At 50.2% G+C, this 63,814-nt stretch overlaps 3 protein-coding genes across 5 annotated transcripts; 2 read left to right on the top strand and 1 right to left on the bottom strand.

Moving 5' to 3' along the window:
- Positions 1-27,232: 27,232 nt before the first annotated feature.
- znf831 (zinc finger protein 831) lies at positions 27,233-35,104 on the bottom strand. The gene is made up of 4 exons (XM_056606371.1): positions 34,917-35,104; positions 29,506-33,472; positions 28,936-29,212; positions 27,233-27,416 (listed from the first exon to the last, which is right to left on the bottom strand). Exons 2-4 carry the CDS (start codon positions 33,416-33,418, stop codon positions 27,233-27,235), a joined length of 4,374 nt encoding a protein of 1,457 aa, XP_056462346.1. The 5' UTR covers positions 33,419-33,472; positions 34,917-35,104.
- Positions 35,105-39,992: 4,888 nt separating this feature from the next.
- cstf1 (cleavage stimulation factor, 3' pre-RNA, subunit 1) lies at positions 39,993-44,962 on the top strand. Of its 3 annotated transcripts, none has more exons than XM_056606135.1 (6): positions 39,993-40,064; positions 40,417-40,636; positions 40,724-41,001; positions 41,158-41,355; positions 42,318-42,708; positions 44,703-44,962. In XM_056606135.1, exons 2-6 carry the CDS (start codon positions 40,468-40,470, stop codon positions 44,960-44,962), a joined length of 1,296 nt encoding a protein of 431 aa, XP_056462110.1. In that variant the 5' UTR covers positions 39,993-40,064; positions 40,417-40,467. The 3 variants fall into 3 exon arrangements, with proteins under 3 accessions (XP_056462110.1, XP_056462111.1, XP_056462112.1); XM_056606136.1 differs by having other exon boundaries at positions 40,012-40,071; XM_056606137.1 differs by lacking the exon at positions 39,993-40,064 and adding an exon at positions 40,084-40,238.
- Positions 44,963-46,818: 1,856 nt separating this feature from the next.
- cass4 (Cas scaffold protein family member 4) lies at positions 46,819-60,571 on the top strand. Its single transcript, XM_056606372.1, has 7 exons — positions 46,819-47,063; positions 55,865-56,284; positions 56,844-56,921; positions 57,004-57,096; positions 57,560-58,864; positions 58,975-59,055; positions 59,169-60,571. Exons 1-7 carry the CDS (start codon positions 47,058-47,060, stop codon positions 59,580-59,582), a joined length of 2,397 nt encoding a protein of 798 aa, XP_056462347.1. The 5' UTR covers positions 46,819-47,057; the 3' UTR covers positions 59,583-60,571.
- The last annotated feature ends 3,243 nt before the right edge of the window (positions 60,572-63,814 follow it).

Here is a 63,814-nt window from a genome sequence, read left to right on the forward strand (position 1 = left end):
GAATCTTCCTCATGGATGAATACATTAAGCAGGTAATGGACGTTGGGGTCCAACCCGGAACTTTGGGTGTTAGATAACTGGGAACAGCCGAACCACTCCAATAATCTGGTGTGTGTGTGTGTGTGTGTGTGTGTGTGTGTGTGTGTGTGTGTGTGTGTGTGTGTGTGTGTGTGTGTGTGTGTGTGTGTGTGTGTGTGTGTGTGTGTGTGTGTGTGTGTGTGTGTGTGTGTGTGTGTTGGAATACCAGCCTCTGTCGTGTCGCTTGTTTATTTGTCGGGTTTGGCATCAGATGTCTAGCCACCGGTTAATACTCAGTTACTGGTTTATGACCTCAGCAGAAACATTGCGGAGGCAAAAATTCCTGATTTGAAACAGAGATTGTCTTTTATGATTTTATAATGGATTAAAAAAATATATAAATAAACCACAAAAGCTTGGAAACCAAAATCACAACAGATTAAATCGGTCAATAAGGATCCTGTTCGTTTGTTTGGTTCAAATGACGGAGCTCGAGAGTGGTTCATAACAGCACCTTGTAAAGGGATGTCATGTGTCATGTGAGCGTCGGCGACACCGCCCAAGAAAACAGGATTTCTATAGACGGGGAATTTCTGCTGACAAATGTTTTCCATGCAGACTCTTCCAATCTTGGGGGAATACATCAGGACGATAATTTGTTCTCGATGTACAGCAGAAAAAGCTGCAGCCAAATGTATCTCAGCCCTGTTTTCTTCTATATCTGAAGGATTGTACAAAGTTGGATTAGTTTGTTTTAGTTAAGTGTTATGGGATGTGAACAATTTCCTTAATTATACTCTTGTGTTGAAATCTTGTTTTTTTACTGATCATCCACGAAATAGTTCATGAAACATTTTCTCTATTCTGATCAAGGAACAGTTATATTTCTTCCTCCTGTACTTAATGGTATACGTACATCAGCCTTTAAATAAATAAACACCTTTATTTTGAGCTTGGGATGGATTTAAGGTATAAACAAATGAACCCTCACTGATGTCTGATTGGAGCATCATACTACTATGAACTAAAGAAGCCAGTGACTGATTGGTAACGCAAAATTGCAGGCCTGTGAAGTAAAAAATAAAGACCACATAGGACGTGTCCTGTGTCACTTGCAGCGATCCATCCCCACTTTTTTGATAAATGAAGGTAAGGCTAAGCTCAGGAGGTCGAGCGCGTTGACTTGTAACCTGAAGGTTGCTGGTTCGATCCCCGGCTCCTCCTAGCTGGAGGAGTCTCAAGGTGACGCTGAAGAAGACGCCTCACCCTGACTGCTCCTGATGAGCTGGCTGTCGTCCTTGGTGGCTGACTCCGCTGTCGGTGTGTGAATGTGTTTATGAACAGTTATAAGTCGCTTTGGATAGAAGCATCCTTCCCTGAGCGAGACAGCTCACCCTACCTGCTCCCGACGAGCTGGCTGTCGCCTTGTTGACTCCACCGTCGATGTGGGAATGTGTGTTTGCCAAATGCCCTAAGATTTAAAATCATTGGTTAGAAATAACACAATGATACAATTATTATACAATTTTACAAAACAGGACTCCAGCAAGGCTCCCTGCTAGTTGTGGAACGGTCTCACCACTCAAGGGTCCCTTGGTCCGCCCTCCCGTCGCGCTCCGCCCCCTGTGGACAGAGCGCCCCGTATGGACGCATGCTTTTGTGTGAATAGATAAAACAAAAACACACCGCCATCTCGCAGATCTGATACACATCATGGGTTAGCCTTACAATGCTACAACAACACAGCTCCATTTCCAGGCGCCAGCTGTTCAGAGCACTCGTTTACACAGAGACAGACGTTTCAGAACTTGGTTTTCAGAACCATGTGCCAACATATTTTCCCTTATACTTTTAGATTGATAAATGTCTTTGTTTTTAGAAAGATTCATGTATTTTTTGTATTTTATTGGCTGACCTGAGTGAGGCTGTGGTGCTCTTGATCCCACCGCCTCTGGGAACCATGTGTTCCTCATGAGGACGGCATCCGATTGGTCCAGAGACGCCACGCCCACTTCAGAGCCACAGGTCGGCTCTGGCCTTGACCCCTCCCTCTGGTCTCTGGTCTGGTCTCTGGTCTCTGGTCTGGTCTCTGGTCTCTTGTCTGGTCCGTGGTCTGGTCTCTGGGCTGGCCTCTGGTCTCTGGTCTGGTCTCTGCTCTGGTCTCTGGTCTCTGGTCTGGTCTCTGGTCTCTGGTCTCTGGTCTGGTCTCTGGTCTATGGTCTCTGGTCTGGTCTCTGGTCTCTGTTCTGGTCTCTGGGCTGGTCTCTGGTCTCCGGTCTGGTCTCTGGCCTATTCTCTGGTCTGGTCTCTGGTCTGGTCTCTGGTCTCTGGTCTCTGGTCTCTGGTCTGGTCTCTGGTCTGGTCTTTGGTCTCTGGTCTCTGGTCTGGTCTCTGGTCTGGTCTTTGGTCTCTTGTCTTTGGTCTGGTCTGGTCTTTGGTCTGGTCTCTGGCCTCATCCCCTCACTCTCATCCCCTCATCTAGAGAGCGCTTTGTTTTTCATCAGCTCATCTAGAGGCTCCTGTCTTGCTGGCAGCAGACGCAGATGCGTTGAAGCTCACGTACATATTTTATCCTAACTGCTGGACTTGGATGGTTCTCAGGCACCTCTCCAAGACTGCTGCTCTCCATTTTCCTCCTTCCATCATATACTGCCGGGCCTTACAGACCTTCAGACAGACCCAGCTCTGGGCAGAGAAAAATGGCGGCCAGCAAGAACCTCTTGCAGAAATCTTCCCATCGATCCTCGACCACTCACGGCAGCCAGCCAGCTGAGCTACGCCGTCAGCGTCACATACCAGCCCCCCCAGTCGGAGTGGACTGGAAACTGTAACCTAGTGGAAGCATCCTGCCTAACCAACTGGGAGAGGCTAAATGGTGCACAACTTCCATGGTTATGAAAAGGCCACTTCGTGTTAACGCAAAAAAAAAAAAAACACCTCTCACTCCTTGACCATGTCCGATCCGCCTGTGTTGTATGGTTACCACAGTGTGTGTTTGTGTGAGTGTGTGTGTGTCATTTGCATGTCAGCTTGCATATCATTCAATATTAAATATTCTATTTTATAATATATAGTCAACTTCAATATGCGTATCGGACCTAATGGCGTCTCCAGAGGGAATCAAAGGTATGCAGAGCTCCGCCCCGTTCTGACCTCGCACCGTGCTCCCACTACCGCGCTCCCACTACCGCGCTCCCACTACCGCGCTCTGCCACTGTTCAGAGCCATTTCCCGGGCCCTCAGTTGTGAATTGCATCAACTTCCCATGCAAGGGAAGTGGCTCAGTAAGTGACATAGGAGGTGGTCCTGGGAAGTGTCTCTGGGAAGTGTCTCTTGGAAGTGGCATTGGGAAGTGGCACTTGGAAGTGGCTCTAGGAAGTGGCTCTAGGAAGTGGCTCTAGGAAGTGGCTCTAGGAAGTGGCTCTTGGAAATGAGTCTGGGAAGTGGCCTTGAACCCAGGGCTGCTGAAGGTGCTGTTCAGTAGAATCCTGAAGTCCATGAACATGATAGTAGAACCGTGGGTTGGCGTGTGTGTTGAGTGTGGTAACCATGGGAGTGTTATGGCAAAGGCTGTGTGTTTGTTAGTGCCTTTGCAGGGTTGTGTGTCTGTTTGTGTGTGCGTGCGTGTGTGTGCGTGTGGATGTGTGTGTTTACTTGTGGTGTTGAATCTTTAATTCATGGCCTTAGACATGGGAACGGGAAAAAAAAGTAAAGCAAAGTGCTGCATGCATGTGGAAGAGATTCCTCTGAGCCTCTGTCACCCGCGGTTGATTCATGTTCCGGTGCAAGCTTGAGGCGATCTACAGATTTATGTCGGGTGTTTGGTGGGAGGCAGCCAACAATTGACTTGATTTACTTCAAAAGGCATTTTTTTTGTTCAGTTGTTAGTTGTTAGTTGCGATGTTGTAATGATGTTCGCGATGGAACATCATAACAACACGGCTTTCCTCTGGGATGAAGCGAGCGCATCAGTGGTGTCGTGGTCTTCAAGCCGTTCATCTGAGTGTTGTGTGAAGTCCATCCTCATGAACGTGTTCTATGGGAGTGTTCTATCTAGGAACCTTGGACTTAAGATGCTGCCATGGAGACCACCCTAGTACGATAAGTACGGGGTGGTCTCGTTGTCTGTACGATATGCATCGATGGACGAGAGAGGAAGTGAAGGCTTATGATCCGGAGCGCGTCCTGTTTGACAGAATGGCAGTGCACTCATAATGTAATAAACCGTACATATTAGTCAGCTCCCTGACATTATATTCAGCTATGACGTGCCATGAAATGTTGAGCTTGACAACACCGCATTGTTTTGTTACCACGATTGTGTTTCTTATGTAACTTGAGTCCTCATTCTGGCAAAACAAGCTTGCAGTTGAATTTCCGTTGAATCCCAATTTTGCAGCTATTAAATCATGTTGCCGAATCAGACATGCTTTAATCCTCAACGTTGCTTCTTAAGTTACAGATGACAGGATGGCTGAACAGTTGTTGGCGTGTTGGTGACCATCCAGACCAGGATGAATCACCGCCATGAAACCCGTGGCTACACCACCATGGAACCCATTCAGCAGGGTTTCACTTTTCTTACATTGAAGACATCCAGAGAGGAAACCCTCAGACGCCACCAAGGGAACACTCCAAAGCATCAACTGGAGCTATTCCCAGTGAAACCACTATTGAAGTTTGGTCAAATTACTTGATAGCTGTTGAATGAGAGAATGCCAATAATATTGCGGTCCATGCATTATCAGTCCCCTGGACTGGCTCAGCAGAATGGGGGATTCACTGACAGTCAGTTTGTCCATCCAACCGTTGAGGACAGACACAGGGCTGTTATCCCAGGCCTGAAGCTGACAGCGCCGTCAGTCTACACCTCTTCCACCCCAGTGGCCTTTCCTCTGATTGAGTCAAATTGGTGCAGAGAATCGTGACCTTCATCAACATCACCCCCTTCACCTAGAAGGTGTCCCGATCCTCAGGTGTTGACAAGAGTGTCCAGATTTCTGGAAGCATCACACAGCCCCCAGGGGAGTCCGGTGTTGTGCCGAACCGGCTTTATGGAATCCTTTCTACTGAGTTACTGAGGACTGAATGAAGACTGAATGTTATGCAGAGCTTGCACTGCAACACTTCATGGCAGAGCTTTCCTCCCGTTCCTGGGTGATAGTTGCTCCTCACACACACTCTGGAGAGTGTCTGGTGTCGGTCAAGGTCAAGGCACACCTCAGGTGCCTGGGGACAGGAAACGGAGCCGAAGACGACACGTGGTGAGAAGACAAGCCTTCAAACAACGCTGCCCAAACCGGATGAAGCCAGAACCACAAAGAACTGAAACCAGTGCGAGGTCAAACCACCGGACCTTCTGAGAGACAGTCCAATCTGCCTCCCTCATGTGGGAGGACAGAGCATTCAACACAAAGGACCGCGCATACTGTAAACCAGACATTGGCTTTCAAAGGCATCAGTGAGCGGGGCCAGTGAAGGGGATACATCAACAGCTTATATAAGTCTAATATATTCATGGTATTTTTCCATTCAAGATGGAGAATTTGGCAGAGAGGCAAACCAGGGTTTGTGTACGTTTTCTCGTCACGCAGACCAGTGTCAATGTGGTCTCTCCCCATCAAAGCCCTGTGCCGGTGGGGGAGAAGGTTAGGAGGTGCTATCCGCTTTTCACTGCAGCATCTCCCACACTCTCTTCTGGGATCTTTAAGGAGGTGTTATCTTCTACCTCACACATAAGATGGGACCTCCAGAACCGCAGGGGCAGTGAATAGGGGTCTGTTTGTGATGGGATTGGAGTGAAAAAACATATTGGTAGATAATATCAGGATAGGACACTGCAGTCTGTTTCACACACGTGTATTTGTATTGTGTTTTTCTTTCTACTGGATTTGCAAAAACTATTTAGAAGAAGGAAACCGGTCAGGAAGGGTTTGAGTGTTTCTTTTCTTTTTTATTATTAAATGTCATCCGGAACTCGTCCGACTTCATGATAGATAGATAATATCACATCTTACAATATTGCACATATGCAAATGAGAGGTTAGATCCTCTTACTGGCCCTAAATAATCCTTATACAATTCTTAGGATTCACTTTCAACAGAAGGACCGAAGGAAAGCAAACTATATAAATTACCTATAGAGAACTATAATGTATTCAATATTTTGAAATATTGAACTAATAACATATATAATGTACTCCTGCTTAACAAGGACCCGTTCATAAAGTAACTCTTTGTCTGGCTTTTCAACAACAAACATAATACGCCGTGTTCTTGCCTTGTCCAAAAAACTTAAAATGCCACAAAAGCAAGTCAAAAATTTTTGATCTTGTATTTACTTATTTATAGTACCACTACAAATTCCCTCTTTGTAAAAGCAGACCTCAAAATATAAATAATTTCTAGCCTTTTCTGTATGAGTTATAACCATGACATGAAGATGCTGATGTTACATATTACTCTGTAAAATTAATCAGTACATGTTGAACTAACATCTTTTGCTTTAGACTTTTAGACTTTTGCTTTCCTAGACATGTCGGCACAGCAACACTCTGAATAAAAAAAAAATATATAGCTGTACTGTTGCCATCTTAACATGTATTTGTACAAAAATCCCCCCAAAATAATATACATATACAGGGCATACTCAGAAAATTATCATATTGTGCAATGCAAAGTGAGATATTCCAAGCCTTTATTTGTTATAATTTTGAAGATTATGGTTGACAGTTTATGAAAACCCAAAATTCAAAATCTCAGAAAATTAGAATATTACATGAAATCAATGAAAAAAGGATTTTAAATAAAGAAATGTTGGCCCTGTGAAAAGTATAATCATGCAAATGTACTCAGTACTTGGTTTGGGCCCCTTTTGCATGAATAACTGTCTCAATGCGGCGTGGCATGGATGCTATCAGCCTGTGGCACTGCTGAGGTGTTAGATGACCAGGATGCTTCAATAGCGGCCTTCAGCTCTTTGGCATTGTTCGGTCTCATGTCTTTCATCTTTCTCTTGGCAATGCCCCATAGATTCTCTATGGGGTTCAGGTCAGGTGAGTTTGCTGGCCAATCAAGGACAGTAATCCCATGGTCATTGAACCAGGTTTTTGTAGTTTGGCAGTGTGGGCAAGTCAGCATCCCCATAAAGATAGTCCGCTGAAGAAAGCATGAAGTGCTCTAAAATGTCCTGGTAGACGGCGGCGTTGACTCTGGTCTTAATAAAACACAGTGGACCAACACCAGCAGATGACATGCCTCCCCAAACCAACACAGACTGTGGAAACTTCACACTGGACTTCAAGCATCTTGCATTCTGTGCCTCTCCATTCTGGAGTCTTTCTCCAGACTCTGGGACCTTGGTTTCCAATTGAGCTGCAAAATTTGCTCTCATCCGAAAAGAGGACTTTGGACCATTGAGCAACAGACCAGTAATTTTTTTCAATAGCCCAGGTAAGACGCTTCTGACGTTGTTTTTTGTTCAGGAGCGGCTTGACAAGTGGAATACGACATTTAAAGGCCATTTCACAGATTTGTCTGTGTGTGGTGGCTCTTGATGCACTCACCCCAGCCTCAGTCCAGTCCTTGTGAAGCTCTCCAACACTTTTGAAAGGCCTTTTTCTTACAATCCTCTCCAGGCTGCGGTCATCCCTGCTGCTTGTGCACCCTTTTTTTTCCCACACTTTGCCCTTCCACTTAACTTTCTATTAATGTGCTTTGATACAGCACTTTGCGAACATCCAACTTCTTTTGCAATTACCTTCTGAGGCTTTCCCTCCTTGTGGAGGGTGTCAATGACGGTTTTCTGCACAACTGTCAGGTCAGCAGTCTTCCCCATGATTGTTAATCCTACTGAAGCAGCCTGAGAGACCATTTAAAGGCTCAGGAACTCTTTTCAGGTGTTTTGGATTAATTAGCTGATTCGAATGTGACACTTTGAGCCTACAATATGGAACCTTTTCACAATATTCTAATTTTCTGAGATTCTGAATTTGGGGTTTTCATAAATTGTGAGCAATATTCTTCAAAATTATAACAAATTAAGGCTTTGAATATCTCACTTTGCATGTAATGAGTCTACATTATGTATTAGTTTGGCCTTTTAAGTTGAATTACTGAAATAAATGAACTTTTGCACGATATTCTAATTTTCTGAGTAAGACCTGTAAACACCTGTAAATTCATCCTCAATATAAAAAAATCTAATTTTCCCTTTCAAATAATTTCGGCACTGTTCAAAATGTGGAATGGATCTTCAGGGATTGAATTCCAGACGAGAGAGATGAAGAAGAAGTCCGGCGAACAGGATCCATGGAGGCTAACGATGTCATCTGAGCGGTAGCATCACGGTAGCATCACGGTAGCATCACGGTAGCATCACGGTAGCATCACGGTAGCATCACGGTAGCTTGTGTCAGGCCAGTGAGCGCCAAGCCGGAGTTCTGTGTCTCTGAGGGACGGGGAGGGGCAAACTCCGTAAGTGTCTCCGGGTAACATGGAGCTTAAAGTCTTCTGTGGCTCGGGCTGGGACAGGAAGAGGAGGAGGAGGACGAGGAGGTGGACGAGGAGGAGGGGGCTGAGGAGAAGGTAGTGAAATAGTCCACCCACTGCCCAGATCACTAAGGATCCATGTCCTGGTACCACCTTCCTGAACCTTTAAGTTCACTACCTTGAGAGGCTGGGGTGGAGACATTCCCTATCGTGGACTCATCTCTTTAATAGCAGGGCAGTCGACAAGTTGAGGCACAAACAAGATATGTTTGTCTCCTTCTCTGAGAAATGTTTCTGTGTTCCTCCCCCACACAGTTTTAATGCTCGCCGCTGGTTCTTCTGTTTTGTGGCGCGTGATCCGTGAGGCTGAAGTCACTGGAGCCTCTGTCCAGCGGACGCGAGGTGACTCCCCAGCGCCCTCTGGCGGCCGGGGGTCCTCGCTGGCTACTCTTCAGTTGAGGCCGGGGACGGGCCACCCTGCCTGGAAGTTACATGATGTCAACATTACACGCTACGCACACATCTGGTGACCATCCTCACATCTACATACGCTCTTTAAATATCTGAATTTACATAACTTAAACAAGGACACGCAAATGAAAACATCATGACATCATCATCTTGCTATGGAAATAGCAAATACTCAGTCCCCGCACACAGTGACTGCCTTTTTATTTGAACCCAGTTGATTCTAGGTTTGCCAACTGAATTAGAATCAACTGCTTTCAGATAAACAGTCAGTCACACACAGGGCCGTGGCACCAAATCCTGGGCCCTGTATACAAGAGGTACTGATGGCCCCCCGCCCCCCCGAATTCCCCCTACCAGCCCCCTGCGCTGAATTGTTGACGGGGGGGGGGGGGGGGGGGTAGAGAACAATTGTTGACTGGGGGGGACATGGTCGTGTGTGCGACTCCTAACACTATGGGCCGGTGGATAATTCAAAAGGAATAAAAAACTTTTTTTTTATTTTACTTTTTTTTATTTATTGCCATGGGCCCCCCCTCTGCCTTAGGCCCCCCCAAAACTGTCCATCTTTCCCTCGCAGTCCGACGGCCCTGGTCACACACACAGTTTGCCAACTGCATTAGAATAAACTGTTAAATGAAAAGTCAGTCACACACAGTTGTGACTGCTTTAGAATCAACTGCATTAAGGTTAACAGTCAGTCACACATGCAGTTGGCAAACTGCTTTAGAATCAACTGCATTAAGATAATCAGTCAGTTGGGAAGTCAGTCTGATTGTTTATCTTGATGCAGCTGGTTCTTTGTCCCCCGGGCGGTTCTTGTGTTCTTACCGGATCACGCAGAATCGTCCGCACACGCCGTCGCTCTCCAGCGCACACGCGCAGCGCTGCGGCTGCGGCTCCGCACCCCGCCGCCCCCCCTCGGTGCGGGCTGACCGCCGCAGCCGCCGTGGCCCCTGGGAGCCCGACATGCCGTACGGCACCAGGCGTCTGTGGAGGAGACACATCACCGACCGACGGTTAGCGTGGCAAGGCAACTTTATTTATAAAACACTTCTCATACACGAGGCAGACTCAAAGTGCTTCACATAGAACATTGTCATACAATAAAACATAGGTAAAAGTTAGAAAAGCCTTTTAGAAAGTATAGAATAGTATAGTAGTATTTAAGATAAGATCGACTGTCTCTCTGGTACCCACGTCGGGACTCCAACCCGGGACTCCAACCTGACCTAAAGGAACTTGGTCCTTTCTCTGGGACTCAATGATTAAGATGCTGAGAATGATGATGGGCAAGAATGATTAACATGTTATTAAAAGTTAGGGGGGGCTGCAGCATGGAAACATTTGGGTTATGTTACCGGGCAACAAATGGATTCGAAGGGGCGTCTCCACATTCACGCCACCCCGCATTAGTGCTCTGCTGACTGTCTGTCTGCCAGGGTCACTTAGTGCCCTGCCAACTGTCTGTCTGCCAGGGTCACTTAGTGCCCTGCTAACGGTCTGTCTGCCAGGGTCACTTAGTGCCCTGCCAACTGTCTGTCTGCCAGGGTCACTTAGTGCCCTGCTAACTGTCTGTCTGCCAGGGTCACTTAGTGCCCTGCCAACTGTCTGTCTGCCAGGGTCACTTAGTGCCCTGCCAACTGTCTGTCTGCCAGGGGAGCTCAGCGCAGCATGGCCCCCAGTCCCGTGGTCATGTGTCTGGTTAGCTGGTGGTCTGGTCTCTGTCTCCTATGGAGGTCGCTGCTTCTCCTCTGGTACCAGAGCCTCCAGACTTAACCTCCATTCTGCCCTGCTTTCATGGTTTTGGGTGTCCATAGATTATATGAGTAAGTATATTCACTAATTATTGGCAGAAGGAATCCACCCAGCATCGTCCCCCCTGGTGGGGGCAGGATCCCCCTTTGGGGCCACGTATCCTCCAGACCTCATCTCTGCAGCACATAGCGGGCGTCAGTGTCTGTAGGGGAGCCGAGTGGAAGAGGACATTCGGACACTTCAGGTATCTGGTCCTGCCTTCTGGGCTGACTGACGTTGATGTCTGCCAAGCCTTGGCTAACGACGTTCTGTGGGATATGCTGAACCGCATATGTTTACCTGACCGACATGTGGATTCACTCTGTGTACTTTCACACGAGGCCTCGGCAGACCCACAGGGGGCGGTCACTGCTACTCAGAAGCAGCTGCAGCGTTTCCTGGGGTTCACACATCTTCTAGCGCTGGCTCTAATTTCAGAAGGCAATCGAATCAGCCAACAAATCATTCAATCCGGAGATGGTTCAAGAATGCCATATCACCATGATAGGGCATATACCATGCCCTATCAGTGAGGATGGCATTGTAAAGATGTCACGCTACATGGTGTGATTGATCTCAGACCCGTAGATGAGACAGTTTAACGGTCACTAGAGTCGCGTTTCAACCTGTGTAACGGACGCTGGACATCGTCCGGGGACATCGAGTCCCTCGTCCGCCAACGCAACCCGCTCCGATGTCCTCAACGAGTTTTCCAAAACGCCCGATTCCAATTCCCTTCTCAAGCTGTCCCCCCCCCCCCAGGGAGACCTGCGGTGTCCTTGTGCCCCACGTGTTCCACCTGCCCCACCCCCCCCCCGCTGACCCTCTCCCCAACAGAGGCACCGGTCCAGACCTCAGGTACTGAGCTGTCTGTCTGTTCAGCCCCCTGCCAGCCACCACCACGGGGACCGTCCAGGGTGACAGGGGAGCCCCAGCGGCCAATCATGACCCCGTGACATCAGTCAATCTCCTGTTCCTGTGTACCGTCTGGGTTCACTCAGGTCCTCACCGGACCAGATCCTACCCGGCTATGGTATCGGCCAGAGCGCAGTCCAGCAAGGCTCCACCACTGGGCTAACGGCCTCTTCTACCCGACCTGTCTCAGCTAATCTCCTTCTACCAGATACCTTATTGGTTCAGGGCGCACTCACACTAGGCCATCTGGCCGTGGCCGTTTTCACACCTAACCGTGCTGAAATCTGCCAGTGTGAGTGTGGCCAGTCTGGCCAGGCCAGGCCAACTTGGCCACTTGGGAGAGGTCTGCAGCTACGGTACGGGCCGCCACGGTACAGATGCTAATGAGCCGACACGCGCACACGCACGGCTACGCAACCTGAGCTGGATGACGTATAGTCCATGCGACGACCATGGACATAATAAAGGCGACGAGCCTTCTTTCCCATTAAACGGTAAATATGGCATCAAGCGGTTCAAGTGAGAGTGGGCTCTATCTGAGAACGGCTCCAAATAAGCAACAGACTCAGCAAAGTGCAAACTGTGTTCTCTGTGTTGTTGTCCATTGTTGTTAAAACTTTATTATATTTACTTTATTATGGTCCATGCAGCGGACGCTTGGTGATGACGTGTTACGACGTGATGACATATGTACAAGAGCCTACTGTGGCCAGGCCACAGTTGCGACGGCCAGATGGCCTAGTATGAGTGCACCCTCAGTGTTGTGAGTGGCCAGACTTCACCAAGACCTCTGGTCAGAACGCTTGTGTCCTTTATCCAAAGTGAGAGGGACTACAGGCCAGAGATTAGGTGGTGCCCCATTACACTAGGCGTATATTTGGGGGGGTCCATACATAATCAGCCCTTGTCTTTATCGATTTATTTTTTAAGGATGAAAGGATGATGTCAGCGCTGGACAATTCTGTTGATTAAATAAGCTTCAACAGATGCTTGTGGATCAGGTCTTTAGGCTTTCACCGTTGCTTCATACTACTGAGCAAGCATTCTACATTGGTTTCTACAGTTACCAACGTTTCATATTTAGTTTCGGGTGCACAACATTATATTTGTAGCCTCACACGTATTAGAAGTTCAGAGGGCAGCCTGTTCCAACACAACCACAATCGGTCTCAGGCATGTACACACACACACGGACGCACACATGCATGCACGCAGACACCCAAACACCACACACACACACACACTGCAGGCAAACTGTGTAATTGACTGCTGATGTAAGTTACAGTCGTCTGTTGCCATCAAGACTCATTTACCATATATACATTTATGTGTTTGCTCTAATCCATTGCTTCCTGCAAGAACATGAATATGCCATAAAATAAGTGGGTCTATGCAGGGGGCTAGGGTGTTAAATAACTTAAGATGTGAAGTGGTACCTTAACTTAAGATGTGAAGTGGTACCTTAACTTCCCAGGAGAAACTATTAATCCCAAAGCAGCCACTCACAGTTGCAGCCCTTTGTATATATTTTATGTGCTACTTTGTTGCATACAGAAGTTTGTTTTATTATCATCAAAACAATCCTCTGAAATGGACCAATCACGCGTGGTTGCATCAAAGTTTGCCGCAATATTTATGGGGCATGTCAGCGGGCAAAGGAAGTATGATTATGAAATCACTCTTCCCCAATGAAAAGCAATAAATGAATCACAGATTTTCCCGGCCATGGCGTGTGGTGACACGATGCAACAGTTTCACTCCAGAACATAACCTGCAAAGTATTGATTGGTAAACAACAGTTTCAAGCGCCTTAGAAGTCAAGAGTAGTTAAGAGGAAATAGGTTCTGGCAGTGTGCGTTGGATTACAACCATTAGCCTGAAAGCGTTCCCTACAGAATGTGTTTCTGCGCCAGTACGGCCCAGCTCTCTGATGTTACGGCCTGCATCTCTTCAGACGACAAAGAGTGACGTCACCATCATACACACCCACAAAGGAACCGGTTGACATGGGTTACCTCCGCCAGATCTCAGGAATCCGTGACCTGATTAGCATCACAGTGTGACGGGAGATCAATACTGGTGAGCCACCACAGCATGGAGGGTGATCAATACTGGTGAGCCACCACAGCATGGAGGGTGATCAATACGAGAGGGCCCCCCCCAGGAGCCAGGTAGAGAGCCGTGCCTGCTCCCCGTCTGTCACTGTACCCCTCAGACCTGCCTCAGAGGGGCTCCAGGTCTGGATGAGGGGCTCGGACCTATGAGGGGGACCAAGGAGGTGGGTGCGGTGGTATGGCCGCTCCAATGTGGTCCGACTGTAGCTCACAGAAGAGGCCCCATGGTGGGCGGACATGGGGCAATGGCTCCTCATCGGAGAGACTGCAGCTACCGGGGCCCTCTGGGGCCAAACCGGCGTTGGAACAAAGGATCTAAACTCTAAAGAGACCAGCTGTGATCTCGCAGACCGGCATCAGTCAGCACCCAGACGGCACAATGATGGAATGCCTTTTAATTAATCCAGAAAGGTTGGGTCAACGTTTCTATTTCCAAACAAGTTTTTAATTTTCATTGTTTACATTTCACAGATTGTTTACGCGTTTTGTTTTTTATACATCACACAACTCGATCGTAATTGGTTTTACTCCAGTTGGATCTTGTTTCTCTGAGGGTATTCTTTGTATCATTAAGAACGTTTGTTTGACGAGGCAAAATCAAAACACCTTTATAAAATAGGATCTCAGGAAGTTTGGAGGAGAAAAGCATGTAAGCAAAGCATGGCATTAGTCTGGTCCTCTTCAATCACAAGACGTGAAAGTGGGTCGAGAGGTAAATGCCCCGAAGCACATCCGTCATGGACATTTCCACCAGTGGTACAAAATCAATTATTCACGCATATCTCTGCAGGGCTGGGTAGTCTTAGATAGAGGAGCCAAATAAACTCAGGAATCTACAGTAAAAATAGGTCATTTCGTTCTTTTATTTCTTTAATTCCTCGAATATCACGGAGCTCACTTTTTGTCAATAGTTTCCTCAATGGGCTATCAATTAAAAAGAATACATATATTACTATTTTGCCTAATACTATTTACAATAAAACTATGAATAACAATGAAAGTAATAATACAAATTATAATTGATCAGGCCCATACATTATCTAATTTTCAGCCTGAAAGGTTGTGTGTTATTGTTAGTGTTATTTCTCATATATATATATATATATATATATATATATATATATATATATATATTATATATATACATAAACACAGGCTAGGCCTATATATATTGTGAACGAAAATGTTTACATAAAAGGAATTGAACTAAGGGCTGATAAAATTAAACTCCATAAAGTCAAGCAATTGGACATATTTCAAGTTTATACAAAATAAACAAAAGTTAGTTAAACAGATGTATTTATGGCGCGTTGACTCCCAGCCCAGCTCGTCCCGGGACGGCCCCGGGGTGTAAAACATGAAGGTAGCACCTCGTTAAGTCACCGACATGGCGGCTGCACGGCTCTGCTCCGCGACCCACCCCGGCGGTGCCTCGGACCGGGCGAGCCCGGGTTCGACCCCGGGATGTAACGCGGGATCGAACCCTGGACGCCCTGCTCCACCTCTACCGCTACTATACACATACCATGGCATAGGCTAACTCATGTTCAACAAGTGTGCCGGACTTACTCTGGCGTGTTGATCCAAATGATGTCCAAGTGGCAGTAATAAACGCACTCCTTGTCCTTGTACGAGTAGCAGGTACACCTCTTGGCGCGTCTGCGGGGACCCGCGGAGGACCGGTCCAGTGTGGGACCCGAGGAGGTGGGGTCGCAGGTGGGACCCGGGCACCCGGAGTCCCCTAGGCCCTTGGCGGGGTCGCTCAGGGTCTTCGGGAAGGCGCTCAGAGTGGCGGTGACCATCTCCCTCCTCCGAGGCGCGTCCTCACTGGACGAGGTGGCTGCGGTGAAATAACAACACGGAAAGTACGTTTTAGGCAATTTGTATTCCCTTTAAAGAAGTCAATAAATACCTCAAAGTTGTACTTGATATCCTAATGAAGGTTTCCCCGACCCACGGCATGTGAACTCGCAGTACCCCAGACAAAAGCTCGAGTCTCATCCACCTGAGTGCGAATTCACCTGTAATAACGCGCGTGGGACTATCAGTAACACGTGTAGTCCTACTCACCGATTGACGAAAACGGCGTACCGATAATGAGGAATAAAAGTCCCAGGTTAAGCATTAATAAGTTATCCATCATTCCACCGAGGATGAGTCGCAAATTCAGGATTAGGGGAACCCGCACTGCCGATATTACGCACGCAGAAACCCAGAGGCCCGACGCACCCGATGCCAAGTGTGGACGGTTAAACGCAAAACGTTAAAAACACACAAGTCCTGCTGTTTCTCTCTGCTTCTGTCTCGCTCTGTACAGTTGGGTGCCGAGAGAGAGAGAGAGAGAGAGAGAGAGAGAGAGAGAGAGAGAGAGAGAGAGAGAGAGAGAGAGAGAGAGAGAGAGAGAGAGAGAGAGAGAGAGAGAGAGAGAGAGAGAGAGAGAGAGAGAGAGAGTGTGTGTGTGTGTGTGTGTGTGTGTGTGTGTGTGTGTGTGTGTGTGTGTGTGTGTGTGTGTGTGTGTGTGTGTGTGTGTGTGTGTGTGTGTGTGTGTGTGTGTGTGTGTGTGTGTGTGGAGCACCACCCGCTGGCGGACGCGTGGACGACACGTCTCCGTTCATCGGGAGGAAGGAGAGGTTGAGGTGCTCGGCGTTAGATGAGGTAAGACAAGTAGCTCAAATTCTGTAACAGACATATGTATTACACTATATATATTATGCTACATATTAATTTTCACACGTTTATTTTTATAAAATAGAATATGAACGCATATTTCCAATAGAGAGCTCAGATATTACCAATTACAGCACACGCACAAACGCGCTTAAACACACACACACACACACACACACACACACACACACACAAGCACACACACACACACACACACACACACACTCTCTCTCTCATTCACACTCTCTCTCTTTCTCTCTGTCCCTCACACACGCGCACACACACAAACACACTCTCTAACTCTCTCTCTCTCTCACACAGACGCTTTCTCTCACACACACACATACACACTCTCTCACACACACACACACACACACACACACACACACACACACACACACACACACACACACACACACACACACACACACACACACACACACACACACACACACACACACACACACTTAAGAATGAAGGATGCCCTCCCACCCTGTAAACCAAATAAAAAAACACTCTTCTTAAAAATATTTAAACAAATCTTCAAACCAGCAATCATCACCCAAATCGACAGGGTCCCCATTTAGCTTCTTCATGGCCCGAGCCAGGGGTTTATTGAGATATTTTTTCCCAGTGGTCGGTCCTTGGGGGATTTACGGGCCTAGATCCATAACAATGGAAAACAGATTTTTTCCTATATCGGGTGCAGAGCTCAAATGATAAAACTTGCAGCAAGTAGGAGAAGACAGAGGCGCCCATTCCTGAGCTCCCACATGTGGTTTGTATTTGTTTTGGGGGCGCCCTGCTCAGATGGACATGATCTAAATGCATTGCTCTCAGTGGGCCTCTGCGCCAGGCAGAGCTAACGCACAAGCACAAGCTGCTAATATATAATATCTGATTCAAAACCTCACTCTAGCGCAACACGGTCCATGTCTACGACTATACCTACGGAAAAAAGCTTTAAGAAAACAAAGCCTAATGTGGGGAATCCAGAATAAGCCAGCGGAGGCGATCGCCCCCCCCCGCCCGCCAGCTCGCCGCTGTTTGGTCAGGGCGCAGATCATAACAAGGGCCGGGCAGACTGCTTATTAAGCTAATAGACCCCGCCACAGCAAGACGCTGCCTTGTACATTATAGGAATGCACGGAATGGGATCAGAAGTCTCATTCCACCTAGATCCGTAGGGAAATGAACGCTAACCAAACAAAGGCAGGCCGGATCGGCCTGACGACAGGGAGAGAGACAGCCGTGCTGCGGAGAGAGGGCGGCGTGGGAACAGGGTGGGGAGGGCTCACGACCGGTGTTGTGCCCAATTTCAACCCCCCCGCATATTACGACCCCCCTTCGCGTGAACGCGCATTCGCTTATTGTCAACGCCCATACTTTCATTTAGTTCGAGGCGCTCTTCCTTCCGACAATATTAGTCTAAATTAGTGTTTATATTTTATCACAACATCACAAGTTGAGCAACTTATCACAGAAAGCGATGGCATATTTTAGATTGTAAGTTTGAAGACGAACACATCGCATGGAGCCTCCGACGACCCATGTACGCTACAACATTCACGATAATGAACTACGAGAGCACTTAAATACGTAATAGTTAAAAGTAATACATTTATGCATTATATTATTTACTATAAATTTTGACAACCTCTCGGTAGCCTACCCTGGAAAGCACATTTAACTGTCACTGATTCAAAACTAAGGAAATCCTTTACTAGGTACACTCATATATCGACAATATATATTGGATATATTCAATATATATCCAATATATCCAATATCCTTCACTCTCTCGAAGGCTAGGCTGTGCTCACTGAGTCTGTAGCTAGTAAAGGATTTTCTTAGTTTTGGATCAGTCACAGTTAAATGTGCTTTCCAGGGTAGGCTACCAAGAGGTTGTCAAAATTAATATGAGTAAATAACATAATGCATAAATGTATTACTTTTAACTATTACGTATTTAAGTGCTCTCGTAGTTCATTATCGTGAAGCAAGTCAGAACTGAAGCGCTTTGAGGGTGCCCATCGAAAATCTCAATTTTGAGGGGATGTTAGCCCTCCCCCTACCCCTTAAGCTACCTTTAAACTGGTATTGGGACATGGCTCCACGGCGCGTGAACGCGCAACAGCGAGGGCTAGGGCTGAGATTTTGAAGCGAGCCAAGTAATGGGATTCAACCTTAGGCTGCAGACCGAGGTGGATACTGGTCCTTTGTAATGACCGCTAATGGGGTCTTGAAGGTGTCGGCGCGCAGTGCGGATCGTGTGCAGCACGCAGACTCAGATTACGCGAATCAACAAAGCAATTTACACCAAATGTGTAGTGTAGCCTACGTTAAATAGTTTGACACTATCGCACATAGAAGGCACGACAATCTGTGTAGCCCAGTAATGCGTATAAGGCTTTTGAGTTTGGCATAAGAATGACAAAGTTACAGACACGATGAAGACACATATAATATTAGTCCTTTGAGGAGAAGAATGTGACACATTTGTTAACATCGTTTTGGCAGCCTTGGACTCAATGGAATGACCCTGTATTTAGTTTCCATGGCAACTGCAATCTAATTTTGGTCCTCATCATCTTGCTTTAAATTGGAGGTCAGCATAATGACACCTGGAAGCAATTCATGACAAATTAGTGGAATAAGTAATAACATAGGCAGCATTATATAATGGCAGTTAGAGTTGGAATTAGTAGTCGAAATTGTGCTTAATTTGGATATGATGATAATGGTGGTGATGAGGACGATGATGCTGGGGGGAGGTTAATGATAAAGATGATTAGTATCATTATTAATATCATAATAATAATACCGTTAACAGAGTAGTAGTAGTATTTTTATTATCTTTGAAATCCTTCTGTCGCTTCTATAAATAACATTTGAGAATGATATTAGAAATGTGTGTTACACACTGAGTGACAGCCCTCAGCCCAACAAACAAACCGTATGATAAAGAAATAGGTTGAGGAGAGGAGGTGAACCCGCAGCCATGGGTTCAGGCTTATCACCCGCCAATCCCATCTGGAGGGAATCCATCTCTGGTATTAGTCTCTTCTGGACGTCTACATTCATCAAGGAGGCCGGCTAACAAGACACTGGGAATGCTGCGGTTTAGCTTTAAACTGATCCTGTGTGCAGATGGAGGGGAAATGCAACATCTAACCACACACGCGCACACGCACGCACGTACAAGTACACACACACACACACACACACACACACGCGCACACACACACACACACACACACACACACACACACACACACACACACACACACACACACACACACACACACACACACACACACACACACACACACACACACATATACTTTCACATTCACAGATGTATGGACACACACACACACACACACACATAGATTCACAAACACCCATGCACGGACACGCACATGAATCCATTGACACACACACAAACACACACACACACATACATTCACAAACATATATATGGGCACACAAACATTCACAAACACATACACAGACACACACATGAATCAATACACACACACACACACACACACACACACACCATATCCTGTACCTGTTATAGATCACAGTCGACAGTGGCATACCTGCACATCCCCATAGGTGTGCAGGAGATGTCTGTCTGTCTGGCAGGATGGGGGCAGGCGAGGGGAACCTACCTCTGGTCTGAAGGACGAGGCGTTCATCCAATCTCTGCTCTATCTTAAACTGCATAAAAGATCTAGACCTAATAATATCATAATCCGAATGAACATATCTTATCGGATCACATTAGCTGTCATAATGTCTCATTAGGTCCACATCATCGTGAGGGTAAATGCTCCACCTCCCACTGTAGAAGATGACCTTTGACCTGTCATCAGAGTCCCGCCGGGCCCTGTCCCCCGGGATGAACGGATTCCATCTCAGTGTTTCATATCGTCGTATTAACCTTCTGAATTAACGCCTTATTGCATGTCATTTTAGAAAGCCCCTTCGGCTGGCAGTTAGGACACAAGGATTGTAGGTAGTAGGAAACGAATAACACAGAGGAGCTACGCAAACATCTTCCCAACTCATCATGGGTAGCTGCTCGGGAGGAGAGAGCTGCTGCTCACATTGCTCCAGGTGGGCGGATTGGCTCCTTCTTCTGCTTCTCATTTGTTTCGACCAATCATGGCACAGGAGGCGGGGTCTGTAAGCACCTAATTGGCTATTAACAGCAAACATAAACTCGGCCAGCAGTGTCGATCTCTAAATAAGTGTCAGAAAATGTTTCAAGTCAACATCGTACCCTTGTTGAAAGCCTCGTCCACGCGTAAATTGCCGTTCTCCGGTAGAACATCTCTGTAACCAAACAGGAACAACACAGTTTTGGTTCACCGCCCCAGGCCCTGTCCGTCTCCTGCCAGACGTTCTGCTAGAACACAGTAGGGCCGCTGGGTCCACCTTATTCCTAATGGTCTCCTGCTGAATGCTTTTCAGCGGTTGGAGTTGGCCTTTTGATCAATCAGACAATATTTCCAAAACGTTATATGTTCCAGGTGTCCGTGTTTCAGTGCGGCCGTGTCATCCCAGGACGGGACGAGGCCACGGTCCTGAGTGGGGGGGCAGAGGGTGAGCTCCGCCTCCACAGACCGCCCCCCTAACCTCCCTCTGCCCACAGCGTTGTGCCAGCAGAGCTCTGGATGTGTGTGCTGTTAACCGGTAGAGCTGAGCAGATGATTGCATATTGAAAGCGCTTCCGTTCTCTTCCACCTTAACTCCCGGATCGCTGTTCTGCCCTCGTGGCTTAACGCGTGGGCTCTGTTGGCGTCTCTAGAGGTGTGTACCCCCAGCTGCATTCACTTGCTATGATTCAGTTCGGTGTGGTTATTTAGATCCGAGACAGATCCAGATTCTAGGTTCCAGATGCATCCATTATCCTCCCGAGGTCTTAATGGCCTCTCCTCCTTCGGGCCGAGTCACTTCCTGCAATGTGATGACTAGACCCATTAACTTAATTACCCATAACCATTGAAAGTCCCTCTTTCACCGCAACAAATTAAGTGTCTGTGTGTGCGCCCAAATACAGGCAGCTGTGAGCCGGACCTGGATGTGTAGCGTGTCTCACTTGGGCGCTTGTGTTGTCACGTGTGTTCCAGATGGGCTGGACACCGAACTAACAACCGAAAGAGAAGAGGAGGTCGGAGGAGTTCCGTGATCGCTTGAAGATGGTCTCACTGGTTATGAGTCTTAGGCCTTTCATACAATTTTGTTTGTGTGTGTGTTTGCTCTGTGTGTGTGTGTGTGTGTGTGTGTGTGTGTGTGTGTGTGTGTGTGTGTGTGTGTGTGTGTGTGTGTGTGTGTGTGTGTGTGCGTGCGTGTGCGTGCGTGCGTGCGTGCGCGTGCGTGCGCGCGCGTGCGCGTGCATGTGTGTGCTGAATATTTGTTCTTATGTGTGGGTGGGTGCTCATATTTCATATTTTGCCCTCAGCTTTGCTGTAGCTGCATATCATTTATTGCAAGTTATTACATGTGTTTGACACCTAGCTATCATTATGAAGAACACATGTAGTAGATTACTCTTGGGATCGGAAGCAGCAGTGTGATGTTTTAATTGTTGTCACTTCAGCCAGACGGCTGCCTTTGATAAAGGAGATGATCTCCGTGTTATCAGAAGTGTGTGTGGATCCTATTCAAGCTTTTCCTCCACATGTAAATTAAGGCTGTACTTGGTGGCATGTTATTTCATGTAACTGCTCACTTATTGAAACGGTTAAGACATTGCCGCTGGACAGGCAGTGAAGATGAGGTTTTAGATGAAGGAGGGTTAAGCTTGGGTTAAACTCCAACTATTAGCTTAAGGTTGGTTAAGTCTCGGTTTTTTTTTTTTTTTTTTAAGTCTCGGCCCGAAGAAGATGTTATTATGAGATGTTATCACATGCAATTATATTTAAACCACTATGTTATATATAAATGATTGCATCTATAAGTATTTATATCCATAATCACTTCACTAACATGTCAGAAAATGATTTTATCCTGGCAATCAAAGGATCTAAAGATCCCTGACAGCGCAGCAGCTGCTGTCAGGGAGACTCTCCTGAACGGCAGGATGAGAGCGGCGCTCCAGCGTGGAGGGATTCGTGAGGATAACCAACCCCTCTTCCTACCGAGGGGATGCAGACGGTAACCCTGCTCTGAGGTCTGGTAACCATCCAGGTCATATAAACCTGCGTCTCTATTTTCTGTTATTGGCTGAGGTGTTCCTCGTAGCCAACACCCTGTCCCTTCTCACCTCAGACCTGATCCTTGGTGTGCGGCCTCGGATCAGACTTCAAACCTTTTGAGTTGGCCAGCTCCTCAACCAAACGATACAAAATGATTTATCCAAGGTTTTATTCCTCTATATCGAACGGTGCTGACGTGGCGAACTGTTGGCTGAACTCTGGTCCAGCATCACTTTGAGATGAGTTAGCTGTAGCCACTGGACCCCCTCCCCAACCTCTAGTGAGTGTTTTATCAATGAGAGGAACTACTACAGCACAGTGCTCGGCCAAGGCCAGAAGGCAGAAGGTTAGCAGAGAACAGAGTTAACAGACGAGGCCTCCCAAAGTACATTCTGGAACTTCATCGTAATTCAGCTGTCAAGGAGGTTGTGGAGTCTGAGCTGGCCACAGACAGCGGTCTGCCAAGTGTCTCTTAGACTTCTTTACATCATCAATCACTTTGCTTTTTTTTTTATCTGTGTGACCTTTCAACTCTTTCAAAGTTTATAGGATGGGTGTGGAGTTCTCTGGAGAAAATGTATAGAAATATTGATGAAGAATCCCTGTTCCCTCACTGGGCAAGTTATATACAATTTACTTTAGGTTTCTGTGAGTATCGTGGTCGAGTTGTGGTGAGAGGGGCCAAAGCTGTGATGATCTGATCTTCCTCCCCTGGCCAGGAGCTCTGTCCAGGAGCTCTGATAGTCACTGCTGGACTCCAGCATCGCCAACATCTGCTTCAGGAGCAACGTGTGGGGCTCAGGGTTCACTGCCCGGGAGCAGAACCAGCTCAACCCCCACCCGGCAAATTGAGCTGTCGTCACGTTCAAACTGACAAATGCTCCTCCCCGTCAGACCAATGTGTTCTCCAGCTTGTTATTCCTCCGCTAAGAGCAGAGAGCGTTCAGATAGATTGATGCTGGCTAGACGTTTTGACGGCTAAACCTATATAGGTCAACCTGGTTTGAATGCACACATGCTCATATGCACAGTGAAATACACACACGCAGGCATGCACACAAACACACACACATGCATGCACACACATGCAGAGGCTTAGGGTTATAACTGTATATTTAGCTTTGTGGTAATATTAAATGAAGAGGCCAGGGCTGAGGCCTCTGTTATGTGAAACAGAGTTTAGCACATGATTAGTCATTTTTTCAAAATAACTAAATCCTGCCTGAGCTACAGACCTTCATCAAAGCATGTCCGCGAGGAGGTCGACTCATACATAACTCTCATGCCTCACAGTTTGTGGCTATGAGAAAAATATTCTCTAGGATTTTGAAAAGGGTTATTCTGGTACAATTTTACTTAACGGACACACAGAGAAGACCTACGTCTCACAAAGTCGTCGTACAAAAACCAACCAAATGAAAACCTGTTGAATGGAGACATTCTTTATTACGATCCACCTGTTAGATCCCTGAAGTACTGACAGACTTAACCCAGAACATAGCGAACCTAAACCCACAGATACAAACACACACGGTGTGAAACTCCCACGCGCAGTCATCATGACTCAGAGTCAACACACCGACTCAGCGACAGATGCTGGGGCCAGGAATAAGAATGAGTGTGATTCAGCAGCAGTGGTCACATCACCCCCCGCCCCCCCCACGGCGCTGGCTGGCTCCTCTGCCTGTTGACGGACGGGATCCCCCTCCCTGCCAAAGCACCAGGTGAGTTCTTGTCCAGGTATGTTAAACACGCCCACTTCCCATGCGGCTTTGTTCAGCCAATCACAGTCATGCTGACTCACGTCTGGCTAAGATGTATTTTAAGTTTCTCCCCCAGGTTGGGTGATTGACAGCAGATGAGAGGTCTGATTCACACACACAGGTGGTGTTTGGCGGGGGAGGCTTCCTGTGTGTGTGTGTGTGTGTGTGTGTGTGTGTGTGTGTGTGTGTTCGTGTGCGAGGGAGACATTAGCGGGAGAAAGCTGGAATGTCTTTTTTGATTGATGAATGAGGTTTATTTTAGTGGCCTGTGACCAGACGTTAAGATGTTCCCATTAAAGTTATGTATGTCTGTGTGTATTTTTTGTGTTTTGTGTGTTTGTGTGATTGTGTGATTGTGTGTCATGTGCGCCTGAGGGACACACTTGTGTTTGCAAAGGTAAAATTGAGTGCACAGATGCACGCAGGGGCCTTAACTCTTTCTGTCCTCCCTCCCCCCCCTCTCCCTCTCTCTATCTCTCCCTCTCTCTCTCTCCATTTTTCTCTCTCCCTCTCTCTCTCTCTCTCTCTCTCTCTCTCTCCTCTCCTCTCCTCTCTCCTCTCTCTCTCTCTCTCTCTCTCCTCTCTCTCTCTCTCTCTCCATTTTTCTCTCTCCCTCTCTCTCTCTCTCTCTCTCTCTCTCTCGTCTCTCTCTCTCTCTCTCTCTCTCTCTCTCTCTCTCTCTCTCTCTCTCTCTCTCTCTCTCTCTCTCTCTCTCTCTCTCTCTCTCCTCCCTCTCTCTTGTCCCCCCCCTCTCTCTCTCTCTCTCTCTCTCTCTCTCTCTCTCTCTCCCCCTCCCTCTCTCTTGTCCCCCCCCTCTCTCCCTCTCTCTCTCCTCTCTCTCTCTCCCTCTCTCTCCTCCCTCCCCCCCTCCCCCTCTCTGTCTCTCTTGCCCCCCCCCACCCTCCCCCCTCCCTGTGTCCTTAGAGCTCTATGATCAGCTTTCCTTCATCGTCGTCGTCGCTGCTGCTCTCCCCCCCCTCCCCCTGGCAGAGGGGGGGCAGCGGCCACACCATGGCGGCGGTGGACCCCCCCATGAACTGGTGTCCCCCGAGACCGGCCTCAGAGAACACCGACTCCTCCTCCTCCTCCTCCTCCTCCTGGAGGTGGTGTTGGTATCTGCTGCTGGGGTACCCTTCTCCCCCTCCTCCCCCTTCTCCTCCTCCCCCTCCTCCCCCTTCTCCCCCCCCTCCCCCTCCCTCTCCCCCTCCCCCTCCTCCTCCCCCTCCCCCTCCTCCCTCGAGAGGGTTCCCACAGTGCGTCTCCCCCCCTCCCCCTGCCCCCCCCGCCCCGCTGAGTCCAGCGCCCGTGAGCGTGCAGGGCGGCCAACCGTGCCCCCCCCCCCCCTGCTCCGCCCGGGCCCCACCCTCACCCCCGCTGTGGTCGGGGGCGGGGCGGGGCGACAGGGGGGGGTGAGGGGCGTATACGGGGGAGTGTGTGGGGGCGGGGCTCTGGGGTGAGCAGTACGCCGCCGTGTCGGAGCAGTGCGTGAGCGCCGTGTGGATCCCGGCCGACACGGCCGCCCAGGTAGACCCGGGGGGGGCGGGGGGGTTCTGGGGCCGGGGATCGGCTCGACCGGCGAGGGGGTCGGTGAGGCCAACATCCTGGTGGTCGGTTCGTCCCGAACACACCCGCCGGTCGGACACCTGGACCCACCCATCGCGGCCGACGCCCCTCTCTGAAGGCAGACCCCTGGAGGGGGCGGGGCCGGCTGTATAGTGGGCGGAGCCGGCTGTGGAGTGGGTGGAGACTGATGTATAGTGGGTGGAGCCTGGAGTAGAGTGGGCGGATCCGGTGGTATAGTGGGTGGAGCCGACTGTAGAGTGGGCGGGGCCGGCGGTAGAGTGGGCGGGGGCTGGAGTAGATTGGGTGGAGCCTGGAGTAGAGTGGGCAGGGCCGGGTGTAGATTGGGCGGGTCCGGCTGTAGAGTAGGCGGGGCCGGCTGTAGAGTGGGCGGGGCCTGGTGTAGAGTGGGCGGGGCTGGCCTTAGGTTCGGCAGTCAGAGTGAGTGTGACGTCACCCCCGGCAGGTACGAGGGGGGGAAGGGGCGTCCCGTTGGTGGGCCCCGCCCACAGGCCGCTAGACATTCCGTGGGGGGCCCGGGGCCGTGGGAGGGCGGGAGGGTCCTCCTCCACCTCCTGAGGAGAGAGCACACCAGGGGAGAGTATCACCGCCGTCAGCTGTTTGATTGGTGGACTGGTTCCTCCCTGTCGACGGCCCTCGGTTCCCCGGTCAGAACGTCCGATCTGCGCTCTGAGTTCTGTGATAGCACCTGACCGGAGGGGTCAAAGGGCGCTGGCCTCAAAGACCATCGTAAGAATGTTGTCTCTGGGAGTTACTTCAAATGGATAGGACATTTCAATTCATAGATTGTTTTTACTCGTTTTTACTACTTTGAATGAATGTTGCAGAGCACAATGTAGAAAAAACTTTTTAGTCATTGAAACTCATGAGTTGCATGATTCCAATTAGTTTTTACACCCAATAAAGCCCCTACATTAGATCAAAGTAACTGCATTTGATGTGCAGTAACTTTTCTACCGTTTTTCTCCATGAGTGAAGGAGTTGGCAAATTGTCATTCCTTCCCCTTTTCCCAGAGAATGTTTGATACTCGATACTCATCCTTGAAGCGCACAGACAGTCACGCCTGCAGAGCATGTATGTCTTTACTTTAAACCGATAAAACCCTCCAACCTCGTGTTAGAAATCACCCCCTTGCAACTGTCTGGGATTACCCCCCCCAACCTCCTCAACCTGGATCTTCCTGGTCATGACCCCCCCCACCCTCCCCGGCTAACCTCCACACTCTGCTGATCCGTCTCCCGCGCCCCCCCCTGGCTGTTCCTCTCCGCCGCGGCCCCAACGCTGTCTGGCAGCCCGGGGGAACTCCTGCCCCGCCGGCTCTCTGGAGCCTTCTGGTCGGTGAGCCCTCCTGCCAGCGGGGGCCCTCCATGGGAAGGCCCTCCATGGGAAGGCCCTGGGGATGGAATCAAGGGATGTTTGGTTAGCATTGTCCCTCTACGTTTGTAGTCTCGGTTGCTCTCGCTCCCTATTTCTCTCTCCCTCTTCTTCTCTAACTATATGTGTACCACTTTCTCCCTCTAGCGATATGTCTCTATCTCGCTCATTCTTTCCCTCTCTCTTTCTCTCTCAATCCCTCTCCTTCTCTAACTATATGTCTCCCTCTTTCTCTTGCTACCTCTCTCTCTTTCTCTCTCTCTTTCTCTCTCTCCCTCTCTCTTTCTCATTTTATCTGGCATAAAATAAATTAAATCAGATTACCGTTTTAAGACAGTGGTAACTGCACCTATTGTTGTTGGAGGATAACCAGTGACCTCCCATACCGAGGAGATGTATGCAGACATCTGCTGCTGCTGTTAATGTGACCCTCCCATAAAGAAATACACAAGCCTGGCTAATATCCGTTGAGGTCATTATTTAGCCTAAATCTTCCTTATAACTACAGTCCACCCTGTCCTTGTATATTATCATTGGTGTACTGCAAGTCAGTGTCCAAAAAAACCATCAAACCTTTGGCCCCCCACCTCCTCAACAGAAGTTTGACATTTTATGTACGGACTTACGAGCGGCGCTGATACAGCGGTATGCAGGAGGCGTAGTAAGTGTTCATTTGTGTGAGACCGCACTGTTCTAGTGTGTCTGTTGGGTGAACTTTGGTCAAGTGTCTAATATGAGTTAGCTGTAGCCACCGGACCCCCTCCCCAACCTCTAGTGAGTGTTTTATCAATGAGAGGAACTACTACAGCACAGCGCTCGGCCAAGGCCAGAAGGCAGAAGGTTAACAGAGAACAGAGTTAACAGTTAACAGACGAGGCCTTCAGGTTTGGCTGCAGCAGCTCTCCCAAAAGTACAACATAGTTCAGCTGTGAAGGAGGCGGTGGTTGCGGTGAGCAGGCAACAGACAGCGGTCATGTCTTCTTTACCTCTGGAATCACCAATTTTTCTTAAATCTGTGTGACCTTTTACCAGAGGTTTACAGAGTCGGAGATATCAGATTGCACCCATCAATCCAATCCACTGCATACTGACATGATTAACCTGCAGCCTCTGGACACATTCTGTGGCATGCTTTGAATTACATCTGCTATCAACTAGTGCCATCTTGTGGATGATGAGCATTACAATCTTAAGAAAAGGTTTGTTCATGGTCTGTTATGGCAGATTTTTGCAAAACTTCACAGAAAAAGTTGTTGTATATCTTTTGTTCTTCTGTTGGCAACTAAAGTCGTTTCTTGGCCCTAGTATTATTTTTTACACCAAACACTCCCTCCCACCCCATCCCAATTGGCCCCCGGCATGTAAACAATCCTAACCATTGGGGAAGAGTTCCGTATTGGACGCCATTTTGGAAAGAATTTGCAGAAGATAACATACAAAACACAACAGACGGAGGCCGTTGATTGGCTGTGACCAGAACACGAGGCAGTGACACTCAGTTGGATTCTACCTTTGAAGAACTCGTAAAGGAAACGTACCTGGGGGCTGTGGTTGGGGGAGGTCTGCCGGCGCGGCGGCTGAGTCCCAGACAGCGCCGCGGTGTGGAGGCGTTGAGGGGATCAGAGGCCCAGCCGGGCCGCGGTGTGGAGGCGTTGAGGGGATCAGAGGCCCAGCCGGGCCGCGGTGTGGAGGCGTTGAGGGGATCAGAGGCCCAGCCGGGCCGCGGTGTGGAGGCGTTGAGGGGATCAGAGGCCCAGCCGGGCCGCGGTGTGGAGGCGTTGAGGGGATCAGAGGCCCAGCCGGGCCGCGGCCGGCCTCACCGTGCCTGAAGAGCTGCAGAGGTGTGTATGAGAGGCCCGGTCCAGGGTCCACCGGGTCGTCATCACCACCAGCTCCACCTCGACAATCACCACCACCACCACTACCACCACCTCCTCCACCACCCCAATCCCCTCCACCTCCACCTCCACAATCACCACCACCACCGCTACCACCACCTCCACCACCACCCCAATCCCCTCCACCTCCATCTCCACCTCCACAATCACCACCACCACCCCCACCACCACCTCCACCTCCACCTCCACCTCCACCTCCACCACCCCCACCCCCACACACGGGCAGGTCAACTGTCACCTCCGCTGAAGCCCTGCAGCATTCGTTGTTGACTTCTGGGAGCAGCGACGCCCCGTCCCAAGGGTGGGGGGCGACGTGGCTGGCCTCCGCTTGGGTCCAGGCCCATGCCCCGCCATCCCTACCCTGAGAGGCGCTGGGTCGGTCCTTGAGCGTAGCCGTCACTTCCTCCACGGTACAGGTTATTGCCCTTCGACTTAGAGGAGTGTGTTGGCTTGCTTGGCTTCCTTCCTGTATGAATCCACCAGGGAGCAGAGAGGTCACCTCCCCCAGTTCTGCAGCATTAAGACCAGCTGAGACCGAATGGGCGGGTTCCCCTTTTAGTATCCTTGTGTCAGGCTTCGCCGCTTTAGGCGAGGCCTCGGTGCGGCCTGTGCCACATCTGCTTTCTGCAGCTGTGTTGTGGTTAGAATCACTGTTTGGGTGAACGAGGGGTTGAAGAGACCGAGAGACATCGACGATACCTGATGCCGGAGGCTGACTGACACCTGCCTGTCCCATAGAGTTCAGAATGACGGACTGCAGGTCTGAAGGTGGGGGCGCAATGTTTTCCACCTCCCTTTGATCACAGGTTGATTGATGGGCCCTTTTCCCCCTGCAGGTTTCTGCAGGCCCAATTAAGCGGGGGGCAGGAGTCTGGGGGGTTTTCTCTGATGTACCCGCCTGCTTCTTCACCCGTGGCTCGATGAGAGCCAGCTGCTCGTCAGATATGATCTGCAGACAAATCTGGAGGTCGGCCGTCTGGACGTGGAACACCGTCCGAAAGGGGTCCAGCTGCCCAGCCTCAAACGGCCCCATCTGACGGGGGGGCTCGGCCAACGGGTGCCCACCAGACCCTGCGTCCCCTCGAGTCGACTGTCCCAAAGAGGGGAGTGACCGTAAGGGGTCCAGGAGGGGCGGATCCAGCCGGGGACCTTGGGACAAAGTGGTGAGGGTCGTGGAGGTGGACGATGACAGAATCGCTGAGCGGCTATTCGGTCTCGCTGTAGTTGAGGCCGTAATGGATCGGTTTGGCAGTAAAGGTCTGGCTAAGCAGGCGGCATGGGGGGCCATGACGGGTTTAAAGGCTGAGGCCTGGATTACAGTCGGGGAGCATAACTCTTTAGGATGGCTACGCATTGTGGCAGTGGCTGTGGTGATGGTTGTGCAATGTCTCTGAGTTACCGCCCGCGCCGGCCTCCCCCAGGGAGTTCCACCTGGTACGAAGGATTCACACACGTTCTCCGTCTGTGTGGAGTTTCTGGCCTCTGTGCTTTGCGGATATCCTGAAAGCACGTAGGGTTGCGGAGTAAATTCGCTCCCAGAGGACGTTGTGTTTCCGCTGCTGGGTAAGAAGTGTGGATTATCAGAAGTAGAGGAGACACCCGTGAGGCCGTAGTCAACGTTTTGTTTTTTTGACACTTTGACAGTGTGCAGTGAGGGCGTAGATCTGGTTTCAGTGGTGGTGGGGATCTTGAGTTGATACTTTGGCAGGAAGCTAGGCTTGGCGGAGGAGAGGAGAGAAACGGAAGAAGGAGGTTTTACAGATGTTTGCACATTTGATGCACCGATGCACGGAGCCACAAGGCCTATCCCGAGCCGATTAAGTCTTTGATCCAAACGCAGGCTAACCTGACAAATGTTTGTATTCTGTGAGGGGAAAACGTCAAGAAGGGAGGAGGAGGGGTTGTTTATTGTGTTGTGGTCTGCTGCCGTTCTTGAGGGATTTACTACTGTACTGTCATGGGTTCGTTGCTTTTTCCTGTCTGAAGGAATGTGGGCCCTCTGAGGTGGTGAGATGGAGTGAGCGTGTTTCTCTTTGCCAGCATGCCTCTCTGCTGGTCGGCCCGTGACATCTGTCCTGCTTTGGTTCTCTGGCGATCTGTTCGGGGTTACATGTAGCGTGGACAAGGACGCATGACTGAGGAGTGGGGGCCTGGGAGAGCTGCACTCCTGATGAACCCTCCTGGGTTTGGGATTAAACTCCAGACCTGGAACCGGCGGGGGTTGGGCAGGCAGGCAGGACGTATGGCAGACAGCTACCCCGCCGGTGGTTAAGCCTGCTGTCGTCGTCCAATCACTGGGACTCTTCCCACTTTGGGCCATCAAACGCTCCGGCCTCGACGACGATGGATCCTCGGCAGCGGACACCACCCTACCCCCGGCCTTTGTAGTGTTGTAGAGCTTCTTGAACGTGCCTCCCTTGTAGGTGTACCATTTGTTGTAGGTGAACTTCTGCGCCTTTTTCCTGGGCCGCTTTCGGTCGCTCGGCTCCCCGCCACCTCCCCCGTCACAGCTGAGGTCTCTGTTTACCGGCAGCCTCTCTGCTGACGAATGCGTGAAGAAAGGACCTTCTGCTGCGTGGTTGCAGTCCACGGCGGACTGGCGCACCAGTGGGCGGTGGGCGGGAACCTGCTGGTCCACAGATTTGCAGGGAAAGGCCGTCGGGTGCACGGGGTTGGAGCTCCCTCTGCGGATCACGGTGACATCATCTCTGGGGTAGGAGAAGCTGCGGTTGCCCTGCTCCGGGGGCAGGAGGGCGATGCTGTAGGGCAGGGAGCTGCTCCTGCTGAGAGGGGCCTGCTCCGTGCTCGCTGAGCCGGGCGGCTGCAGGGAGCTCTGCAGCTCGGGCCTCCTGCTGCCGGGGAGCCTGGCGATCGGAGAGAGATTGTTCCGCATGTCAAAGTGAAAAGAGTCCTTGTACGTGTAGGGCAGGGGTAGGTCGATGCTGCCCTGCTTGGATAGCACCGTCTTCCGGGGCCTCATGGTCTTCAGCTTCTTGTCGTCCACCACGACGCTGTTCTCCGAGATGAGCTTGGATATGTGCTCCTCCAGTGATCTCTGCTCCCTCACAGGCACCCCGTCCCTGGGGTCCGGTCCGTTCTGGCTGCTACCAGACCAGTCGTGGTGCCCCGTGATGCACTCTGGGAGGGCGTCCATGTTGTGGTCGGTGCTCTCGCTGAAGCCTGAGTCGGTGCTCGTGTGGCTCTGGGGTTTCCCTCTCGACGCTTCACCGGGCCACTCTTTAAAGACCTGTGTTGCCGCCTGCCTCTGAAGGGGAAGGTGTCGATTTGGCGTCACACTTTGACACTTTCTGGTTTCACACTCTTTCCCTCTCACTTCCTCCTTCGCTAGGCCTGGTCTTTGAGCAGGCTCTGGCTTCTGTGTTGCAAAGCTCGTGTCGATCGATCCCTGGACGGGGTCTCCAGTGGGGCCCCGTTCTGGGTCCGCCCCCGGTTCTGCTCTGGCTGCGTAGGAGTACTTGTTGACCTTTTCCTCCAGGCCCCCCGACTCCTCCTCGACCTGGCTGTCCAGAGAAGAGCCGCCCAGGCTGGATCCGCACCCGCTCTCCAGGCTGCCGCTGGCGCCCTGCCCCGCCTCGGCTGAGAGGCGCGCGTGAGCCTGGGTGCGCTTGTGCTTGTACAGGTTGCTCTGCGTCTTGAAGGAGACCCGGCAGGTGAGGCAGGGGTAGGGCCGCTCGCCGGTGTGGCAGCGCAGGTGCTTCTCCAGCACGCTGGGCTTCATGCAGTCCCGGCCGCAGTGCGGACACACGTGCTTCCCCGCCGCCCGGGGCCTGGAGGCGGGGGCGAGAGGTGCGAGGGGGGCGGCGGGCGAGAGGCCCAGCTCCTGATGCAGGGGCTGGAGCCCGCCGGAGAGGTGCACCGTCAGGAAGGGGAGGGCGTCCTTGGTGTAGAGGGGGGGCCCGGCCAGATTGAGGGTGGCAGGCTCACGTTGGGGAGTCCCTGGAAACTGAGCCTGCGGGAACAGCTGCTGGGTGGGCAGGGGGGCGGGCACAGCTCGGATGTAAACAGCAGTCAGCGGGGCCTGGGCGTCCATCTTCCTCTCCGTCGGCACGGCAACCGAGCCGTACAACAGAGCGCTCACAGATTGTGCCTTGCCAGTCTCCATGGTAATGCCGTTGCCGCCATCGTGATGTAACCCAGCGCTGGTGAATGTGATTACCTGCAAGATAGGCAGACAGTTGGTTCAGTTAGGACCCCGTCTCTGCCTGGATTAGGGATGTGATCGGAGTGGACCTCTCTAGTGCAGCTGCACAAAAGCGATGAAGGCTCAATCAGCCGTGTGGCGATTAGAGAGGAGGAGGTGGTGAGTATTGGAATGGGGAGAATCTGGCGAGTCGTGACTCAGGACCATAATGTGAGCTGCATGTCGTCATTCATCATTCTGGCAGAGACTTGAGAAAGTGCGAAGAGATGAATGGATGTTGCACACAAAAAAGAGCTCCTTGATCATTACAGCACCACGGCAATTCACATCCAGATCATGATGTTATGTCAGTTGTGGTGAGGGGGAATTCAGATACAAGGATCGCAGTGTGCTGACGAATAAACTCTGGACGGAGCACATGGCCCTGCTGTTTTATGACAAATGCATATATTAAAATATGGTGATTTAAAAGAGATGGGAAGATAGAGATGGATAGAGGGGAGAGAGAGAGAGAGAGAGAGAGAGAGAGAGAGAGAGAGAGAGAGAGAGAGAGAGAGAGAGGGAGAGAGGGAGAGGGAGAGGGAGAGGGAGAGAGAGAGAGAGAGAGAGAGAGAGAGAGAGGGAAAGAGGGAGAGAGAGAGAGAGAGAGAGAGAGAGAGGGAGAGGGAAAGAGGGAGAGGGAGGGAGAGAGGGAGAGAGAGGGAAAGAGAGAGAGAGAGAGAGAGAGAGAGAGAGAGAGAGAGAGAGAGAGAGAGAGAAGAGAGAGAGAGAGAGGGGGAGAGGGAAAGAGGGAGAGGGAGAGAGAGAGAGAGAGAGAGAGAGAGAGAGAGAGAGGAGAGGGAGAGGGAGAGAGGGAGACGGAGAGAGAGGGAGAGGGAGAGGGGGAGAGAGGGAGAGGGAGAGGGAGAGGGAGAGAGGGAGAGGGAGAGAGAGAGAGAGATGCAGACAGACAAACTGTGAAAGTTACCCTCGCTTTAAACATTTCAACCATACCTCATCTGTCTTTTATTTACCAGGAAAATGCAAATGTGTGTTCTATGGTGTACCGTGGAAGTCACGTTGAAGTGTGCAGGTTTTGCATAATGGTCATGTCAGAGTGGTGTGGGCACAGGGCTGTACTGTTCAGTCTTTGTAGAACATAAGCACACCCACTCAAAGTTATATTCATTCATGTAGAAGATGGTTTGTCTCATCTACAAGGAAATATTCCACTTTAATTGTACCCTGATCCTTTACACAGGCAGATAGATGGAGGAATCCAAATCAAAAAGTTTTGAAGTTGTGAATACTATTTTGTATAAATGTTCTTTACTTGTTTAAATAAAGATTCAAAATTCATGCACAGTGTTAGAATAATTTTGTCTTTGACATTGGTTAGAGCGTTGTATCCATCAGAAAACGATGCTAATCACAAATCACAAGACACCAGTGTGAGCAAACCATGAGCAGAGCAACTTACCTCCTCACTAAAGTTGTCCTGGGTCCCTCAACATCCATCAACGACATGCAGCCTGTGGAACACCTCCTTAATGTACAAGAACAAGCTAGTCACCGCTCCGGTGAATCACACGCACGGATCAATGGCCTTTTGATCCTCTGCTCTGTAAGTTTTCAAACGGGCGTCTGACAGAACAGTTTCCTGTCACAAAGAAGTGGAACAAATGCAAATGAGGAAAGACGCACTGTGACAGAGTGATAAGGCAGAGCGAGAGAGCGCGCGAGGGAGAGCGCGCGAGAGAGAGAGGAGGGTGGGGGGGTTGTGGAGATAAAGAAAAGGAATGGATGAGGCTGAGCTGGGGGAGCCGAATGAGCAACAGTCCAACAAAGACCTGCTCCACAACCACCCCAACACCAACACTAACAACATGAATGCCATGAACACGTCAACACATTGTTAACCCAAATGGATGTCAACACAGATGACATGTTTGCATAGGCACACACTGCACCTCTCAGTATTGCAGAACTGAAATTGTGAAAATACCTCCTGGATAGAGGAAGTTCCCTCGTCCCCACAGGAGGGGCAAGCCTTACCTTTCTGCCCCAACATGATGGCTCCCCTGGCTGGCTGGCTTTGACAGCAAGCAGTGGTGATCAAAATGAAGATGCATGCGCTCTCTCCACCACCACCACCACCACCACCACCACCACCATCACCACCCACACACACTTCCTCCCACACACGGATCCACACAGCACGCCCACCCCGGGCACGGGAAGCCACCGTGTGGGGCACTATGTAGACTGAAGCACCACTCTTTGCATTACCATGCATTACCTCTGGATTCACCCTGGACCGTCTGCGTGGAGCGACTGTAGATTAACGTCTTGACGGTGTTGGTGCTGAGCTCCCCGTTCAACACAGCCTCAACTGCGAAACATAACTCTCTCTGCAGTGAGAGAGAAATATGGTTCTGTAGACTGGAGAGTAATTACACTGAAAAGACTCAAAAATGTCCTTGATATTACTCACTGACATTTAGAAAAGCAGCATTAGCGCATCCTGTGTCTGCGAGTTCAGAGCAGATGTCAGGCGCTGGACGTCCCTGGCAGAGCAGAAACTGGTATTTTATCGAAAGGCTGTTTGTCCAAGCTTTTTCCAAATAAAGAGAACATTTATTGATCGCCTTCAGCCACAGTCATCAGTTTTATACAAAGCAACGGCGAGAAGACTTCCATTACCTCATTTTGAAAGCAACAGGTTGTTAATGCATAATGGTAGCATGGGAAATTACTAATAATCCAAGCCATAGTTAACATATATATATATATATATATATATATATATATATATAAATGTATATAAACACACCGGTATATATACACAGCCAACAAGATCCACCCTATCACCATATGTCTATCATATACACACCCGACCAGATCAATAACCCCACCCCCCCACGTCCCCACCTAACCCCACCTACCCCCACGACCCCACCTACCCCCACCTACCCCCACGTCCCCACCTACCCCACGTCCCCACCCTAACCCCACCTAACCCCACTACCCCCACCGACCCCCACCTACCCCCCACGTCCCCACCCTACCCCCACGTCCCCACCTACCCCCACCTACCCCCACGTCCCCACCTACCCCCACCTACCCCCCCCTACCCCCACCCCCCCCAGTCCCCACCCCCCCCCCACGTCCCCACCTACCCCCACCTACCCCACGACCCCACCTACCCCCACGTCCCCAACTACCCCCACGACCCCACCATACCCCCCACGTCCCCCCTACCCCCACCTACCCCACGGTCCCCACCTACCCCCACCTACCCCCCACGTCCCCACCTACCCCCACGTCCCCCACCCCCCCACGTCCCCACCTACCCCCACCTTCCCCCACGTTCCCCCCCTACCCCCCACCTCCCCCCACGTCCCCACCTACCCCCACCTACCCCCACCTCCCCACCTACCCCCACCTCCCCACCTACCCCCACCTCCCCACCTGCCCCCACGTCCCCACCTACCCCCACCTCCCCACCTACCCCCACCTCCCACCTACCCCCACGTCCCCACCTACCCCCACCTACCCCCACGTCCCCACCTACCCCCCACCTACCCCCACGTCCCCACCTACCCCCACGTCCCCACCTACCCCACCCTCCCCCCACGTCCCCACCTACCCCCACCTACCCCCACCTCCCCACCTACCCCCCACCTCCCCACCTACCCCCACCTCCCCCCACCTGCCCCCACGTCCCCACCTACCCCCACCTCCCCACCTACCCCCACCTCCCCACCTACCCCCACCTACCCCCACGTCCCCACCTACCCCCACCTACCCCCACGTCCCCACCTACCCCCACGTCCCCACCTACCCCCACGTCCCCACCTACCCCCACCTCCCCACCTACCCCCACGTCCCCACCTACCCCCACCTACCCCCACGACCCCACCTACCCCCACCTACCCCCACGTCCCCACCTACCCCCACTCCTTGCAGGTAATAGCCTCATGCAGAGGACGGCCTCGTGCAGCCTGACCGGCCTTCATCTGACGGAGGAGGCGGTTGGAGCCTTCTCTTCCTCGGCCCTGGGGCCTGGCGATGGGAGCTTCCTTCAGGTGAGGCTGGCCTCACTCCACCCTCCTCCTTGCCTGAAAACAGGACTTTAAACCAGCCAATGGCGCAGGGGGCTGGGTGGGGTTTTGGGTCAGGTTAGGATACAGGTTTGCGCACCACGATGTAAGTTCCCTATTGGGTTCATCTGCTGTCACACACTGGTAATCATAACGGGATATAAACGTTAAAAGATGCAGTAGGTTTTTTTCCTCTTTTATTTTTTACAGTTGCACTGTATCCGCCATGTGTGGTAACCACATGATACTTGGCACACAAACAAATGATTTCTGTATCGCTTTTGCTGGTACAGAAACCGGTTTCCAAGGCAACTGACTGGCTGGTACGCCGATAGCATGTATTCCGTTGACATGGTAACAGGACACCTCCAACAGGCCAGTGTGTGAGGCCAGTGTGTGTGTGTGTGTGTGTGTGTGTGTATGTGTGTGTGTGTGTGTGTGTGTGTGTGTGTGTGTGTGTGTGTGTGTGTGTGTGTGTGTGTGTGTGTAGTGTGCGTGCGTGCGTGCGTGCGTGCGTGCGTGCGTGCGTGCGTGCGTGCGTGCGTGCGTGCGTGCGTGCGTGCGTGCGTGCGTGCGTGCGTGCGTGTTGCGATGCACTGCGTGTGTATCAGCCTCCCCTGGCCCCTGTCAGACGGATTAGACTCTGGGGCCAGGTGAGGCTCACCTGTGGTGCTCTGAGTAATCAATGTGCAACAGAGTAAGCCCGGCATCACCACAAACACACAGAGCACCAGGTCACGCATCATTGCCGATCCACCGCCACAATAAACCGGGTTTCGAACCCGATCCCCCTGTGTCCAGACTTAACTGGTCTGGAGGAGACCAGTAAAGTCACCCAGGACGCATTCAGCATGGGCAGTGCTGCGTGTAACCAGGGCCCCCCGCTGCATGGAGCAGCACTGCCCATGCCGACGTGCTACAGGTATCGGCAATGTATTTTACACCATCATTTTCTTTCTTTATTCAACACAGATGAGAAATAAAATAAAAAACATTAATTTAAATAATAAATCATAAAAATGTACCACTCCAAGCTATGGGTAATCATTTTCTTTTATATGCATGGTAATATCGCGCTACTTTTTCCCCTTACATTCTAGGGAAACACAAAAACACTGAGAAGGAAAGGTCGGGTCACCCTGTGCGGTGGTTGCTAGGCGACCGGGCCTGGCTCCGTTCAGGGACATAAACAACTCGACTCGCGAGCGTTAGAGGGGGGGGGACAGGGTCAGGCACTACCAGTACAAACACCACACCAGGGTCCCCAGGGATACGGTGTTAGTTAAGGTGGGGGTGGGGGTGGGGGGGGTGCACCATTTATGCTTGCTTACACAACAGTGAGTTCTGACCAAGTCGTTTGATTGGACAAGAGGCCTTCCATGAGTGCTGCTATAGAGCATAACGGCTGGGACCTTTAACTATACCTGCAGGGCTCCACTTTACCGGTGGTAATAACCGTTCATGTAGTCAGGGCGGTGGTTATCTTCAGCTTGATTAGGTCAGCGCTGAGAAAATTATTATTCGAGTTAAGTTTCTGTTCTATTTATAAAGCAGTTGAGGTTTGTGGAGCAGTGACACATGGGTTTCAATTCTATTTTATTTTGTGCCTATTATTTGAATGAGCATAATAGTCATAGTGATAGTAGCCTATTAGTATTTTAATAGCATTGTTTGATTGTATCTATACATTATTTTTTTTGTCGTGATCATTTTAGATAATAGATAATAATATATATATATATATATATATATATATATATATATATATATATATATATATATATATATATATATATATATATATATATATATATATGAGCTATTATTGAGGGACAATGCACTTGCACTAAGGCGGTTGGGCTGCCGTTACCAAGAAACCGCCAGCAGGAAGTGACAACTGACGACTGACTTTTCACACGGTGCGAGCGTGTGTGTGCGTGTGTGTGCGTGTGTGTGTGTACGAACGCTCGGACGGCTGTATGAAACATTATTTATGACGTTAAATTGCCATTTTCGTCAATTATTAGTACATCATTATTATTACTTCATAAATAATATTGCATATTTTATATCATAATGCATTAGTAAAAGATGTGCTGTACTTCAGTGTCCCCTGCTGGATAATGGGAATGATTACTTCTAACAGCCTTTAAGGCGGTAGAAGTAATTTTATCATGTCACGTTATATAATAAAATCTATTCAATGCGTATAGAACATTAATTCAATTAAATTGAACACCTTGAAAGTAAAATGTTGCCGAGTAGGATCAATAATTGCTTTAGGATGCAATCCTCAAGCATATGCAAATATGAAAAATGCGTACAATTAACGAAACACACAAACATAGGAATTTGAATTACTTATTAAATGAGTCATTCATTGAATAGTAAGGGTTGTTTATTCCCAATCGCTTTTCCAGTTCATTCTTTGTTTTTCCCTCCGCTGCCACCGTCGTTGTACCTCACCGTACACACACAGCGCACGCGTGGGTTCCAGCGCCACTGTAGCTGGGAGACTGATATTTGTAAGTTGTAAGTTGTGAAAGTACACAAACGTATGCATTCAGACTCGTGGGCGTGATCTAGGTACAAACACGTTCTGTAAACGCACTAAGGGTTTAGGAATAAAAGGGTTTTGTTCCGCTTGGTCGGAGTCTTCATTGTAAAGAGAAGCTATCGGTGCTAACGGCTAGCCGCTGGTAAACAAGCTTCATTCATTTAATGTCCGATGTTGATTATGTTGATTGTGTTTATGCTGCGTTTGAAAGGCGCTAACGTTGGTGTCGTGAGATATACTTTATGAATGAGACCAGCAAAGCAAACTCAATGCAACTCTAAATATCTTAATATTAACCCAGGACTTGTCTTTTGTTCCAGACAAGTTGTGCTTTTGTAAGGTGCCCTGCCGCGGTTCAGTCGCCGCCCACCATGTATCGCCCCAAGCCCACCCTGAAGGACCGGCAGCACCTCTACAAGCTCATCATCAGCCAGCTGCTCTACGACGGCTACACCAGCATCGCCAACACCCTCATCAACGAGGTCAAGCCCCCCAACGTGGTGTCTCCTTCAGAACAGCTGATGCAGCTTGCCAAGATCGGTAAGGAATCACCTTAGGCTTTATATCTATTTCTTAATGAATGTGTTTAAATTCAGAACGTTTCTAATTGCTGTGGAACTCCTCAAGGCATGGAGAGTGACGACAGTGCGGTCCAGTACGCCATCGGGCGGTCGGACACGGTCGCCCCCGGAGTGGGCATCGACCTGGAGTTTGACGCCGACGTGCAGTCGATGTCTCCGGAGGCGTCGGAGTACGAGACGTGCTACGTGACGTCGCACAAGGGCCCGTGCCGCGTCGCCACCTACAGCCGCGACGGGCAGCTCATCGCCACAGGCTCCGCCGACGCCTCCATCAAGATCCTGGACACGGAGCGCATGTTGGCCAAGAGCGCCATGCCCATCGAGGTACGGGCCTGTCTGAGGCGGTCGTCAGAGATGTCTCCTTGTTAAGCAATTTGTTGTTCCGTTTTACACAAACCCGAGCTCGTGGTTGAGATGATGGCGTTGTGGTTTAGATGATGGCGTTGTGGTTGACCTTCTCATTGGTTCTCCACCGTTCAGGTGATGATGAACGAGACGGCTCAGCAGAACATGGAGAACCACCCGGTGATCCGGACGCTGTACGACCACGTGGACGAGGTCACCTGCCTGGCTTTCCACCCCACCGAGCAGATCCTGGCCTCCGGCTCGCGGGACTACACCCTCAAACTGTTTGACTACTCCAAGCCCTCCGCCAAGAGGGCCTTTAAACACATCCAGGTCAGTGGGGGCGGGGCCTTTAAACACATCCAGGTCAGTGGGGGCGGGGCCTTTAAACACATCCAGGTCAGTGGGGGGCGGGGCCTTTGACACATCCAGGTCAGTGGGGGGCGGGGCCTTTAGACACATCCAGGTCAGTTGGGGGTGGGGCCTTTAAACACATCCTGGTCAGTGGGGGCGGGGCCTTTAAACACATCCTGGTCAGTGGGGGCGGGGCCTTTAGACACATCCAGGTCAGTGGGGGGCGGGGCCTTTAAACACATCCAGGTCAGTGGGGGCGGGGCCTTTAAACATACTGGTCAGAGGGGGCGGGGCCTTTAAACATACTGGTCAGAGGGGGGCGGGGCCTTCAAACATACTGGTCAGAGGGGGCGGGGCCTTTAAACATACTGGTTAGAGGGGGGCGGGGCCTTTAAACATACTGGTCAGAGAGGGCGGGGCCTTTAAACATACTGGTCAGTGGGGGGCGGGGCCTTTAGACACATACCGGTCGCCGTGCTCAGAGCCAGATGGATCAGGTGTTTACAACGGCCAGGGAGAAAGGTTTACTAGTAAGCAGAGTCAGTTGCAGGAATCATGCTAAGTGACTTATGCAAAGGAGTCGGTTGATGAGAGGATGGTCAACTATTGGATGATTCTAAATGTTTTCTAGTGGCAGTTAAACACATACAACGCTGAAGGACGAAGTTTGAAAATAATGATTTTTTTCACAATTAATAATTTGCATATCTGATACCTCGAGGGCCACCTGGCAAACTGTCAAACAAAAGCAGATGCCAAGATGTAAAAGTGGCTTTTCGGCATAAAATAACGGTGAGCTGTAACCCAAACCGTCGGTCCTGGCCCTGAGTCGGTGTCCTCTGACCTTCTGCTCAGCGCCCAGCCCGAGGCTGCTTGTTAACCGTGGTGGTGGTGCTCGTATCTCAGGTGCAGACATGTACGCCGTGCTTTAACCCCTCCAGGAGGCCGAGATGCTGCGCTCCATCTCCTTCCACCCGTCGGGGGACTTCCTGTTGGTGGGCACCCAGCACCCCACCCTGCGGCTCTACGACGTCAACACCTTCCAGTGCTTCGTGTCCTGCAACCCGCTGGACCAGCACACGGACACCATCAGCGGGGTGGTGTACAACCACAGCGCCAACAACTACGTCAGCTGCAGCAAGGACGGCAGCATCAAGCTGTGGGACGGGGTGTCCAACCGCTGCGTCACCACCTTCGACAAGGCTCACGACGGCGCCGAGGTCTGCTCCGCCTTCTTCTCCAAGAACGCCAAGTACATCCTGTCCAGCGGCAAGGACTCGGTGGTGAAGCTGTGGGAGATCTCCACGGGCCGCACGCTCGTCAAGTACACAGGTGGGTGGCGGCGCCGGGCGCCGTGGTTACTCGTCCTGTTGCGATGTTGCCGATGGTGCGGAGTACTACCCGCTGGTCCTGGTGGTTGTCGTCGTGGTTACTCGTCCTCTGTTGTGATGGTGCCAATGGTACGGAGTACTAGCTGGTCCTGGTGGTTGTCGTCGTCGTGGTTACTCGTCCTCTGTTGTCATGGCGATGGTGCCGATCATACGTACTACTAGTTAGTCCTGGTGGTGGTTGTTGTTCGTTACTTAAAGGATTAGTAAACCCGATACGTTTTGTGTCTCTCAAATGTCTGCTCCACGATGGCTGCTCCCGGCTGAAGCACTTCTCCAGAGAGCTGTGTTTCTATTGGCTGCCAGCCCTGCTGAAGGCCTGGGCTGGACGGCTTTGGACTAAGTCCGTTTCCTCTAGAAAGCTTTGCGACCGTAACGGTGGCTCAGGTCTCCTTTGTGTTTGGCGTTGGGGCAGAAGTTCTGCTGCTGAAGCGGGCTTTAGAAGCTAGGGCTGGGCGATAAACCGATTTTATCGATTAATTCGAGTGTGTAGCTCACGTCGACTTGTTTAAATGAAAATCGGTTTTCTCTTCAACATCCGCAAACGCTTCCCTCTCAGCTCCCGTAGTTCGGAATGGGCTCAGCCCTCCCCCCGCACAGAGCGCTTTTACCAAAGTGATACACAAACATGGCAGCGAGTGTGACAAGTTGTATACCACAATTTATTCATATATGTATAATCTTTTTTGAGGTAAATATAGTTAATTTGTAATATATCAGTGTGGTTTAATAATTCGTCGATCTGTTGGTAATTCGTCGATCTGTTGGTAATGCCTCGGGGCTCCAGTAGGGGGTTTGCGCTCCACTTCCTCATTCAATACAGACGAGTGAAGGAAAGAGTTGCGTGTGTGTTTTTCCTCATTCTTCTCCCTTTTTTAAGGTAATTACCGTTTGCAAAACACTGTATATTTATGACCAGTGTTGAAAGTGTTTGAATGTTATGTTGGCACTTTATCAGAAGTCCTCTTATCATTAGTAATATTTTATGTTTACAGAAATATTTTATTTTATATTTTATATTTTATATATTTTACATTTTATGTTATGTTACAGGTTACACTGTTTACAATGGCAGGGCCTGCCATAATGCTTTTTTATGCAAATCGATTTAAATCGGAAATCTGATTTTTGGTGAAGAAATCTTGGATTTTTATTTTAGGCCATATAGCCCAACCCTATTAGAAGCCCTTTGATTTTGCGGTGATCGTATTTTTTATCATTACTCAGATTTAGATTGATGCCTTGCATGTGTTCAGCCTCCCTTGTAAGTGTTCTTAGATACACGGTTCTGCTAAATGTAAAGGTGTCCAGCTGTGTCTCATTGGGGGGGACTGGGAAGGCTCTTCCGGGGGGCGTGCTGTGCTCAGAGCGGCCCCTAGAGGGAGACATTCCTCTAGATCTGCATTTCACACTCCTCCCGATGTTCAATTTGGTTTCACATTCTAAAATGGTTGGACGCATTCCACTTTACAAACATCACACTAGAAATATTAATATCAATATCAATAATATAATAATGTATTATTATACAAAAGTATACTAGTATTCTAAACTTCATTCACTCTCGGTGTTTGGATCAGGCTGACAGCCCTCGAGGGCGAGCTGTTGTACTGAATATCAGCGTGGCTTTGATTCCATCGTAGGTACGAGGCCGTAGGTACGAGGCCGTAGGCCGAGTGCTGAAGATAACCACCGCCCTGACTACATGAACGGTTATTACCACCGGTATAGTTAAAGGTCCCAGCCGTTATACTCTATAGCAGCACTCATGGAAGGCCTCTTGTCCAATCAAACGACTTGGTCAGAACTCACTGTTGTATAAGCAAGCATGAATGGTGCACCCCCCCCACCCCCACCCCCACCTTAACTAACACCGTATCCGTGGGGACCCTGGTGTGGTGTTTGTACTGGTAGCCTGACCCTGTCCCCCCCCTTTAGGAGCGGGTCTGAGCGGGCGTCAGATGCATCGTACGCAGGGCGTGTTCAACCACACAGAGGACTACGTGCTGCTGCCTGACGAGCGCACCATCTCCCTGTGCTGCTGGGACTCGCGCTCGGCCGAGAGGAAGAACCTTCTGTCGCTGGGCCACAACAACATCGTCCGCTGCATCGTGCACTCGCCCACCAACCCCGGCTTCATGACCTGCTCCGACGACTTCCGCGCCCGCTTCTGGTACCGCCGAACCACCACCGACTGAGGGGGGGGGGGGGGGGGTCCACCACCGACTGAGGGGGGGGGGGGGGTCCACCACCACCACCACCGACTGAGGGGGGGGGGGTCCACCACCACCACCACCGACTGGGGGGGGGGGGTCCACCACCACCACCACCGACTGGGGTGGGGGGGGGGGGTCCACCACCACCACCACCACCAACTGGGGGGGGGGGGGGGTCCACCACCACCACCACCACCACCACCACCGACTGAGGTGGGGGGGGGGGTCCACCACCGACTGGGGGGGGGGGGGGGGGGTCCACCACCACCACCACCGACTGAGGGGGGGGGGGGGTCGGTCCACCTCCACCACCGACTGTGGGGGGGGGGGGGGGGGGGGGGTCCACCACCCCAGAGCAGTGGTGGACCCCCCTCGCACTTCGTCCTCTCGCTCTTCCTCCTCTCGGTCCTCTCGCTCTTCCTCCTCTCGGTCCTCTCGCTCTTCCTCCTCTCGGTCCTCTCGCTCTTCCTCCTCTCGGTCCTCTCGCTCTTCCTCCTCTCGGTCCTCTCGCTCTTCCTCCTCTCGGTCCTCTCGCTCTTCCTCCTCTTTCTCTCTTTCTCTCCCCCTCTCCCTCCTTGCTCTCTATTTATGCCAGTCTCTCTTTCTCACCCCTCTCTCTCTTCGTTCTCGGTCTGCCTTCTCCCCCCCCCCGTCTGAACGCTCTTCCTGTGCTGGGCTCGGGTCCTCTGTTTATTATGGTATGTTTTTAATGTTCTCTCTGTTCCTCTGGAGCGGTCCAGTGGAGGGCTCTGCACCAGCCCACAGGGGGCGCTGTTTCTGAGAAAACTCACCTGACTTTCTGTTGTCCTTGACAGGCTTCTGCTTCTGTGTGAATAGACCCTGTTTATCTGACTGAGTTCAGTCCTGTAGAATAAAGTGTTAATTAACTTTTCACATCCCTCCACAATTTGAAAATCGAAGAGTTGAAGGTTGTCTTTATACTTTTTTAATTTTGTGTAACTGTTGTTTTCCAGATTTTTAATAAACACATGAAACAACTATGCTGACTTATTTCATCAATGAATTAAGTCTCTTTTCTGACATCTAACATCAATTCCAAGAAGCAGAAACGTGCATCTAACAAACATCCAGTTGATCTTTAGCTGGACCAAAGAAAACCCTCCATTTTAAAGAAACATTTGAACCCAAAAAAATCCTAACCACTAATCGCTTTGCATTTACTCCAAACGGTGGAATGGTTCCGTTTGAGACGCAGGGTTCAGTCTGAAGAGGTTGTTTGAGGAAGGCGATGGATCCTGCAGACCGTATGGAGGTAACAAACTCTTACCATGTTTAGTATTTACCGTAAGGATCCGTTTAGTACCACAGTGTTAAGGCTCTGTTTGGACAGCCCACAGAGCAACTTGACCCCCCCCTCCTAACGACCCTGCTACCTCCAGACCCAAAGGTCACGCTCCCAGAGTCCCCTGGTTCCCAGATATTGTCTCCAGCCCCCCGGCCTTGCAGACCGTGTCGTCCAGACAACTCCCAACGCAGAGCCCAGGAATCTGTGCTTCAGTGACACATCAGTTCCACCGTCTCAGAGCCACCGAATGTCTCAGCAGGACAGACTTTAAGGGGCTTCAACCGACGTTCCCTGGAAGAAAAAAGGGAAGTGAGATCTAAAGGAGATTATAGAATGGAACCCGCAAGCTGTTACCAAGGCATGTTAAAACGGGTAAAACACAACAAACAGCAGGGTGTTTAAATCCAAACGCCTGTGTAGAGGGTTAGACCTCAATGAACCTGGGGGGGTGGGGGGTGAACATAGTGGGTGTGGGGGAGGAGGGGCTGCAGTATAATGTGGTGGCTTCCTCGAGCCAATGAGACGGCCCAGAGAGAGGCTGTGCCAGAAGACTCTCGCTCGTGTGAAATCGTCTGGCTCTCGACCACAACCTCTGAGGATATGTGCGAGTGCTGCAGCAGGGCTCAGTGGCAGCCCGCAGCCCTTCTCATGCTCCGCTCTCTCACCATGCTGGACGAGGATATCTGACCACTCAGCTCCAGGAACGTTCATACTGTTTCCTCTCTTTTTCTCCTTTTTCTCTGAGTAGACGTTAAGAATCTGGGTCTGGAAATGGAGGTGAGTGTTGCACCTGCTCTTGTTCTCTTAAAACCTTTATTTATGTCCATGTCTATCCTTGAGGTGATTAACAGTGCTCCAAACGTCCACCGTTGTTATGTCCCGACCGTCCCACTCGGCTTCAGTTGCCTCGGTCTCTAACAGGAGCTCTCCCTTTGGTGCCTGATGTTTCACATCCAGAGGAATTTGCCTGCGGACCACCTGCTTGGATTTCACTCTAGCTCTCGGTGTCAGCTACCACCTATTTCTATACACAGACCCCCTGCCCTCCGTCTGGGGCCAGCCTTCCCTTTGAGCCCCACTGGGATTGTAACCAGAGAGCTGCTCTCTCCCCTGCTGCCGGGAACGGGCTTTATGAGCTCATTAACGCACAAGCCTTCAGAAGTGAATTGATTGAAACCAAGTTGTACAGCAGGCAGATAACATCGCCCCAAGCCTCCAGGCTTAGCAGTTTGAATGAGGCGGTGGTTACAGGTTGTTTTTTAAACTTCTTTGGCACAATGCAAACAGAAAACATGCATCACCCCTTATTGCTTATTATTCAAAACGTATGTTTCAATCCGGTCTGAATGCATCGCCCGTTAGAGTTGACATTTATTGGCAAATAGAGAACTGACAGAAGGGGGTTTCTGTGACGTTTGGTTATTACTGTAGTGGACTGTGATGCATCACCACAAAGGTTAGTGTATTCTATTGCATCCGGTGTAATACTGTGCTTGCCAACCTCTTCACTCAGAGAAGACCTGTAGACGGCCCGGTCTTCTCTGCGGCAGGTCACATCACGAGTCGTATGAGATGGTCCATGGGTTAAGGCTGTTTTGCTGTCACACGTTGTTCAGCTGGTGGGTGTCTTACACGGAAGGGAACGCTTCAGTCTTTCCAGTCTGCCCTTTGGCTGAGGGGCATTGGGGGAGACGATCTTCAGGTGTGATCTCCATGTCTACCGGGAGTTGGCTTTCTGCAAGTCTTGTAGATCTTGAGGCGTTAGATTGCTGATTGTTCTAAGTGTTTGTAGAAGACTATGGACATATGCATTTCATTTTCTGATGTACATCGGTCTGGTTGCTTGTCATTTGTGTTCATCACACAGTAAACCAAGAGAAAAGATCAACTGAGAGGAGGGCTTTTGTGAGGGAAATTTCATTGTCTGTAACCGTACATGCTTTACACGTAACATATACATTGGGGGCATTTAGCACACGCTTTTATCCATCCATTCAGACACACATTCACATACTGACGGCGGAGTCAACCAAACAAGGCAACAGCCAGCTTGTCAGGAGCAGTTCGGGAGTCTTGTTCAGGGAAACCTCAAGAGTCAAGCCTTTTACTGGTATGTCCTGATATCGTGCTTAACCAGAATAGATTCTTAAATGATAGCAACGAAATAGCCATGTCATTACTTTCATTTAACGTTCATTAATTTGTGAGCTGTACATGATCCATTCCGTGTGTGTGCGTGTGTGCGTGCGTGTGTGTGTAGAGTTTGAAGAGGGTCTTCAGCACACACTGGATCATGTTCAGGATTTGATTACCGATTTCTTGGAGTGAGTGTTGAGACGCCATCAAAATAACCAGACGAATGTTTGAAAGAGACGGACCATCCCAACCACTGCACTCCTGGTCGTACATACAGTAAACACTAGCACCCCCGGAGCCCCCCAATGAGGGGGGTCATGGGGTCTGTACTGTGAACTGTTTGGCCAGACCTGAAGTGATAAATGTTTCAAAGTGAAGGCTTCATCTTGCAACCACGGAAACGCAGCCGACGCGATCCTATCAGACACGAAGCAAGGACCCACACAGGATGTATACGTTCACATGGCCTTAGTCAGTGAGGAACCTACCCATCAGCCCCTCTGGCATGTTGTCTGGACCCTATACGGTTAGGATGGCGTTCCTTAAGGGCTACACCAAGGGTGTGTAGTCATTGCAAATATGACTAATATATATAATATAAAGACTTTTTATAAAAGCATGCTTTGAAAGGTTGACCATGTCGAACTCAATAACCATGAGTCTAGTGGAGTACAGGAGTACCCCAGTGTCCCCCACGGGGCAGTCTGGAACTGATACATGTGTTTGGGGCCGTTTTAACCCTGAGGTTGTACCTTTTATTCCTCGCTCTGATCATCAACCCCAGACCCTCCCCCAGCCCTGCCATCCCTTCGTTTCTATTGAACTCACTGTCTGGTTCTGATGACAAAAAACGATATTTTCCTAAAGTCTTTACAGTATTTATTCTTAGTGTTCACGTTTCACAAGCACAGGGTCGACGAGGGCATTTTAACTCACACACCAACCTTAGTGTTGGTGAGCAATGCACTGGTGTCTCTCTGCTTCCAACATCAGGAAGTCAAAGGTTTTTTGGTCAACCATCAGGATGTGTCATTTCCTTTGTAGTAACCCAGCAGGCTGTCTGCTTATCTTGTGAAAGAATGAAGCCACCCTCTTGTTTAGTCACGGCCATGGCTGAGATGTTGGGGTGTCAGTCGAGGGGTTGTGAGTTCAAACCCTGATGTCTTCAATCTGCCTGGAGGCCTCCTTGAGGAAAAAGCCTTGTCCTTCATCATATGTATTACCCTGACCTCGACATATTAGAAAGGAGCATTGGTCTTGAACCACTCAGTGAGTTAATTTCAATAGGGACTCACCAAACGTCTTTTGACGCGTTTGGACAGACCTACAACCGCTAGTGCAGTGTAACATGGGACAGACCTACAGCCGCTAGGGCAGTGTAACATGGGACACATCAGCGGCGGCCATCTTTCTTGTTTATGGCTCTCCCATTGGCCGCTCCACTGATTATTCTATCATACCCGACCCCGTATTAGATACAAGGTGTGATCGGCCGACCGTGGCCATGTGTCCTGGAAATCTCTCTGAACGGGTTTGGCTCTGGAATTAAAACCATGAGCTAGCATATTGGTCGGGCTGCCAGGCTAGATATGTATGTCTCTGATTGCTTTGGATAAAAGTATCTGCTGAATGCCCTATTGGTAGTATAATTAATGTACTTTTATTGTTATCTTATTAAAATGATGCTTGCAAACTCATCGACCTTTGAATGTTTTTAGATCTGATTCATGCAGGCTTTGAGTCACGATGGGAAAAGGACAAGAAATCATACGTTTTGGAAACAAACTGTTTTTTCATTTTCACATCACCACGGTTACCATGTAACCACTGGGAAGGTAGGCGGAGGTAGCGGGTGGTGAACCCAGAGACCCAAACAACAAGCAAACAACAACACCAATAATACAGTCGCGCAAAGAGAGCTGGTGGTTCAGGAAGCATGGCTGGGCTGAGCAGAAGATAAGTCGTCCCCCCCTCCTATCTATTGTCCTACAGACGCAGGCCTGACAGCGTTCTGGGACGGGGGTACAGTGGGTCTCGGGCAGCATTGTAACATGAGAGTTTATTATGGGCTGGTGACTATGTGCCATCTCCCTGTGTTGATCATTCCCAGCTGTTGTCTCCATGGCCACCAACACACGCGCCTCCTTCTCTGTCTTTCGGTGTGTGTGTGTGTGTGTGTGTGTGTGTGTGTGTGTGTGTGTGTGTGTGTGTGTGTGTGTGTCATGTTGCAGTAGCGATGCTCTCACACCGGGTGTCTGCTGTAGATTCAGCGGTTGTGCTCTCTTTGTGTTTCTCTGGGGGTTCACTGCAGCGCTGCAGTGTCTCCTCGCTGCCGAGCCACGCGGTGAGCTTTCATACAGCGTTCACTGGTACACACTGATGGAGCCTCACAAACCTTTGTGTTTGTGTATCTGACTCATGGTTCCTGCTCCTCCATGGTACGACGGCAGTGGGGTTTATGGATGTTTTGGTGCTGTCGTATGTTATACCACACATGTTTTGCTATGTTTGTGTCCCGCATGGCCGTAGCACGGTGCCACGTTGTGATCGAGACGATGACCTCCACCCTAAATGATCCGAGCGTAATCAGTGGTCATGAAGTACTTTAATATCAGACTTGAAGGACAGATTCTACGTTGAATGGATCTCTTGTTAAAGATAAAGTCAGCTGTAAGAAAATAAACGTATCTGGGTTAAAAACAATATAGCTTGAAAAAGTACATTTGGTGAAACATTTGTGGTCGATATCGTCTCAGATGGTCGTCATGGTAACATGATGAAGAGGGTGTATCGATAGCACATCCTCTCAGATGTTTCCCATGCTCTGTTGGTAAATATGTCGTGTTCACATTATTTGGAATTATGACGGACGAATGTCATGATGTCATTGTCTGGTGATTAAGTTCAGTAAACGCTCGTGGTTCTGAGGTCTTGTGTTTGTTTGCGATAAAACTAGATAGCGCTCACGGCTTCTTCACACAGGAAATGACCGTGGCGGTCACTGGAGAAAATAATGGGTGATTCGTTCATTTTAAAGTAGTTCAAATATCTAAAATGGTCCAACATCTATCACTAGAGCAGAATACCCCCCTCCTCCCCCCTTTTCCTTTTCTCTCCCCTCCTCACCACTACACGCACGCACACATAAACACACATTAACACACACACACACACACACACACACACACACACACACACACACACATTCTGGTATCTTAGCTACTGTGGGAAAGTTTACTGCCATATTTACATGACTTCCTGCTGAATGGTCTCCCCTGCTAGCCTCCCTCCTGGGGAGAGGATCGCAGGTCAACATTGTTTAGGAAGAGGAATATGATATATCCTTGTTCTAATTGCTTTCCTTCTTCCGTTTTTTTCATAATCCGTCTGTTTCTCTCAGTCAGCCTGTCTCTTTGCTTGCTTCTTGTCTCTCTGTCTGTTTTTCTTTATTTATATCTCTTATAATCTTCCTAAGGGTTGTATTATTCCTAAGAAGAAGTCATGTATACATTTTGTAGGAGTAAGACTGTAATTCTTGCTAGTACAAACCAATTTCTTCCTCATAAGGATTGCATTTTCTTGTAAGAATGACATTCTGAACTCTTCTCTCTTTCTTTCTCTTACACTCTGTCTGTACTGTCTTCTTTATTTTATCTTTCCGGCTCTTCTCTCTCTCTCTCTCTCTCTCTCTCTCTCTCTCTCTCTCTCTCTCTCTCTCTCTCTCTCTCTCTCTCTCTCTCCGTCACTACTGTCTTTGTTTCTTGGCCTCTCTGTCTGATAGAGGGGGGTCTGATAGAGGGGGTCTGATAGAGGGGGTCTGATAGAGGGGGGTCTGGGGGGTCTGATAGAGGGGGGTCTGATAGAGAGGGTCTGATAGAGGGGTGTCTGATAGAGGGGGTCTGATAGAGGGGGGTCTGATAGAGGGGGGTCTGATAGAGAGGGTCTGATAGAGGGGGTCTGATAGAGGGGTGTCTGATAGAGGGGTGTCTGATAGAGGGGGTCTGATAGAGGGGGTCTGATAGAGGGGGGGTCTGATAGAGGGGGTCTGATAGAGGGGTGTCTGATAGAGGGGTGTCTGATAGAGGGGGTCTGATAGAGGGGGGTCTGATAGAGGGGGTCTGATAGAGAGGGTCTGATAGAGGGGGGTCTGATAGAGGGCCAGCCGTGGCTATGGTCTGTCAGGGTAATGGACGGGGTGGTGACCCCCCCTCCGTCCCAGGCCAGGGTCGCCAAGGGGTCGGAGGTGAAAGTGAACTAAAAGTAAACGGTTCCCACGCAGATTCCCCACATCCTGCTGTTTTTACACTTACTGTGTGTGTGTGTGTGTGTGTGTGTGTGTGTGTGTGTGTGTGTGTGTGTGTGTGTGTGTGTGTGTGTGTGTGTGTGTGTGTGTGTGTGTGTGTGTGTGTGTGTGTGATTGTATCAGACATTTCTATTGATCCTAAATTTTTCCTCCAAATAAACTTGACGAGCTTTAGGAATATGGCCCTCTGTTGTTTCAGTGGCACTTTAAAGCTGTCCAGGTAGTTAACCAATCCCTAATAAATGTTGAACACGCTCACATTTCAGCACACAGTAGTGGTGTCACACACACAGGGCCTCGTCTCTGCTGGGGAAACCCAGAGTGTGTGAGCGTGACACAGTCTGCAAAGGGTGAAGGTGTTTTTGAAGTACCGTCCAGCACAGGAAGCTGTGCTGTCTCCATGCTCTTATCGGTCCACAATGCTTATCAACATTTGAATGTCACGCTCACACTGTCTGGGTTTCCCCCGCGGAGGCGAGGGGTCCGCTGTGCGTGACTTCTGTGAAAATTTGTGAAAAATCTACGAAATCTACGAAAATGTGCGAAAGAAAACAGGGAGGGAACGGGTGTTTGGAGTGTGTGCATACGTGCGCACGTACAAAAACATGCATGCTTGTGTGTGCATGTGTACACATGGACACGTGTGTGCGGTGGCTGGCGTGGTGCTGCCGCAGACAGCTGTGAGTTGAAAGCGCTGCTGTCGGCCTGATCCACGCCAGCAGGCGCGTGCAGGAATCTACAGCTGAACCCGCTCCCTCGTTACCGTGGGTAACGCGCCAGCCAGTAAACACTGCGCTGTGTGGCCGTTTCCACGGTAGCCGCCTCCCCCCGGGGTGACCTACATTTGAGTTCCCCCCGTTGTGGTGAAGTGCCAGCAGGCAGCTAGTGGTTCGGCCTGTTGCTGTGAAACGCTGTCAAGGTTTCTTCTCTTGTGGTTCCTCACCACTCTCTCTGACCTCCGCCGACCTGCTCCGACACATGAGTACAAACATGCAGATGAAAATGTAATTGTTACGATACACTTAATCTGAAATGGAGGGAGGATCCATTGTGTACGTACTGTGTTTGTGTGTGAGTGACATATTCTTGGGGGTATTGCTGGAGATGTAAGTGTGACTCATGTGTCGGACTGCTGTCATCTGATCCTGTGTGTGGACCTCACATGTCTGCAACTCTACCCAGAGGACCGAAGCGTGTGTGTCTGTCTCTCAGTGTGTCTATGTTGGTGTGTGAATGTCTCTGTATGTTTGTGTGTGTGTGTGTGTGTGTTTGAGAGAGTATGTCTATGTTGGGGTGTGTGTGTATATTAGTGTGTGTGTGTGTGTGTGTGTGTGGTGTGTGTGTGTGTGTGTGTGTGTGTGTGTGTGTGTGTGTGTGTGTGTGTGTGTGTGTGTGTGTGTGTGTGTGTGTGTGTGTGAGAGAGTGTATGTCTATGTTGGGGTGTGTGTGTATATTAGTGTGTGTGTGTGTGTGTGTGTGTGTGTGTGTGTGTGTGTGTTTGAGAGAGTATGTCTATGTTGGGGTGTGTGTGTGTGTGTGTGTGTGTGTTTGATAGAGTATGTCTATGTTGGGGTGTGTGTGTATATTAGTCTGTGTGTGTGTGTGTGTGTGTGTGTGTGTGTGTGTGTTTGAGAGAGTATGTCTATGTTGGGGTGTGTGTGTGTGTGTGTGTGTGTGTGTGTGTGTGTGTGTGTGTGTGTGTGTGTGTGTGTGTGTGTGAGGGGCAGCAGGCCTGTAACACAACAGGTGGCGCTGTCCTGGCAGTGAATGGGCCCTTTGTCAGAGAGCAGCCTCTCTCCTCCCTGATACACACTCATCAGCTGGGTGGGGCCGAGAGAGAGAGAGTGTGTGTTGGTGTCAGTGAATATATAGGCCTATCATCTGTCTCAGTGTGTGTATGTATCTATATTTGGATCTGTGTGTGTGTGTGTGTGTGTGTGTGTGTGTGTGTGTGTGTGTGTGTGTGTGTGTGTGTGTGTGTGTGTGTGTGTGTGTGTGTGTGTGTGTGTGTGTGTGTGTGTGTGGGTAATACATATGTCTGTCTTTCCATCGTCCGTATGCATCTATACATTGATCAGGTATGTATGTTTGTGTGTGGAAGTGAGTTTGTGTGTGGGGAAATCTGTGAGTTGTGTGTGTTTGGAGAGTTTGTTTGCGTGTGTGTCTATGTGTGGGGGAGTGCAATTGATCCCAGATGGATCTCTTTGATAAGGTGCTACACTCACGACAACATCCAACCCTACTTTGATATTAACATGTAATTCGTCACTGGTGTCATTGACAGGAAAACCCAACCGATGCAACCGCATGCGACTTCCTTTCTGCTGCAAGCCTGGCTAGAACAAATCTTATTTCCTTGGAAAGTGTTTTCAAGCGATCAACAAGAGGTCAACAACTTGTTGTGTGAACCGTCAGAAAGTTCCATCCACAACAATACCTCATCGAGTGCCGAACGCCTTATAGTCCAGTCTTACTGGCTCGTCAGGTGATCACTCTATGTGTCACCCTGTGTGCACGGGCCTCCCAGGTGTCCCGGCCGGCTGCAGGCTGCGTGCAGCAGCGTGCAGCAGCGTGCGGGCTGGGCTGGTGGCGGTGGCATATGGCAGATGCCTCAGTGGGCTGCATGCGTGCTGCACACAGCCTCGTCTGAAATGCTTCCTTGCTCGTGTACTTGGAAGGCACTGGGCGGACGGTGTGCAGTGTCACATGCCGAGGATTCTGCTGCTGCATGTTTGATTTAACATCATCCAAACCCCCCCCCACACACACACACACACACACACACACACAACCCCTGTCTGAGTGACTACTTCTGTTCTAAAACATCTGAAGGTGAGAGTGGTTGCAGAGATGGGGGAGGGGGGGTAGGGGGGGTTGGGCAACACTGCTTATTCTTTTATTTTAAGGAGGAAGTTTTTGGTTTCCTTCTCGAGGAACTGCTGATGGGAAGTGAAAACAGGGGAGGTGGCAGCTGGTTTCCTGTTGTTAATTTTTCACTCAAGCTGTGAATGAATTACTCTATAGCTGTTTATTATGGACCATGATGACGCCATGTTGTGGAGGAGCCATTTCAACGGTCCTGACTCCTACTCTGACTCCCGCACCTGACTCCTCCCCCCTCGTGTGTTCCCCGCCTCAGAACAAACTGGCCAAGGCGCTCTACGACAACACGGCGGAGTGCCCTGACGAGCTGGCCTTCCGTAAGGGGGACATCCTGCGGGTGGTGGGCCGCAGCGCGGTGGGCACCAGCGGCTGGTGGCTGTGCTCTCTGCACGGCCGGCAGGGCGTGGCCCCCGCCAACCGGCTGCAGCTCCTGCCCCCGCCCGCTCCGGCCCCCGGCACCGGGGCCCCCGAGTGGCCGGGCCCCCCCCAGGCCGAGGACCACGCCCGGCCGCAGAACATCTACCAGGTCCCCAGCGTGCCGCGGCCCTGCAGCAGCCCGCTGTATGAGCGCATGGACAAGATCTACAAGGTGCCCTCCACGCCCCCCTCTGCCCCGAGGGGCCCCGGCTCCCCGGCGCTGAGGGGGCACGGCTGGGAGTCGACGGAGGCCAGCCGGGTAAGCCCTACCCCCCCCCCCCCCCCGTAGCAGTTACAGCGGCGCTCGGGACGGAGGGACGCTCCTGTGGTCCCGGACACGTAAACAGGAACCCACGGCTGAGGGGTCCGCCGAGCGGGCCCCCGGGGGCCAGGGCCCGTGTTAACTCTGATGATTAGAGCCCCCGCTGGCAGGAAGCACCTCCAGAGGGGGGCGGGGTCCCTTCAGGGGTACAGGCAGGCAGACTCAGCCCTTTACAGGCTGTTAAAGAGCAGCGCCCCCCCAGGTAGATAGAGGTGTCTGTACCGGCCCCTGTGGGACACAGAGGTCTAAACACATGTCGGCCATTTCCTCCTCTGCAGCGAATGTGTTGCTTGTGTTGCAGGACTGGATCGGTTTGCATTCTGCACGCACCGCCAGCCTGCAGAGTGGGGACAATTCTTTATTTTATTTTTTACAGACCCGCTTACCAGGGTCTATAGAAATTGGCCCCACATTGCAGTGATACGGTGCAGGATCAAAGCGGTGGAAGTTTGACCCCTCAACCCCGTTGATAACAACACGGCTCTCTGGTTCACAGCTCACAGCCTTCGGCTTGTCTTCCTCCCCGGATGGGGGAGTGTACGATGTCCCGAGCAGACGCCCCTCCCTCAACCCGGTGAGTGTTGGATCAACGCGCCCCTCGAGTCGGTGGAGGTGTGTCCGATCAACGTCTGATCTGATCTTATATTTGATGACAGACGCAGATATCCCAGAGGAAGACGTTCCGTAAAACCTCGCTGACCTCGCCGGCGGGGCAGAGCCCACGATGCAGCAGTCCCAACGACACCTACGTGAGGCGCTGACTGCACTGTTTCCTGTGGAGCGTGATATGTCTTCACCTCATTATCTTTACCAATCATTAAAACTCTCTCCGATACTTGCTCCTATATTTGTTATCTCAGGGTGTCTATTATCTTAGTTTGATTCTCTGACCGCTATGAAGCCTTTGATCTTACATAATGGAAACAATCCATGTATGCCACCACAGAAACACATGGCCAAAACTCTTACATGGTCAACTCAAAATAAATAATATGGAGATGAGCCACTGAGAATCGAACCAAACGAAGGGGGATTGTATTTGCGTTACGTTACGTTAACAACGAATGGCGACCCGTCTGTTTGCACTCTAACCCCGCGGCCCCCGACAGGCGGTTAGAGGCATCACTCATTGGTGGCGTCGGCGGGGGCTCACACACCGCGGTCCCGGCTCCTGAATCAACCCGTGGTAACGGTCTCGTGTTGCCCCCCCAGGTCTACTCAGTCCCCCCAGCTCACTGCCGGGAGCCGTGCTACGACGTGCCCGTCCCCTCCGCCACCGACGCCCTGCAGAGAACGCTCAGCAGCTGCAACACGCTCCCGAGCCGCCGCAAGGGCGACTGGATCTACGACGTCCCCGTGTCACCGGAGAAGCCGGGGCTCAGCGCGGCGTCCGGCGGCACCCTCCCCTCCAGAGCCCCCGGCCGGCAGCTCTTCCCTCCTCCTAGCGCCGCCCCGGCGCCACTCGGCCCCCCCGGCCCCGGCCTGTACGCCGTCCTCAACGCCGGCCCCCCCGAGCGGCCCCCGACCGGCGCCGACCTGCCCGCGCTGCCGCCGAGGGTCCGGGCGTCCGTCTACGGCCAGCCCCCGGCCCGGAGGAGCTCGGAGGAGCAGGTCTACGCCGTGCCTCCGCAGGACAAGGTGTGCCACATCCCCCTGGAGTGCCGGGGCGACGCCTCCTACCCGTACGACCACACCCGAGCCCGCCTGCAGAGGATGAGGACGGTCTTAGGCCCCGCCTCCCTCCGCCAGCGGCCGGGGGGCGACGACCCGCTGCTGGAGGACGAGGGGGGGCGCTCCGACGCCCGCCGCGCGGCCACCGACAGCCAGCGGATCAGCACGGCCTCCAGCTCCTCCACCTCCTCCACCTCCTCCTGCGACTCCACGGCCCCGAGCTCCTCCTCCTGCTCCCCGGACCCCCTGCGGGAGGTGGGCCTGAGCCAGGAGGAGGCCGGCGCCAGGCTGCTGGAGCTCCACGAGGCGGTGGGCCGGGCGGTCCACCGCCTCATGGACTTCGTCAGCAGCAGCTGGAGGAGCAGGGAGCACCTGGAGAAACACCTGGAGGAGATCCGGGCGGCGGCGGAGGGCATCGACCGCGCCGTCAGCGGCTTCCTCGCCTTCGCCCTGGACGTCAAGGGCAACGCCCGCCACCTGACGGACGCCAACCTGCGGACGCGGCTGCTGAAGCAGCTGTCCATCGTGGAGGACTCGGGGCTCATCCTGCGGCAGACGGTGGGCTCGCTAAGCGCGTCCGGCTGGCCCCTGGACGCCCTGTCCCAGGACCCCGGCCTGCTGAACACGCCGGACCAGCTGGAGCGCTTCGTGATGGTGGCGCGCACCGTGCCCGAGGACGTCAAGCGCCTGGTGTCCATCCTGAACGCCAACGGCCGGCTGCTGTTCAGACCCAACCAGAGGGAGCCGGGGGACGGGGGGCAGGGGGACGGGAGGCCGGCCGCCGCCGCCGGGGGCCAGCAGAACGGGGACGCGGTGGACGACGACAACGATTACGTGCAGCTTCAGGTAAAGCCCCTCGCGAGGACGAGCTCGGCCGCCCGCTGCCCTGACGTAGCGTCTCGGCCGCCGCCTCAAACGCGCCTGATTGCTTGAATGTCCTGATTTGTCGTCCGCAGACCAAGAATGAGTTTGAAAGGCAGAAACAACACCGGGAAGCGGACACCCAAGACGGCACGCCCTCTGCTGACACCGGCCACGTGAGTACAGCCCGACCACTGCAGTCAAGAGGGAGGGTTTCCCTTACGGAAAAGACTCGCTTCCAAACGCAGACCACACATGTTGTTGACGAATGTGACGTTGACCTCCCCAGGAGGAGACCACCCCCCCGGTCGCCCCCCCCCCGACCCAGGAGGTGGCGCCGGCGGGCCCCAGGCCTGAGCACTGCCGGCTGTACTTCGGGGCCCTCCAGAAGGCCCTGGGGGGCTTCGTGGGCAGCCTCCGCGGCGGCCAGCCCCCGGAGCAGTTCATCCCCCACAGCAAGCTGGTGATCATGGTGGGCCAGCGGCTGGTGAACACGCTGTACCAGGACGCCCGCGGCGCCGGCGCCCGCCAGAGCCTGCTGTGTAAGAGCAGCCACCTGTGTGCCCTCCTCAAGCAGCTGGCCGTGGCCACCAAGAAGGCCGCGCTGCACTTCCCCGACAAGCAGGCTCTGCAGGAGGCGCACGACTTCGCCGGGGAGCTCGCCCAGAAGGCACAGCACTTTCGGATCTCGCTGGATCTCTGAGCGCGTTAGAGCGCGCTGGACGGGAAGCGAGCAGTCGTACGCGGCCGGGGTCGGGCTGCTGCTGGAGGACTGGGTCCGAGTGCCGCCTGCGCTGCTCTCAAAAGGCTGGTGCGTGTGAAGTACGGGTGCTCGGCGATACCGCTCTCGCTCGCCTCCTCGCCCCCCCCTGTCCTTCGTCTCCGTTTGTCTCTGTATATATTAATATATATTCCTCACATCGGAACGTCATGAACTCTGCTTCCATGTGAGTCTTAGAGTAGGCCACTGAAAGCTTGTCTGACTGGTGTTCAGGAAACTATTTGTGGAGATTTTAAAATATGTTGCACATTGAGAGTGGCTTATCTTTCCAAGTCAGTTAGAAAAGTATATAATGTAATTTGCTTGTTATGTTTTACAACCATTTAAAATTTATTTCTGTTGGACACATGTTTTCAATTCTAATGTCGTATTTTATACAGTTTGAGACTAGCTGTTTGGCAATATAAACCTTTTGTGAATATCATGTATATAACCTAAAATGTGTTATGCATTCCCAAGCTTTTCTGTTAACAAATGAAATGGTAACACTTATGAAAAGGGTACAATAATTAACCATTGATTAACATTAGTTAATACAGTAATAAGGATTAACTAACAATTAACTGCAGGGAATTAACAGTTAATTAATGGTCTAGTTATAATTTAACCAAGGTAATGTTTTTTATGTAAACTAAGATATTCATTTATGTATGATGTAATACCGTTTGGATCATAAATACCATTAGTAAATTATTACTAGACCATAAGTCAACTGTTAATTACCAGTTCATTATTGTTCCCTTATTGTAAAGTGTTACCAATAAAATATGGAAATGTCATATTTCTATTGAAACTAAGATTAAAACTATTTGAAACCAACGTTTTTTTGGTATTTAAGCCTAAAACAAATAATACACTTGCTGTGTGTTCTATACCATCACATGTTTCTGATAAACAAATTGCAAATATTCAATGGTGTTGTAGTCAATAATTACTTAGATGTAACACAATGTGTCCAGACTACAGTTATCATCACCTCATAATATATTTTTGATTTACAAATATGTGAAAAGGGTGTTTGCTGGGAAACCTGGCCAACGGTGGAAAACCAACATTGACAAACGTGGTGATGGTATAATCTAACGAGACGCAGTACACCCTGCACCCCCCTCCCCGCACGCGCGCGCACGCGCGCGCACACACACACACACACACACACACACACACACACACACACACACACACACACACACACACACACACACACACACACACACACACACACACAACATTAAAACAGTATTGCATTTGAGAGCCCTCTTCACATTTCTGCCTTTCTAAATACATTTACGAATGTACAATTGATTTAATGAATAAAATAAATTAAATGTATATCTCTATAAACGAAACTAAGAATAATGAATACTTGCACATTGTTAAGAATTCATTGTTGCAGATATTCACCTATTCGGGAACAATATATGTATTATTCTCTTTTGTATACAGTCTACGGGCTGTCTAGGCTACTAAAGCCACAGGTAGACCCTAACTATATACATTAGCAGGAACATCCCCTTTATCAAAGTGGTTCTGCATACAGCTGCTGCCCTCTAGCGGACACATATCGTCATGACATCACAGTATAACAGTATTTCCCTCATTGATTTTGGGGGTTATTTTAAAATGAATGAAGGTATTAATGGAAAATACCTTAATTAATAATATAACTATTAATTAATACTATAACTATTAATTAAGGTATGTGGCCTCATGAAGTTGTTTTAAATTTAGTCCTATAGACATACGCTACATCAGTGCAAATTTGAGCAAAGGCTTAATGTTAAAAGAAATCAAGTTACGTCAAAGGATAGAGCCTTAATTCATTCCCTATGCTGCTTAATTGGCATCGTCAGCAAAGACAATATTGTATAGGTAACATTCAAATATAAAACCCGTTTAAAAAAAAAAGTAGAGCCTATACATGAAGAACACAATGCGTAGGTCAATGCCCTACGCATTGCCCTACGCACCTATTTTTGTATTTAACGTCAAAGAATAAGGCTTTGCGTCAACATAATGGGCGGGTCCCATCAAATTGTATTAAAATGTACGATTACTTTCATTGTATTCTGAAAATAACTATTATCTTGCTTAGTGCGTGTCCCACTGAGTGCATAGTTTGTTAAGGACGTCCATAAACGTGTCAATCCATCTTTGACGTTCCCACCCAGAGCCGTTTCTTGATATGCGGACTATGCGGCTGCATAGGGCCCCGCAGCCACCAGGGGGCCCCCAAACTGCCCAAAAAAGAAAAATAAGTTCCACCTCATATTTTATTATAGGTTGGAGAATTAAAAGTACCTGTATCTATTTGCATATATTGCATGCATTCATTATGCATTTATTTGCAAAGCAAGTGACGTCTGATGGGAAGATTGACAGCCGCCCACCTGCCACTGAAGTGATGAGAATAATAACGGTAGACGCTAATTACAATGTCATCTAAACGTACTTATGCGTCTGGTGCAGAGAAACGTTCACAGGATGAAGGTAAGGCATTTGATGTGGGGTGGAGGGGGACACATCATGGCAACTTTTGAGCAAGTTAGTTTGCTACTTTCGTCATGCTGGCTAGCTCAGCTAGCCTCAGATAAATGGGAGCTACCTCAGCTAAAGGGCTATGATTGTTTGTTTGCATGTAAATAAAGTCAGCTTTATCCAGAGTTTGCTTTACAAAAAGGCTCAAATAAATGTGTCTCAAGCGTAGAACTGTGCTACTATTTTATAATCTAATATATTATATTTTGTCAGCACCCCTAAAAGAACATGTGACTATTGCACTGAAGTCTTGGAGTGACACACGGTTGATGAGCCGTGTCAACAGCATACGTAAGACTGTGATCATACAGATCCTGATCACAAAGTATTGATGTGGTACAGTTATATTTTTATTTATTTATTATTGATTGTGCAATAACATGGATGCTGGTCAATTGTATGCTTATTTATTAAAGTAAGTTTAATTATTTATTTTTTACTGTTTTGGAATGGTGGGTTAAAGTTTTTTTTATGCTATGCCACCTTGTTATGCCACCTCAAAGTTTGCATAAAACATTTTTCAAGAACATACTGTATCTGTTACATTTATTAATGTACTCTAGCCTGCCTTCCTCTACAATTGTAAAATACTACTGCATCATCACAGAATATATGAAAAAGATAGGTATCTCTACCTCAGAAATTGAAAAAATAGGGCCCCCCAAATAGTATCTCGCAAAGGGCCCCCAAACATCTATAAAACGGCCCTGCTCCCACCACTGTGGGCCAATCGGCTATTTGTTCCTTTTTCATCTCATGCCTGCTCAAAGGAAAAAATACACTTATATATGTTGGACTACATGTCGTGACTAATCTAATATAGTTATGTAATATTATCATTATTATAAATTATTATTACTGATTTATTTAAATTTTCCAATTTTCTTTATTGTAACGAAAATTGTCGTAGTAGAATGTGAAAACGGTAGACCCAGTCGTGTAGTCGTTTATGGCCACAAGGTCCTGCAGGACTCGCTCGCTGCCCACAGAGGGACACGGCAGAACACAGTTTACTGAGCAGGACTGAAGTGAGTCTTTAGTTCATCCCACTGTCCGGGCTCCCATGGACTATCATAGTAAGCTAGTATTAGCCTAGCATATAGTTATACTGGTGCATCTAAATTAATTAGAATATTATGGAAAAGATTATTAATTTAAATACTTCCATTTAAAAAGGGAAAATAATTTATTATATGCTGCAGATCATTCATTGCACCAATAGTGAAATATTTAAAGCCTTTATTTGTATAAATCTTGATGATTTTATGGCTTAGAGCTAATGAAGTTATTATAATTAATTAACTTTTCCACATTATTCTAATTTATTGAGAAGCACCTAGGCTACTAAACTGTGCGAAGGAGACGCCTCTCCACCATATATCTTTTCCCTAGCGCAGCCTCACCTGCAGGCGGAGCTCTTGTGTGATAACCAAACGAATGAATTCTGATCTGCTTTTGGACGGGAAGTCTATTCCCCGCCAATTTTCTCTCTTCTCCTCCTCCTGAATCCTGACGTTATTTCCCAGCGCCGTGCCAAGGGAATTAGGGGCCCCTTTGTGGAGCGTGGCTAATGCGCTATTGAGCACGGCACACGTCCATTGTCTCCCTGTTCAAAG

This window comes from Gadus chalcogrammus, chromosome 13 (assembly GCF_026213295.1).
Source record: "Gadus chalcogrammus isolate NIFS_2021 chromosome 13, NIFS_Gcha_1.0, whole genome shotgun sequence".
NCBI lineage: Eukaryota > Metazoa > Chordata > Actinopteri > Gadiformes > Gadidae > Gadus > Gadus chalcogrammus.

Bases quoted from the DNA above. Each gene is read 5' to 3' on its own strand.
- cstf1 (XM_056606135.1), top strand. From the start codon at position 40,468: ATGTATCGCCCCAAGCCCACCCTGAAGGACCGGCAGCACCTCTACAAG. The intron at 41,002-41,157 runs GTACGGGCCTGT...TCCACCGTTCAG, and splicing joins AGAGCGCCATGCCCATCGAG to GTGATGATGAACGAGACGGC. The intron at 41,356-42,317 runs GTCAGTGGGGGC...TAACCCCTCCAG, and splicing joins GGGCCTTTAAACACATCCAG to GAGGCCGAGATGCTGCGCTC.
- cass4 (XM_056606372.1), top strand. The intron at 56,285-56,843 runs GTAAGCCCTACC...TCTGGTTCACAG, and splicing joins AGTCGACGGAGGCCAGCCGG to CTCACAGCCTTCGGCTTGTC. The intron at 57,097-57,559 runs GTGAGGCGCTGA...TTGCCCCCCCAG, and splicing joins GCAGTCCCAACGACACCTAC to GTCTACTCAGTCCCCCCAGC.
- znf831 (XM_056606371.1), bottom strand. From the start codon at position 33,418: ATGGAGACTGGCAAGGCACAATCTGTGAGCGCTCTGTTGTACGGCTCG. The intron at 29,213-29,505 runs GTGGGGGTGGTG...AGGCACGGTGAG, and splicing joins TGACCTGCCCGTGTGTGGGG to GCCGGCCGCGGCCCGGCTGG. The intron at 27,417-28,935 runs GTACGTTTCCTT...TTCCATCCCCAG, and splicing joins CCCCCAACCACAGCCCCCAG to GGCCTTCCCATGGAGGGCCT.